We start from the raw sequence: 72,089 nt of genomic DNA on the forward strand, positions 1-72,089 counted from the left end.
GATGGGGACTTTGATATCCATTTAAATACTTCTATGACCTACATAGGCCCAAGATAAATGAAAATATAGATCTCTACATAATCTTAAGATAGCTTAATAATAGATACACATAGGATTTAGTACACTCCAAATTGAGTAAACTATTTACTGAGATCCTATGTTACATTTACAAATGTTATTTTGTCATAAAAGATCTCAATTAATGCTGAAATGTTGAATATGTATACACACACACACACACACACACACACACACACACACACTACATTTTCAAGTAATACTGAAAACAAAATCAAAAGTTAAACATAAAATATCCACAACAACAACATAAGTGTCAACATATAGAGACTGGAAAATAGTCCCTAACTTACTCTTGTGCCAGTGAGGTATATAAAATTGCAATTAAAGAACATTTACATGCTGGGATTACAGTGCTACATACCAAACCTATGGGTTGCCCTGAAGCCATGGGCAGAGAAGAAATCATAACTGTAAATGTGTTGGCTATTAAAGAAGCCTTTGAACAGGCCACTATAATCCTATTTTTTGAACTGCTCTTTCTCTCTCTCCCTCCTCGACTAGGTAATTTTTCATCATTGTAAGTAATTCCTTAGCATCAGTCAGATTTTTGCTCAAAAGTCGTTTTATCAAGGAAGCCTGTCCTACTGAAATGGGATATTTCTCTTGACCCCTGAAAAGGGGTTGGCTCATTTACTCAGTTCAAAGCTCTCAACCCCTTGTGGGAGGGAGAGCATGCAGGTGAGCAGGTGCAGAGGTGAGAACGAGCACTTCTGGGCAACTGGCAGGAGCAGAACTCTATACAGGCCCATGGCAGCATCTTGGAATTGCCCATAATCCCTGGAACCCCAAGATATGTGTTAACAATGTGCTCTTTTAGCTTTGCCATCCATGAATGGCGCAAGTGTTAAACAACTCAGTGAAGGGTCAGTGTGACAGCCTCCTGAACCCACATTCAGGTCTTTGTCTGGCATCCAGGATGAAGCAGCTTGCACAAGCAAACTGAAGAATGGTAAATACGGTGGATTTTACTGAGTGGTAAAAGTGGCTCATCTCAGTGGGATGGGGAGCTGGAAAGGGGATAGAGTGGGAAGGTGGTCTTCCCTGGAGTTTAGTCGTCCCTGGCCAAACCTCTTCTCCAAGGTCCCACCATCAAGCTGTCCCTCTGAATTCAAGCCACTTCTCTCCAATGTCTGGCTGCTTCTCCTCTCTCCTTCTCAGCCATTCTGCCACTCTGCTGGTGGGGATTGGGGTTTTCATGGTTACAGGATTAGGGGTGGGGTCGGCAGGGGTTGTTTTGGAAAAGGCAACATCTGAACAGGAAAACAGGAATGTATGTTCTCACTTTGGGCCATGGGTCCAGGCTTGAGGATGTGGCCCTCTCTAGGGACCTCCCTCTTTTACCCAGTATTTCCCTACCTCCTGTTGATATTACTACCTCCCAAACCATATCAATTTCTAATTTTATATATTTTCATATTATTATTTGTAATATATTTTATTAATTTTGATTCCTGACATATTAAGTAAAAGTAGGTTGCTACTTAAAAAAAGACAGGGGAAAAGGAATTGATGTAAATTAAAACAACACTTTCCAAACCTTAAAAATAAAAACAAGAGCTATAAGGTATCATTTGAGAGACTCCAACAAATGACAAAAAGACAAGACAGAAACACAAGCATGAGACAATTCAACTCAGAAGACCCAAAACCTAATAATTAAGTGCCCCTGAAAGAGGGAAAAGAAAAAAAAATTGGGAAGAAATGGCTTGACAAAGAAAAAAATATAATGAAAATTTCAAAACTGAAGAGGTTAACCAATCTTAAACTAAAACTTTTAGATGTTTACCACTGAGGAAATAAACTTGAGTGAAGGGAAAATATTAGTTTTTACTTGTATCCTTCTATACAGTTTGATATTTTTAGTCCACAAGCAGGATTAAATTTTAAAGTTGATTTTATATAAATTTGAAAACAACATAAATGGGAACATTAAAGATGAGATGAAGAGTTACATCGACATCTTTTCTATTTTATTTTATTTTACTTATTTATTTATTTGAGATTGAGTTCCACTCTTGTTGCCCAGGCTGTAGTGCAATGATGCAATCTCGGCTCACTGCAATTTCTGCCTTCCTGGTTCTAGTGATTCTCCTGCCTCAGCTTCCCTTGCACCTGGAATTACAGGTGCCTGCCACCATGCCCAGCTAATTTTTTGTATTTTTAGTAGAGATGGGGTATCACTATGTTGGCCAGTCTGGTCTTGAACTCCTGAGCTCAGATGATCCACCCACCTCTACCTCCCAAAGTGCTGGGATTATGGGCATGAGCCACTGTGCCCGGTTTTTTTTTTACTTTTTATATTTCCAAAGATAGTGTTTGAAAATGTCTGCTCCCTTCTCTCACCTCCAATCCAAACTCTAGTTATTTCCCTGAGTTTGGAGAGTCCCCAGAGTGGCCATAGTAGGAAAGATCTGAAGGAAAGGGCTGAGATGAGAGTGAGGCAAGCGGGGCCCTCCTTTTGGATACAAAACTTAAGTGGCGCCACAAAACTCAGTAAGCAGGATAAACTATATTTTAATGTGATATTTAAGAAAACCAAATTATTTTAAAAATCTATAATGAACAAAATAATAAAAATTTGAAATAAAAGCATGATCCCTATTACCAAATATTATGTTTTGCCTTAGTTTCCAGGATGGTTCAGCACACTCTGGCTAATGCACATGGGCAAATTTCAGAATCTATTGTATTCTTTCGCCCTCTTGGGAGCAGCCAAAGAAGACCAACTGAGTGGTGCCAGAATCCGATAATGTACAATTTACCTTGCCTAGGATTGGCTCGCTGTACAGCAGAACTTCTCCATCTAGAATACCATAATCAGACCTGGTCGGAGGCTCAAATGGTTAATTACAGGCCCCACAACCCTAGGGCATCTTCCTATAATCAAAGGTGAGGTGGCTATTTTGGTCTCAAAAGTTGTAAAATAGTGTAGTCTTCTCTTGCCAAGGCCACAGAATACTCGAACCTCAATTATTGCTTTCATAGTGGGGGCCAGAATAATGGGAAGACTTGGTACTGGCATTGGAGTACCTCTACTCAATTTTACTATAAGCTTAATCAGGAGTTAAATAATGACATAGAAAAGGTTGCTAATTCTCTCGTAACTCCGCAGAAGCAGCTTAACTCTTTAGCTGCCATGGCTCTTCAAAATAGAAGGGCCTTGGATCGGCTAACCACAAAGAAAGGAGGAACCTGTCTCTTTCTAGGAGAAGAATGCTGCTACTTTGTAAACCAATCAGGTATTGTCTTAAACAAAGTTAAAGAACTCAGAGATCAATCGAACAGAGGGCTAAAGACCTTCTTCAAAAAACAGGATCACAGAGCTTGTTTAACAACTGGCCGTCCTGGCTCTACCATCTCCTAGGCCCGTTTGTAACATTCTACCATTGCTGGCCTTCGGGCGGCTCATCTTTGACCTTCTTGTTGAATTCTTTTTTTTTTTTTTTTTTTTTCAAGAATTGAGGCCATGAGGCTACAAATGGTCCTACAAATGGATCTCCAAAGGGCCTTGGCTCATGAGTCCTATCATAGACCTCTGGATCAACCTGCACCCCTGAAAAACTCCCCTCTGGAGGAAACCTAAACTGCAGGACCCCTTTTATGCCCCAATTCAGTAGGTAGTTAAAGAGCAATCAAGCCCATGTCCCAGTAGCAGTTGGAGTTTTCTGTTCAGAAAGGAGACCGGGGGACTTCTCTTCCTGGGTCCATCAGCGGCCTGGTTTCAAAGGCAGGAGTTTCCTGGCTCCACGCCTCCATCTGGAACCAGAGAGGTCACAAATGTAAAGTTCTTTATCTGATTTTCGTGCACGCAGACTAGGTAGGGAAAGCCACGTGGGGCTCCCTTTTTTCCAAAAATCCCTCCAAAAGCTCTGGGAGGAAGGGGTCTGTAACTCAGGGCTGCGGACCGAGTATTCAATCTGGTATCAGAGTCAAAGATCCATCACTCCAGAGGAAGTTTGAAAGAACTCCTCTCATTGAATGAGAACATGAATGGGGAGGGAATAAGGCAAGGGTTAAAATTCAGCTGCTCCTTACATATAGGGATATCCTGCTCTGGGATTCCCCTCCCACAACAGCGTGGGAGCTGTCTCTCTCTCTCTCTCTGTCTCTCTCTAATAAATCTTTCTCCCACAAAACTTTTTGGGTCCACGATATTTATTCAAACGGTAAGCTCACTGCACCTCTGGGGTCCCTTTTCCCATTCTTCAGGGTAAGAGAGGCCAAGAACCCCTTCGGAACTGGGAACTGGGGACACTGTCCCAGTTACAAGAGGGTATAAGGAAAGTGGGACTTTAAATATTCAGAGGACTTTATTTTCTCATATTTGCTTCAAAAATAGACGAAATTTTTTGGAGCTATCTTTGTGTTGTCCTTTCTTCTTGTTCTGCTCTTGTGACTGTTTTTTCCCCTTTGTATGCTTTGATTTTTTTCAAGGTGTTGGAGGATACTTATTTGTAACCATTTTTGAAGCCTAAGGTAAAAGCAGATTCCTCCAAAAGGCATTCACATTTGTTTCTGCCAGGTACCTGGAAATACTACCAATCATTTAAATAATTTTAAAAATGCTTAAAATTAAATCACAGTTTACACTGCATGATTAACACAGATAATGTTAATTGTTGTTATAAATCCATGAGACAGTTGGCAGTGGTTACGACATCTCAGGAAGTTATTTTTTCCTCTCACTTGGCTGAGGGTTGAGGCCAATTATTTTGCACTCTTCTGGGGCGAGAGGGATGAGGACAGTTTAATTCCTGTTCACCTTTATCCTGAGGATATAGCTTTTTGCTACTTCAGCTTTCTGGGAAGATCTGCTACTTGACTCCTCACCCTAGCCAGACCCTGAGTCTTGACTTCAGCTCTTTATGTTCTGGTGGAAACCTTCAAACTGAAGGTTTAAGTTTACAGAGTTCAACAAAGGCTTTCAAGATAAAAGTGGTTTCACTAATTGCCTTATTGCTCCAGGTTCTTGCTTTTTGTTAGACGTTGTCCAGTGAAGCCTTTCAATGTTCCCAGTTATTTGGTGCTTTTAAGGATTTTTTGAAAAATTTTACCCAGTATTTTTTTTTTCTGAGACAGAGTTTCACTCTCATTGCCCAGGCTGGAGTGCAATGGCGTGATCTTGGCTCACTGCAACCTCCGCCTCCTGGATTCTAGTGATTCTCCTGCCTCAGCTTCCTGAGTAGCTGGGATTACAGGCATGTGCCACCACACACAACTACTATCTGTATTTTTAGTAGAGATGGGGTTTCACCATGTTGGCCAGGCTGGTCTGGTACTCCTGACCTCAGGTGATCCACCTGCCTTGGCCTCCCAAAATGCTGGGATTATAGGCATGAGCCACAGTACCTGGCTTACCCAGTATTTTTTGTTTGTTTCCAGTGGGAATATTGATTCAGATATCCTAATCAGCTATATTACCAGAAATTAAACTGATCAGCAAATGTAAAATAATTATTTGCAACTATTACCTTTTCAAAAGTATTGAGGAAGTTAGAGTTGGATGTATCCGGCACATTGATGTTTACACCATTTCACCTGCCCCCGCCCCTCACTATTTTATTTATATCATCTGATTTACATGGAGACTCATGAGTCAAGTTGAACATGTCCACAAGGTTCAAATAGTATTTTTGAAATTAAAATTCCTGGGGAAGCACTCAATGGCACTTGATTTCTAGATATTTTATTGGATACTTGACTACCTCTGCTCTGCATCAAGATATATATTTCTTTATTTGATATCAAAACAAACCTTCAAAATTTGTCTCAAACACGTGTTGATTGATAACTAAAATCCTTCAAAGACAGGAATTTTAAAAAACGTACGAGGTAATTATAACAGGAAGAACAATAAAAATGTGTACACATTTCAAACTATAAGTACAAAGGAATGTGGATCCTTGTCTCAAAAATATGTAGTACAAAGTTAAAATATTACTCAGTGATTAGGAATGCAAAACAATCCTGTTGTTTCTGTGAGTACAATGTGAAAGCTATAGTCTTTGCATAGGCTTTTTCCTTCCTTTTTCACTAGTTCTTACTTTGAGAGAATGCACAAAAGAAATTCTTTGTTTATGATGTCTACCTCATGGACTTTTAAGAGCATTGGCATCACAGAGGCAAAATGTACCATAAAACATTCCTTTGTATTTTACATAGTTCCATGGGAAGGAACTTATGCAAATTATAGTCACAGACAAAACATATCCTGTGACATCATGATTTCACTGAATACTTGCCAACACTAAAAAAAAAATTGTTTTTTTCCATCATTACCCTCCCCACCAGTGGCAACAGGCACATCCAGCTGTTGTTTGTACAGAAAGAAGGCTGTTGAAGCCCCGCCCTTTTTTTTGCTGGTCTCATCCTTCAGCATATTTTCAGAATGCTAAAATTATTTCCTCAGTTGTGACCAAGGCTGCAGTTCTTTGTTCTATAACTTTTTTCTGATTAAGATTTTTCAAGAAGTTATTAAGAATAATAAACAAATAATTCAGAGTAAATGTTATTAAGGAATACACATATCCTTGCTTGCCATCCTGACAAAATACAAATTAGTTGCAAGCTGTTATAAAAATGAATGCATAATTAAAATCATAAGCCAAATAAATTAAAGCCAATAAGAATTTCATCATAATAACCTATATCAAATTCAAAACAAGATTTTGAACGGATTTTGGTAGGAAAACCAAAAATGTCACACTTCCTCGCTTCATCATTGTGGTTTTAAGCAGAAATTATTTTGGCCAGGCAGGTTAATAGTAGTGAATACAATTATTCTTTTCTTCTTAGAGAAAAATATTGGCACCAATGCTGTCATCATTATAGTGCCTAGTAACAAAATCTTCACCACTTCTGCTGAAAATACTGAAGAAAGTTAGTGGAAATACAGAAAAATGTTTTCTGAGTATATATACTGCTGATATTTGGCACTATACTCTCCAGGCACAGAAAAAGTTTCTGAGATCCCCAAAGCAGGAGCCACAAGTGCCTAATACGGTGTTGGGTAATACTGTTTTATAATATATCTTGTCACACGGATAAATCATTCACCCTTAATTTGAATATGTATGATTCTTGGAGAAATAGGTAAAATGTAGGTGCATGTTATCTCATAGTAATTTTTTGCATAAATAAAATTTTAATCTGAAAAAATATGAGTCTGTTGCCAAAATATATTTTTCACTGGATGTGTATTATATAGAAATAAATTGGGCTAAAATTCAGAAGGTGAATCTCTATTCCAAGCTTCTCAATTTGCTAATTTCTTTAAATAACTATCACAATTATAACTTGGTAATAACTTGTTGAATATGAGTTAGATGATGACTGGTGGAAATACTACAAAAACTAAATAAAAGTAAGGCTTAGTTCCTGGTGTTCCTTTGGGCCTTGGGTCAATTTTCTTAACTTTTATTTGGTTTCTTTTTCTGTAAATTAGAGAATTAGACTTAATTTGGTGGCTTCCCAATTCTTTTTGGAACAACCACCATTCAAAGTGCTCTGACAAAAATGCTCCAACAGCAGAGCTGCTCTGGTTGAAGGGGAGTGGCTATCAAAGCCCCGCTGTGGGCCCTGCTTCCCTGCGGCAGCTGCTGAGGATGCCCCTGAGCACAGATTGTTAAACAACGTGCTAGGCAATGAAAAGACTCTGGACCCATGTGTAATTTTATAAGCAGAAAAGAAGTAAGGAAGGGAGGGGAAAAGTAGAGAAAGAAAAAAAAAGATATCTAACTAATGCTTATCTTAAAGTTTAAAATGCTTTCTTAAATTTACTCATTCCAATATTTTGAAACAATGGTTGAAATTTTTTCAGTGCCATTTTTTCCAAGTTATTTTCTCATAAAATAGAACTGGAAAGCTTTTATTTTCTCTGTGCTGTAAGTATTTTCATTATATCTATCCCAGGAAGGCAGTTGTAGTAACACTACTTGGTGTGAGCCAATATCTTTTTCTCCCTCTTTCTTACTTAGCAAAAAAGATTTTTTAGTAATGGTTTTGTGCCCAGTTCAAGCTAATCAGTTCCCCGGGCACTTCAGCATGTTGAGATAGTCACAAGGCAGACTTCTGGCCAATCAGATGAAAGCAGGAGACTACTAGATGGGGTTTCTGGAAAGCTATTTTTTGCTTAATTTTTTAAAAAGATTCATTTTTTGTTGTTGTTAATTTGTTGAGTGAATTGTTGGCATACGTTCTTTGCCTTTCATCCTTCCTACTTATTTCTGCATGGACTATTGGCATGATTCCAGAAGCAGAAGAAAATGTTTATTTGCATATACAACATGCATACACAGGGGTGGTCAATGATAAGTAATTTAGAAGGATGGTAGAATTGGCGGTTATGTACCTAACCTAGTAGGATAAAGTGAGGTGGGGAGAAATCTTCTATGGTTTCTTTAGTTAAGACAAATGGGTTTTTATAATTTTACTTATTTAGATTTGCTTCCTGTCATCACTATTCTTTTTATATACACCATCATTATAACACATATGATATTGCTTTTGAACCAAATAAGAAATTTGAAAGTTATCTCTAGCAACTTTGAAAAACTGGATAATAAGATGGAAGAGTTAGGGAAAGAGACAAGGTGTTCTCTGTCTTATCCAACTGACATTGGCTGCCTTGGAAAGAAAGTAAAGAAAACAGAAAGTCAATAACTGACTGAAAAACAACCATTGGCTTTCTGGACAATGCTTTTACAAACTAGGGCAGTGAGTTCCTAGCTAGAAATCATAATAATTTCTTCAGATCTATGAAGATCATGTTGGACTGAGGAATCTCCAACCTACTTGAACTCAAAGCTTTAAATTAAATTTTAAAAGAAAAAAGTTAGCTTATAGGTGTGAAATAAAGTGACTAGAGTGAAGGACATACAATAATTTTCAAAAGAATATAATATAAAATCATACAAAATAACTTTGTGTGTTTTTTGTTGATATACAAATGTGAAGTGTATTGATAAGAAGCAAAAAACCCTTGATACTTTAATGCAAAGCATTAAATATGATGAATTTGATGATAAGAAACAGATTATATTTCTCTAAAATGTGTAGAGACTAGAATATTTTTCTGAAAGAGTATACATTTTTGAAAATAAGCAAATTGGATAGAACGAGTAGGAAGAAATACTCTATGTCTAGAAAATATATAATTGAGTGGATATCCACAACATAGAAAACATTTGAGTGATAATTTTTTAAAGTGAAATTTTTATTAAAGTATATCCTGTCCAACCAGACTGATAAATATGGATAATGCAGAATTTTCAGAGATAAGATAATTTAGGAACTTAAATACTGAAACCTCTGCCAAAAATCCTATTCTGCTATCAGGAAAGCCTGACATATACTCAATGCTGTTGATGTTTCCAGTATAAAGATACTCAGAAAGTTATCTGATACCAAGTCAACCATAAAAAAAAATCTAGTGAATTATTTCCAGTTTTTAAATATTAATGATATTGACAGGGAAACACTGGGTAGAAGAGGGTGGTTCCCCAGCAAGGACCCCACTCTCAAGCCTGGAAACTGTTCATAAATAAGATTATGGCTATGAACAGTTATCCCTATTTTCCTGCCCAAACAGTTATTCCTGTTTTCCTGCTTTTTTCATGATCACCCTGGCCCACCAAGCCCTCACATCTTGTACCCATAAAAACTCCAAAGTCCACTGGCAGAGGAGCAGAGCTGTGTGGTAGAGAAGAAGAGAAGGGAAGAAACTTCTGCATGTTGAAGAGGCAGCTGGACTGTCGTCAGCTGGGGACAGCTGAACTCCAGGGTAAGATAATCTTCCCACTCTATCCCCTTTCCAGCTCCCCATCCTGCTGGGAGCCACCCCCACACTGAATGAAACCTCCAGATTCACCATCCTTTGAGTCTACATCACCTGATTCTTCCCAGACGCCTGACAGGGAACCAGGTACTAAGAGGGAAGGGTGAGACCCTGACTCTCCACTGAGCTGATTAACATTTAGCCATTTGCAGACAGCAACTGCTAAAAGAGCATCAATTGTAACTCATGTCCTCTGGGACTCCAGAGGTGATGAGCAACCAATAGACACTGCCACAAGCCAGTACAGGTTTCATTCCTGCCAGCACCTAAAGGCACTTGCCCCAGCTCTTGCACCTGCTCACCTGTGTGCTCCCCCGCTGCAAGGGGTTTGAGCTCAGTGGCTGAGCAAAATAAGTAACCCCTTCCCATCACAAATCCCATCAAGGGTCAGGGAACTCTCCTGTCTCATTACCATATTTAACAAAATTGTTATATAATTGTATTCATGGGATATACATTGCAATACCTATTTTGTATATATACTATATATCACAATATATGTTCATACTCTGCTCTTTCATGTAATTTGCTACATAATTGTAATGACATATTTTACATAGTAAATAGAAAGTAAATAGATGCATATATAGCAATATGAGTAAATATTTAAACAATGTATAATGAAAATGAAACATATTTAATATGCTATCTATAGAATGTAGATAAAACATAACAACTCATTTACATAAATTAAAATGCTCAAAAAGCAGCACACATTTTATAAAAATACATAGAATCTAAAATGTACATTACATAAAGTTGAATATTTACATGTAGTGGGGATACTATGAAAATGGGAGTAGAATATAGGAATAAAAAGGAATAAATCTTAAGTGAGGAAATCAATGATGATAGCATGCAATAACAGGGTGATTAACTTAACGCTTTGTATCTAAGATCCAAGAACACCCTGTTAATGAGTTTTACTAAACGTAGGTTAACAAATCATGATTTTAATAGTCACGATTTTTATAATACTGTTTTTAAGGTGGTATATTAAATTAAATGGATGTGACATAAATCATTTAATCTTTTTCTACTGATGAATATATACTTGGTTTACTGTTTTTATTCATTATAAGTTGTGCTACTCTGAACACTTTTTTATGAACATATATTTTACCCCTATTTAGGATGGTTACTTTTTGATATAATATCCACAATAAAACTAACTTGTTGAAAGCATATGTCATCATTATATATTTATTCAAAAAGATTGCTTGAATTTACAATGCCAAAAGCAACAAACAGAAATGCCAATTTCTACATACCCTAAGGACCATTAGGTCACATTGCATCTATCTATCTGGCTATCTTTATATTCTTTACCTATCCATATTTCTGCCCATTTGAAAGGCAAAAATTTGTCTCTGTTGTTCTGCTTCTTTGCTAATCTAATCAGTGTTTATGGACTATCTACTAGTTTCCAAAATTATTCTTGGTATTAAGTTGCAATTATTTGAGTATAAAGTTATACATGGTCTGCGTTTTTGTTTTTTTTTTTACTAACTTTATTTCCTCCTTCAAATCAGGCAACATTTTTACTTCTTTCGTTGACAGTTACTATGAAAGTGGGTTTATTCTGACTAATAAAATAGAGTAATGGTCATCTTGAAGGAAAACTCTTTATGTGATCTTAGCATCAATAAGTAAGAAAGGAAATGGAAATTCAGCATGGTTCCATGCATCTTATTGCTATCTACAAACATAAGGATTCCAGGAGTTCTGAATATAAAATACATCCTCAACAAATATGTTATTTGCTTTTGTTGTAACCCTCTGTGATCCTCTTTTTTCCTGTTCTGAGCCTCATTTTCTTTAGTTACATAAAGTGGATAAAAATAATGCCTGTCTCAAGAGGAAGCATCAAGGACAAAATGGGAATATTCATTTTATCACCTTAACTGCATTTTAGGAATGTGAGGGATGAATAGCAGGAAGTGGTGTTCATATTTTTATTCCCAATGCCTGAATACATGATGGTGTCTAAAAGCCTTGCCAGTTTTCTCACTGGATTTTTTTTTAATTGAATAAAACAGTCTACATGGTAGAAGATTAGGCATTTCCCAGAGTGAATTAAAAAAAAAAAAACAAAGAATCTGGTAAACATTTTTATTTTCCCAGAATTTGGCCTCATACAAAAAACAGATGTCCTATATTGGATCAAAAGGGATGAAAAGAACAACAGGTAACACCATGAATTACTGGAAATGACAGATGTCTGTACTAGGCACCTGACAATGGGAATTTGAAACAGTAAGAGACTAAGCATTAATTTAAAATGTTTCCATGAATTTGAAACAGTAAAAGACTAAGCATTAATTTGAACTGTTTTCGTAAAGTAAGTCTTCCATAAGCCTACATAATTAATATTGATCCTGGTTGATCATTTTGTATTATGCTTTTATTGTGGGATTTGACATGCCACAATTTCGTTAAGAATTTTATGAAATAAATCAGTCTACAGTTTTCCTTTCTTATAATGTTTCTGTCATGTATCACAGTTGCTGTGCCTTCACAAGATGAGCTGGAAAGTGTGACTCCTGTTTCTATTTTTTTTTTTGAAAAAAAGTAGTGTATGATTGGTATCTTCTTAGACACGAGATAATTTACTATGAAAACAATGTAGACCTAGACTTTTCTTGGTGTGAAGGTTTCTGAAAGATATTCAACATTTCTGATACAGAAGGCATTTGAATTTTCTATTTCACCTGGTATCAGATTTGGTAAGTTGTGTGTTTCAATGAATTTTATCATTTCATCTGTGATGACAAAGTCATATACGTAAAGCTGTTTAAAATATCTCTTCAAAATCCTTTTGATGTTTCTAAGATGTAGGGTAATATACCATCTTTCAGCCCTGATATTAGATTTTTGTAATTTCTTCTTACCTTCTTCTGTCTTGCTAGAGTTTACAAATTTTATTAACCTTTTCAAAAGCTTCCTCCTGGTTTTGTAAACATTTTAAATCATGTCTATTTTCTATTTCTTTTATTTCTGCTATTGTTATTACTTCTATCTATTGGGTTTGATTTTCTCACCTTTTGCTAATTTCTTAAAAATTCTTATGATTATCTTAATGTAATTACAAAATGTCTTATTACAGTAGAAACTTAGATCATTAATCTTAAGGCTTCCTTTGCTTCAGATGAAATCATTTAAAGCTATAAATGCCCTGCTATGTACCATGTTAGCTACATACCACAAATCCTGATATGCTGCCTTTTTGTCAGCCTTCAGTTCAAAATCCTTTCTAATTTCATAGTGATTTCTTCATTTATTCATTGATTATTCAAAAGTTGATTTGTTAATTTTCAAATATTAGAACTTTTCTACAAACCTTATTGATGTAAAACTTAATTTATATCATCACAGAGGGTAATTACTAGTACTATCTAGTCCTTTGAAATTCACCGAGACTTGTTTTATGGTCCAGTATGATCTATCCTGGTTGATAGTTCATGTGCACTTCAAAAGAATATATATTCTGCACTTGTATGGGGGACTCTATAAGTGTCTATAAGGTAAAAAATGGTTGACAGTACAATTTTTCACTTTTCTTGCTTTATTTTTAATTTTGCTATCCATTACTTGAAGATGTGTGTTAATATCTCAAAATATGGTTATGGATTTTTCTATGTCTTCTTTTTTATCTATCAGTTGTTGTTTTATCCATCAGTTGTTTCATGCATCTTAACACTGTTTTAGGCACACTCACATTTTAATGAAGTCTTTTTAATGCAATCACTATTTTGACTGTTAGCATACAGCCATTTAGTTTTATTATAAATAGTATTTGCAAGTATATCATTTTTCATTTTAGTTAAAATATATCTTTAGGAGACAGCATAGGTAGCTTGGTCTTGCTGTTTTATACAGATTAACATTGTTTGCCTTTTAATTAAAAAATTTTGTTCATTTACATTTAATAAACTGATTGCTATGGTTGAATTTAGGCCTGCCATTTTTTCTTTATTTTTTAAAATCTGTTGTTGTTGTTGCTTATTCATTTCTCCTTTCCTGTCTTCTTTTGGGTTAATCAATTACTTTTTCAATTCTATTTTGATTTCTTCATTGACTTTTCAATGTATCTGTGCATTTTTTGCAGATGCTCTAAAAATTACAATACCTATTTTTAAGTACTTACAAAATATGTAGAGTACCACTTTATATAAAATATACAGGAATCTTTAACAATGTAATTCAGTTTACTATCCCATATTCTCTATGCTTCTTGATATATACATGCATATGTAATAATATATTATATGTATATATTATTTTACATATATGTGTGCATATATGTTTGTGTGCATGTATGTATAACCCCCAGTCTACTGGATTTTAATTTTTTAAATATAATCACACATTTTTTCAAAAAGTTGTTCCCTACCATAAATGGTATATATTTTAATGTTTCTACATATTCATGTGCTTACTTGATGTGCAACGGATAACATCCATTATCAGTAGCTTTATTTAGGGTTACAATTATGTAAGGCATTGCCACTTTTTACTTTATATGCTTACATTGTTTGAATATTTAATAAAAACCATCACGGGTCCTAAAAAAGTAAGTAAATAAATAAATACATAAATAAACAGTTGTTTTCAATCAGAGCCAATTTTGCCCTCTGGGAAAAATTTGGCAATCTCTAGAGACATTTTTGATTGGAAGGAGTAGGGTGCTGCTGAAAACTAATGGGTAGAGGCCAAGAGGGCTGTTAAAAATCTTACAGTGTATAAAACAGTCCTACAAAGAATTATCTTCTGCAAAATGTCTGTATTGCCAAGACAATGAAATTTAAACATATAAGTCGTAGTCCAGTTTACTTGCTTTCAGCTAATTAAGGTTGTTAAACATGTTCAAAGTTCCAAAGTTCCTCCAAATATAACATTTATATTCAAACCTAAAGAGCTAAACTCTCTAAGCTCATTTGAAGTACTTATTAGCTGATGATGAGTCATTGAGTTTGTTAAGTGAATTAATCATGTTGTGTGATTCCACATGAGGGATTTAAAGACCACTGGAAAGAAGTCAGAGCTCCGAACAAAGGAGTCTCCCCTACCAGCTGTTTTCTTTTCCTGTTTGTACGGGCATGCAAATACCATTAAAGTAATCATTGTTGGGTTATCTTTGTTTAGAAGTATAAGAAAAAGAGGTTAAAAATAATTCAATCACAATTAGATTTGTCTATTAAATAAATTCTAGTAATTCAAGTCCCTTCACACAAAATTATGACACATTTCTTAAAGTACAATGTATGGCTTCCATTTTCAAATGATCTTTTTAAGCTTTATAAAACATGCTGTTAGCATGATAATAAAGCCGACTCTGGCAAAGAACACAGGATTTCAAGGTACACTTGAGTGTGAATCTTACTACTTATCACTTTCCAAACTTGTGGTTACTGTCCTCATAGCCCTCCCTCGTCTCATTATTATAATTTTTTAATCTGTAAAATGTAGATAATACTGATCTCAGGTGGTTGAGAAACACCTTGCACCTAATTGAACACAAAGTGTTTAGCTAATTCAAAGCTTTACTCTATCTTGAGAAACTGTTGTGTCAACTCTGTGACAGCCTCTGGGATGAGAAATATGTCCCCAGTAAACTGGCATCTGTGCTGAGCTATCTACTACAGGTGACTACATTTATACCCCTGGAGACACAGATCAGCACTACTGAGATTAGGTCCAGATGCAGTCTGTCACAGATCACTCGTTTTAATTACGCCTACAGTGAGTAAGGGAAATAAAAGGTGGCTGCAGTATTCTTTTACTGTCTTCCCAGGGAAATGCAGTGAATTCATTTTGGAAAAGACTGGTTTAGTAATAACCTTCAGTGAGTGAACTCTTTATCAGAAGTCGAGGCCTGCAGCTCACAAACGTGATTTGCTCAAGGAAGTCCTTGCTTACTGGGCATTCTGAAACCCATGCTAGGAAAAAGACAGGTCCAGGCAATACACCCACTATTTTATAGGAGAGCCTCAAAATTGGCAGCAATACTAAAGTCACTTTCCTACTGGCCTCAAAGGTTTGCTAGAGAGGCCTCCTCTAGTCCTGCAAGAACAACAAATCAAAACATGCTCGCAATGCACGTGCGCACACACACACACACACACACACACACAGAGGCACTCTAACAAATGGCATATCTTCCACCTCATGCGTTGACTACCACAGCTGCTGTCCCGACAGGGTATTCAATCATGCAAATGTCTTCTGTTTGAAGGCTGTTTCCACCTCCAGTCAGGCAAGTTGTTTTCAGCACATCTGACAAAACAGGCCAGATCTGCACAGCAACTTTTGAGAGGAAGTGCAACAAAAGACATCCAGCTGTGCTGAATTAAAAGGTCTTCATTCATCACCTTCCATCAGTCAAAAAGCAAAAGGAGGCTGACGTTATTTGTAAGAAATTTAAGAGTGTTATTATTCACCTGTAATTAAAAAGAATGGTTTGATTTGGCTTGTAGCCTGGAGAAGTATGAATGCTTTTATTTTGCCAGGTTATGAATTTTTCCAAGTACTGAGTAGGTCTGAGAAAGAGGCAATAAGATGGAGGGACTTCGTAAAGTAGAATTTTTCTCAACCTGTATTCACTTGCATTGTGTTTGTTTGTTTGTTTGTTTGTTTTTTAATTAACTGTTTCTTTATCTTTGCTCTTCTGCTTTAGAGAAGAACTCCCAGGAAATAAAAGTGAAATGGAATTTTGAGTCTATCAACATGAAAAAGTTAAAAGTTTTAGATGTCCCAAAAAGACAAAATCTGAGAAAATGTATTACAGATGAAGCTGCTTTTTCCAGATATGCTACATAGTAAGAAACAGTAGAGAGATAATGGTTTTTGTGGTATAAAGTAAAAAAATATGCATGGCAAGCATACTAGAGATAGATAATTTTTAATTATTTTTATGCATCTGAAGTTCTGTAAGATGAATATAAGGATCTACAAGAGATTTTTAAAATGAATTCTCCTTCAGCCCTTCTTTTTATTCCAGGAAGAGTTTAGGGCAACTGAAGACACATTAAAATACAATGTGAATATTAATTTGATGACAAAAACAGAACAAAAGGAAAAGTAAAATAGGAAAAAACATAAGATGAAGCTAAGATTGAAGTATACAAACCTAACATATATTAATGTATTTACTAGACCTAAGCTACACTTGTAGCCCTGAGTTTTCCAGCAGCCAATTCAAAGAGAGAGCTGAGATTAGTTACATGATGTGTAATGCCCACAAAGTTAAAATAGAAGAGGCACATGTATCATTTGGGTATGTAAATGAGCATAAATTCCATAGGTCTGGAATTTGACAGTAAACATGTTTTCTAAAAATATGTGCTGGGACAGTTAACAATTTTCAGTAACAATTATAAATTTTTATATTTTCAGAGCATTCATATGTTTTTCTGACACCAATAAGGATAAAGACAAAAAAGTTCCTTCAGCACTGCCAAAATTGTTACTGCAGTGAGTATGTGCACTCCATGTAGGTCTTGGTCAATGTCTTCATCTGTTTTGGCTGCTATAACAAAATACCATAGACTAGGTGGCTCGTAAACAACAAAAATTTATTTCTCACAGTTCTGGAGGCTGTCAAGTCCAAGATCAAGCCACCAGTAGTTTCAGTGTCTGGTGAGAGATCACTTCCTTGTTCATAGATGGATGGTCACTGTATCCACACATGGTGGAGGGAACCAGGGAGTGGTCCAGGGCACTAATTTTATATAAAGGCACTAGCTCTATTCATAGGAGCTTTGCCCTCAAGATCTAATCACGTCCAAATGCCTCATTTTTATACCATCACATTGGGAATTAGGATTTCACATATGAATAGGGGTAGGGGGCAGGGACACAAACATTCAGCCTATAGTAGCCAGTATGAGCAGCACAAAAAAGCAGTATCAGGTAAGGGGCTAGGAGCCCAGAGCGCTTGGTTTTATTATATCTCATTGTATTGAGTAGCACACTGAAGTGCAGGAAAGGAAAGGATGGAGACCACTAAAATTTAAGCTGCTTGGATGCGCTATGTAATATTTGGTATTCTGAAAACACTTTACACTTGCCAGTAAGTGAATCCAGATGCTGTTCAAATAAGTTTAGCCAGTATGATTATCTTGACTTGCTGATGTGGAAAACCAGGTCCTGATTGATTTGCCCAAGGCCTTTCAATTCCTAAGGAGCCACCATACAGCTTTTACCACTTCCTGTACATCCAGTAGGCCAAAGAGAGTCCTGGAAGAAAACACAGACTTTCATATTTTTCGTTCTTGGCTTGGCTCTGCAGATCACAGAAGCTTCTAAACAAAGGAGAAAATGTCTATCATCATAACTTGGCTGGTCCCTGTTTCAACGATTTCCTACAAGCAACCCAGAGCCAATTTTTCAGACCTACTGCCTAATTCATTTTGGTCCATTTTTATTCGTACTCAAGTTATTTTCCTGAATAGTTACAAAGAAAAACTTTTCCCACTTATTCATCAGAAAGAGGGCTATGTAAGAATAGCTGGAACCCAGAGAAGAAAAAAATACAATTTCAAGTTTGCATAGATGTATTCTCATTTCAAGACAAAACAAAAATTATTGTTAAATTTTACTATCTTCAGGAGGAACAGTGTACATTTATTCTCTGGAGCAAGTTTTCCAAACTTTCCTGCTGAGGAAAATTACCTACTTTTTCCTATTTGTTTCAAAAAGCAGATTGCCCAGCCCCACTGAGACTTGCTGAATCAGAATCTTTCAAGAAGGTAAAGGCCTGTTCAGGGAAATTATTTCAGTTAAGACTCCGGTCCCTCATGGAGACTCAATTCAAATCTCACTTCTGCCACCTATGAGCTGTGGGAGTTTGGCCAAGTGGCTTACCCTCCCTGTATGTCTATTTCTTCATATGTGAAATGAAAATCCAGCCTCTTAATGATCCCAAATTTAAAGACAGATTAGTAAATAAAAATTCAGCAAAGGATACCAAAGAGAAGTCAAAGACAATCTTTGAATTAGTCTATTTCTAAAGAACTGAATGATGTTGAGAAAAACCATGTGACTTCTACCTTCTGTTAGACTGATTCAAACTCTACAATTGGTGAGAATGAGAATAGTTTTCAGAACAAAGATGCATTCTTATACTTTTAAATATTAGATGAAAGTGAACATCAATCCTAATCACCTTAAAGTTTGAGTACAATTTAGAAAGAAGAAATTAAAAATATGTCATTTTATTATTATCACTACTCATGCTTCCAAATATTTCTGATTTTAAATCCAAACATATACCTAACAATAAGACTTTATAAAATGTTTTAAGTAACACATCTTTAAAGAGCTTACCAAACTGCAGAAAAGGCATCTACTCATTTCTTATGAAAAGAGTTTTCTACTCAAATTAACTGCAAAATTATCTCAAGAAAAACCTTCTCAGAAATGACGTGCTCAAGAACACACACGCAGGATCTTGATCTTGACTAATCAGTGGAAACATTGGGAAATATATATTAGAATGAATAACAGATAGAGCCAAAATACATAAATCATGACTGCATTTCTTAATTACTCCATTGAAACTGGTTGCTAACAAGCCAGATGGCACAGGTCATTAGTGCCTTTTGGCTCTGGCGTCCCAGCCAAAGAAACCCAAGACTGGAATAGCACCACTATTGTTAGAGCCCCTCAAAGCAGAATATATTAAAAAGCCCTCCTCTTTGCTGCAGAACAATGCCTTAAAATTCTTTTGTTATTCTGCAATGCTTCAAAATTTGTTAAGTCTTGTCCTCTTTTACCCTACGGGACTTTAGAGACTTAATTAAGTTATTGTTTGCAGACATGGGATAAATTCAGTCACATCACAAAAGAAACAATGCAGTTCTAAATGTTAATACACACTTCCTTCTAAACTGTAAATCAGGATTCAAGCCATAACTGGAAAGAGCAATGTAAGTGTGGGTCTCTTTCTGAATAAAGGGGACACAACAATAATATTAAAAGAACAAGGATTTATAACTTGTTAATTATATTATGCAATGTGTTCACCAAACTCTTATGTTTTGCTTAAAGTATAAAACAGTTGATGCTCTCACATAATTATTAATAAACTATAAGAAAGTTAAATACTAAGGGTAAATCTTGAGAGTAGAGCATTCTGTCTTTATGAAGCCTCTCTCTAATATCCAGTCCCATTCCTTCAGATGTCTTCCAGAACCTCTGATGGCTGGTGAAGATGTTGCTGCTAAGAAGCTCTAAAGCTGTTTGAATCACTTCAGTAACTAAATCATGGTCAAGGTTTTATTAACCTTGTTTTATTAACAATTCAATAAAAGAAACAGGAGCCTTTACCATACTGGTCAAAAAATATATTAATAAAGTTTTAATAACTTATTAATAAAGTTTTCCACTTTTATTTGAAGGAAGTCATAATTTGTGTCATGAAAAATCTCATGTCATGGTTAGAATTTATGTAGGTGAACAAATCTGGACCAACATGGGACCTTACAGTAGGAAGTGATACATGGATCAGCAAAGTCCTAAAGAATTCCAGGATATGCTTTTCCCATTTTCTCTCTCGGCTCCAAAGGCAGAGAAAGCAATGATAAACAGTGTTTCCTTCCTAAAGTTGACACTAAGAGTGTCTGGAGATGTGCCCAAAAACATGGCAAACACGGTCAGCAGCGGCTCTGTCCCTCAATGTCTGTGCATAATAATTGTCTTTACAAAGCCCATGACTGCTCATGGACAGCCACACAGGCAGCATTTGAAAGCATGTTTACATCTTGGCTAAGTTCTGTAAGCTCCTTACACACTTTCTAAGGCTGTCCTAGGCCTCTCAGTTTTAGGTACTGAAGCTTTTAAGACCCACTTTTAATAAAGCTTGCTTCTTTGCTTAAGGCTCACTGCCTCTATAGAAATTGATACTTGCCTGTAATCATTACCATAAACTGCAATGATCTGTCTAGGTGAAAATCCCCCAGGGCTTATGCCTAAATCCTAAAGCCACATGCAAACCCAGCCACATTCCACCACATAGGTCATAACACATTGTCCAAGTTACAGCTATGCATCCACCTTCTAAAATCCATGATTGAAAGCCCTGACCTCATCCCCGAGTATCTTCATGCATATTCTGTCTAAAATTATATGCCCTGTCTTCTAAAACTTAACAAGGTTCCCAGGAAATGAACCAAATATCTCAAGATGAGAGTGAAGGTACCTAATAAATAGTGTCCTTCTCATCTACATAGGTTCTGCACCAATTGCAAAATAACACAAGAATCAGCAAATGGAGACTCAAACTAACATTTCATAAATACTACATTGTAAAAGACAGCTTTTTGAGGTAGAACTAGCTCCCAACTGTTTGCTTTGGTCTTGAAAAACTTACCCAGAGAAGATTTTGAATTTGCAAACACTTACCCAGGTCATTGCCTGTCTCTGAACCTGATGGAGAAATAAGGAGAAACAAGAGACCCAACCCCCATTCATGAGATTCTGATAGATTAGTCCTATCCAACTGAGAAGCCCAGTATTCCAATGGCAGAGGCACGTAGTGGCAGATTACTAACAGGCAATTCCTTTTACTTCCATTGCAGTAGTAAGGGATTAGGGGTAACAGCTAAGGTATTAAGAGTGCTTCACCAATGGGTATCCCTCCAAACAGATAGAAACATCAGGCATCAGAGTTAAGCATTTCGATCTAAACACTTAAGACCTACAAAAAAGTATTTCTTTGCTTCTTATATGGAACTAGGAGTGTAAATATTATATTTTTGTTTTTTCCAGATCTTTGGAAAATCTTAAAGCTAAGTGTATTTACTCAACTATAATAGTTTTCTCTGCTATAGCTATTTGTACTTAAATACAAAGAAAGTATCAAATAAAATAAATTCATAGTAATTCCTTTGTTTTATAAAACTTAAGCTTTCCACATTTCAGTGAATTTTAAGACTTGCTTTAAGTAAGCAATTTAATGTGATTTACCATGATGACACATTTCAGAACAACACTTTAGCGGCATATGTATCTCAGCAATACAAAAACAGCCCACTGATTTTACAAAAATACTGTTGGCGAATCCTAAAAATGGATAGATGCATATGTTGTTTCAAGTTTAGACGTTGCGTTGTCATAAGGGGCTATAGTAAAGGGAAAGTTGAAAGAAATGATCAATAATTTTAAGTTGAAAGCTAAATCAGTTTCACAATTGTTTTTCTCAGTATTTTTTGGAAATTATAGGAAAATCGCAGGTGAATTAAAAATATAAAGCTCCTTCATCTTTCATTGCAGAACTAGTTTTTTTTTTTTACATCATTAAGTTCATTCCTTTCTGAAAATGGCTCAAAATTATTTTATGAAAATCAGTGATTTTTCCAAATAGAAGGGATGAACTGGAAATTATCTTTAAATAAGTGTATTCTATTTAAGTGCTCCTTGTTGGTTAAATGTCAGTGTGGGGAACAATATTTAGTCTTTCCAAAATTCTTCATAGTTTGATCCACTGACACGATAGTTTTCTTAATTTCCTGACCAACGGCATTGTATGCAATTTTTGTACATGGCCAACAGCTGGAGCCTTTAACCCAACAGATGTTTTTGTGTCTGAGTTGTAATCACTGTACAGGCAGAGTCCAGAATTTTGTTTTCCTTCACACTCTTCTCCCATATGCAGAAACTTCATTTAGAAGACAAAAGGAATGTGCATAAAAACACACCACAGGGTGTGGAGGGGTTTAATAGACGTAGTCCCCAGTGTATAAAGAGCCTAAGTCTTTCCCAGTACAGTGGGATTACACAACATCCACTGAAGTCATTTAAAATGATTACTAAAAGTCCGAAGCTCACAGCCAATGGAATCACAAAATCATAGAACACTGAACTTAGATGGGACCAGTACAGTGTGTATCAAAGCTGAGTAATGAGTGTTTTTAAAGAAAAAAAAAATGACTTATGCTTAGCCTCCTGCCATGTTGATTTAAACTGTGTTTGTCATAGTGTTGCATACGTACGTATGACCATAAAACAAGATGCGATCTTCTCATGCTTCTAGTTTCCATTCTTCCTGGTAGACGCAGAGGGTCTGGTGTCATGATGCCTTGGTGTGGTCCTACCTCCACTGCTCACTCAACTTGTCACTTCAGACAGGTTACTATGTTTTCAAATGCTTCATCAATAATAGCAGACTCCACCTCACATGTTGTGTGAGTAAATAAAATATACATATAATAATATATACCACATAGCACTCAGTAAATGATGGCTATTGTTGTCCTTATTATTTGTTTACAAAACCATGTAACCACCAAAATTTGAATTTTATTTAATTTAATGTGATGCATGTAATTTTTAATAAAAATATATGTATAGAGCAATTTTGACTAGAATAACCAGCCCTCATATGTAATTGAAACTCTGCCTGTCAGCAGTTTTAACCCCAATTTTAATAAAAGTGGCATCCTTAAGTTATCTTAATCACTTCAAGGTAAGGTAAATATTGTATTATTGAAATCCATAAGTGCACAGCTAGTTTAACCGCTTCTACATTGATGAGGAAAATTATACACTGTCTATTTAGTATTACTATCACAACCAAAGAAAATTGAAATTGGTATCAACAACAAAAAGGAATTCATTCAAGATTCACTCATGCTAATGGCACAACTGCTATGAAACAGATGCTTCTGAGACAGTGGGCCTGAATTACCTGCTATAGACTTAAGTTTTCCAACTTTTTACTCTATTTGAGCTACATTAAACTATTAATTTCCAATGAAGAATATGTCTTTCTACCTTTACGTGGAAGCTAATTGCTTTCTTTTTAGTATTTGGATGAACAAGAATACATTTATATTCATTTTTAAGTGAATGCCCTTAAATGAAAAAGCAAACTGCAGAAATTTCTTCAGACTCCTAATAGTATATCCATAAACCAGTGTGAAAATCTCTATACACTTACCTTTATATATCCGTGTAGTTATAGTTTCTGCCTTATTTATGCATATTATGCTCAGTATCTATTTGCATTTACAACCAAAATAAAATGTCAGCACTGTGAACTTTAATATTTGCATACAGTATTTTTAAAATATTGTATTCTTCACCACACAATGTATTTTTATGATCTGCATTTATGTGTTCTCTGCCAGTTTAGTTGGCTGATGATGACAGTGGTTATTGTTTTTTAATTTCCTGCTCCATAAGTTTTACACAAAATTGGGCATCTCGTTCTTAATGGTGGTGGTTGGAAAAAAGGTGTTGGTGAAAGGTGATGCCCAGAAAGAAAACAAAAAGAGATGTGAATAATGGAAAGGGGTGGGAGAAATTATTAGTGAGCCACCATTCACAGGGGTTAGAACTTCTGGTTAGAACAAATCATTTTTGTGAATGGAATATTCACTTCATTTTGTGTGAAGAAACACTAATAAGAAAGTTAAATAAAATATTTTTAAAAGGAACATGATGCAACAGAATTTTCCCTAAAAAATAACATCAAACATTCTGAGGTTTTTGAAAGAATAGTATAAAGAAAGAAAACTATTTTACAAAGAGAATTCATAGAGAATAGAAATTTTAAAGCTAATCTCCCTTTTTCACTTAAAAGGGAAAGCTCAGTGCTTTGAAGTTGGGCAAGTTCAACCTGATGACACAACTTTCCTCTCTCAATAATACTAATATTAAGAACTAATTAAATCTTAAAAATATATCTTTTGTTTTCATTTTGAATAATTTACAGCAATCATAATTGTGCAATTATGGATATTATTCTCCATAATTCTTATTGATATTTTATTTAAAAGATTGCCTTTAATAGATTTATCAATAAGATTTTAATATCATGAGACTATCTATCAATGTGTTCAATATCTGTGATCTTGTAAAATCACAAAGAAATTTCAGAGCATCTGATACTCGGTTCCCTTTCTAAATGTAAAGTGCTTGTGCTGTGTGAAAGGCTGAAAACTCTGCCCAATGCAAAAAGAAGTAGCAGTGTGATAACTTTGAGATGTGCCCTAAAGTAACCAGATTGGCTTTCTATGGTTGATTAAAAAAAAAGTTTTTACCTACCACAAAATTGATAACTATATTTTTAAATTAATATCCATATATCTTTGCCTAATATTTTCTTCCACTAAATTTTATTGGATATTAAAGTGTTCACTTATCCTAATCACAGCAATTGAGTAATATGATCCTGTATCTATAAGAAATAGATTTCAGAAAACGAAATTTTCTCTTTAATTTCTATGTGATCTAAAATTAACTTGAAAGCTAATATAAACACAAAGCCCTTCTTTGAATTCAGATACGTAAACCACTTCTTACATTTTGAGAAATTTCTGTCATGTGAAGTAGTTATATTATAGTGTTCACATTTACAAGTAAATGTTTTAAGTAACAACAGTGGATCATATGCATCAAGCATCCTCACCTCGAATCTTTTCACAATGAAATATTTCCCTGGCTACTTAAACACATATATTATTCACATTTCAAATGCATTTTCTATATTTCCAAGCACCAATATTTACATCTAGTTTATTTAATACTCTCTAAGAATACAAAAACACCCTGTATTTTGGACAATAAATTGCAACAAATAAAAAGTGAATTTGAAAATAAATCTTTGAAAGAAAAGCTTCTTAGGCTAAAGAAATTGATGTTTACAGAATGGACTGTTAACTAGATATAGTAAGATGTGAATTATTTAAATGGAGATGAGAGGAGACACAACTGATACTTTGTGGCTCTTCATGTAATGTGTGCATTTATGTGTGTGTGTGTGTGCGCATGCGTGTGTGTGTGTGTGCATATACACACAAGTATCAATCATATTTATTTCATAGACTTCTCTCTCTTTTACTCATGGTATCAGTTAGCATTTGCTAAGTAACAAACCACCCTGCAATATAATGTAGTCAGGAAAGAACCATTGATTTAGCTCAGAATTCAGGAGGTCAGCAATTTGGGCTGTTTCCAGCCTGCCAGGCCTTCTGATACGGTCTGGGATGGCTGTTCTCAGCAAAGCTCTGTCAGGGGTCTTGGCTAGCATAGATGTAGCAATGAAAACTTTTCTCCACATGGTTTCTCATTCTCCAGCAGGCCAGCCTGGTTGTTCCCAGAGAGCTGTTTTAAGTTCAGTGAGAGGGATCCCCAAAGTGCAAATGCTTTTCAGACCTCAATCTTCTGCTGTCCCATTGACCAAAGCTGATCCCAAGGCCAGTCCCTAATCAATAGGGCAAAGAAAGTTTCCACCTTTAACAGAGAGGACCTGCAAATATTGTCACCATTTTGCCATCTACCACATCCACAATATTTTCCCATCTAAGTTATTCCCATTTTCTGCCTAAATATCTATCAAATTCGTCCACTTCTCCTTCCAGGGTGACTTCCTAGAAGAAGCTTTCATGGTCTCCCATTGCACTGCTGCAACAGTCTTCTAACAGGATTTCCTCCAACCATGTTTACTGCCTTAAAAGAAGGCACCCGGGCAATCTTTTAAAAACGTAGATATTATTAAAATCTTTCAATGGCTTTCAGTTACTTAAAGATAGAAACTCAAGACCTTACTATGACCTATAAGGCTCTCCATAATCTAGAGTATATACTTCAAACTTAGCTTGTGGCATCCCATAACGATGAGTGAGAACATGTACAATAATACAAGAGGGCATGATCAGAGACCTGGCCTGGTCTGAAAGGTATTCTAAGAAAGGAGATTTGGCCTGAAATTTAAAAGGTCTGTAAGAGGTACCTGCAATGAGTTGTAAAAAGGAAATAAGTATTTACCAAATTAACATTTGTAATTTCATATTTATTTTTATGATTATGTCAGTTTTCCTCACTGCTAAATCCTTTGTGCCTATGAAAGTGACTGAAAAGTGGCTTACCTCCAATAAGAAATTTTAAGACAACAAGAAACTTTTGGATACCTAAGCAAAGACTAAAATTTTAGACTTATATGCACACTCCCACATTTCAGAATCAAACTTCATTAATGTTTGAAACCATTATGTTTAATACATATGATATGTTTCTGAGCTTCACGTAAATAATAAGATCTGGATTTGATGAATAATTCAGGCATTACCTATCTGTTAAACATTCTTGGTCAGAGAGAGATTCAAGATGGCTGATCACTAGAAGCTCAGGATCGTAGCTCTCAGTGAAAGCGCAGAGAATGAGAGGATGCCACACTTTCAGACGGATTTTTCTTGCTCATACACCAGGAGATTCCCAGCGAAGGAGCCCCACGGGTCGCCAGTGCATCTCTTGTGGCCAGCGAGGAAGTTTTGCCTCGGTGTGGTGGTTCTTGGTGCAGGGTCAGAAAAGCACTATCAGTCTTAATGCTGCTGTTTTAGTGAGTGCAGTGGGTTGCTCAGATTCTGGCACTGGGAATCAACAAGTTGGACATCCACTCAGAAACCCAGTTATAAAGACAGTAATTATAAAGACCACAGATGGATAAATCTACAATGAAGGGAAGAAAACAGCCTAAAAAGGCTGAGAATATCCAAAATCAGAAAGCCTCTCCCTCTACAGGGGATCACAGTTCCTCATCAGCAATGGAACAAGACCTGATGGAGAATGAGTGCATTCCATTAACAGAAGCAGGCTTCATAAGGTGGATAATAAGAAACTTATGTGAGTTAAAAGAACTTGTTCTAACCCAATGCAAAGAAACTAAGAACTCTGAAAAAAAGATTTGATGAAATGTTAACAAGAATACACAATTTAGAGAGGAATGTAAGTGAATTAATGAAGCTGAAAAACACAACATGAGAACTTTGCGAAGTATGCACAAGTTTTTTTTTTGTTTTTTTGTTTTTGTTTTTTTTTTGAGACGAAATTTCACTCTTGTTACCCAGGCTGGAGTGCAATGGCGCAATTTCAGCTCACCGCAACCTCCGCCTCTTGGGTTCAGGCAATTGTCCTGCCTCAGCCTCCTGAGTAGCTGGGATTACAGGCACGCGCCACCACACCCAGCTAATTTTTTGTATTTTTAGTAGAGACGGGGTTTCACCATGTTGACCAGAATGGTCTCAATCTCTTGACCTTGTGATCCACCTGCCTCGGCCTCCCAAAGTGCTGGGATTACAGGCATGAGCCACCACACCCTACTTATGCACAAGTTTTAACAGCCAAATTGATCAAGCAGAAGAAAGGATATCAGAGGTCGAAGATCAACTTAATGAAATAAAACAATAAGATAAAATTAGAGAAAAAAAGATAAAAAGGAACGAGCAAAGTCTCCAAGAAATATGGGACTATGTGAAAAGATCTAATCTACGTTTGATAGGTGTACCTGAATGTGACAAAGAGAATGAATCCAAACTGGAAAATGCACTTCAGGATATTATCCAGGAAAACTTTCCCCACCTAGCAAGGCAGGACAATTTTCAACCTATCAGACTTATAGCAGATCTCTCCACAGAAACCCTACAAGCCAGAAGAGAGTGGGGGCCAATATCCAACATCCTTAAAAAAAAGAACTTTCAACCCAGAATTTCACATCCAGCCAAACTAAGCTTCATAAGCAAAGGAAAAATAAATTTTTTTGTAAACAAGCAAGCACTCAGATATTTCATCACCACCAGGCCTGCTTTACAAAAGCTTCTGAAAGAACAACTACACATAGAAAGGAACAACTAGTGTCAGCCTTTCTAAAAAATGCCAAAAATATCAAAAAGTAAAGAGCATCAATGTAATGAAGAATTTACATAAACTAAAAGGCAAAACAGCCAGCTAACATTAAATGGCAGTATTAAACTCACATATATTATTATTAAGTTTCCCAATAATAGTAGAAGACTTCAACATCAATATTAGACAGATTAATGAGACAGAAAATTAACAACAACGTCCAGGACTTGAACTCAGATCTGGAGCAAGTAAACTTAACATTTATAGAACTCTCCACTTTAAATACACAAAACACACACTCTTATCAGTACCACATCACACCTACTTACAGGTTTTAATGAAATATTGGTTGGCTACTTTTTGTTATTTTCTTCCCTCATTTTTTTTTTGTGTCTTCATTATTAAGCACAGTTGTAGGAATACTCATTTTTATACTGCATTCTAGACCAGGCAATAAAGCAACACTCCCGTTCTCTCTCCCTCTTCCTCTTCCTCTTTCTTCCTCTCCTTCATTCTTTTTATTATTATTAGTCTTTTTCTTTCTTTCATTCTTTTTTCTTAAAAAAAGAAGTCAGGAACAAGTGAAACTATTAGAAGAAAAGCAAAAGGAGAAGAGATCATAAATGGATGATCTGAGGGGGACCCCAATGACAGTAGGAACCTTACAAGAGATCATAGATGACAATCATGCCATCGTGTCTATATCTGTGGTCTCAGAACACTACGTCAGCATTCTTTCATTTGTAGAAAAGGATCCGCTGGAAGCTGGCGGCTTGGTCCTGCTCAGCTACAAGGTGCATGCAATGATAGGGGTGCTGTTGGATAACACAGATCCCCTGGTCACAATGATGAAGGTGGAAAAGGCCCCCCAGGAGACCTGTGCCAATATTGGGGAGTTCGACAACCAAATTCAGGAAATTAAGGAATCTTTGGAGTTTCCTCTTGCCCATCCTAAATATTATGAAGAGATGGGTATACAGCCTCCTAAGGAGGTCATTGTCTATGGCCCACCAGACACAGGTAAAACCTTGTTAGCCAAAGCAGTAGCAAACAACCTCAGCCACTTTCTTCAGAGTGATTGGCTCTGAACTTACTCAGAAATACCTAGGTGTGGACCCAAACTTGTATGGGTATTGTTTTGAGTTGCTGAAGAGCATGCACCATCCATTATGTTTATTGATGAAATTGACGCCATTGGGACAAAATGATATGACTCAAATTCTGGTGGAGAAATTCAGAGAACAATGTTGGAACTGTTGAACCAGTTGGATGAATTTGATTCTAGAAGAGATGTGAAAGTTATCATGGCCGCAAACCAAACAGAAACTTTGGATCCAGCACTTACCAGACCAGGCCGCATTGACAGGAAGATCGAGATCCCCCTGCCTGATGGAAAGACTAAGACGTGTATCTTTCAGATTCACACAAGCAGAATGACACTGGCCAATGAGGTAACGTGGGACAACGTGATTATAGCTAAAGACGATCTCTCTGGTGCTGACATCAAGGCAATCTGTGCAGAAGCTGGTCTGATGGCCTTAAGAGAATGTAGAATGAAAGTAACAAATGAAGACTTCAAAAATCTAAAGAAAATATTCTTTATAAGAAACAGGAAGGCACCCCTGAGGGGCTCTATCTCTAGTGAACCACAGCTGCCATCAGGGGAATGCTTGGGAGATTTCTTGTTCCCTAAAAGGGATGAGGTTGGGGAAGTTGCCCAGAGGAATTTCTGTTCCCATTGATTTTTATTAGCAAAACATCCTGTGTCTTTTGGAGTACCATGTGTCTTGGACGTCATGTTATTAACAAAACATCCTGTGTCTTTTGGAGTGCCCTTTGGGTGGCCTTTGTCTCTTGGTCACTGTGCAGTCTGCTTCCCAATAAAGCCTGCTCTTTCACAAACAAACAAACAACAACAACAACAAAAAAGAGTCTCACTGTTGCCCAGGAGTGCAGTGGCATAGTCTTGGCTCACCACAATCTCTGCCTCCCATTTCAAGCGATTCTCATGCCTCAGCCTCCCGAGTAGCTGGGATTACAAGTATACACCACCACACCCAGCTAATTTTTGTATTTTTAACAGAGATGGGGTTTTGCCATGTTGGCCAGGCTGGTCTTGAACTCCTGACCTCAAGTGATCCACTCACCTCAGACTCCCAAAGTGCTGGGATTACAGGTGTGACCCACCACACCAGCCAGATTTCTTAAAAATAATATTTTCTTTGTAAAGCAAGAGTAAGAAGGTGATCAGGCGACTTTTCAGATTGAGCTGATCTCTATGAAGTCCCAGGAAGGGAAAAGAGACTTCTCACTTCCCACTCAGCTCTCAGGCATATGAAAAACACCCATTCCCCTCACCACCACCCCCCAAAAAACAAACATTCTTGGTCTCTGTTTTCTCATTGGAAAACTGAGAAAGTCAGTGGACCTGGTATTTAAAGCTCTTCTAATTTTTTCATATTATGTAATTTTACTCTTCTGAGACTTGAAATAAGCAGGAAGTTTTAGCACAGGGATAGCCACCCATCATAAGTGACACACTATCCATTTATTTTTCTTAATTTGATTTACATATATAATGTGTCTTCAGTTTAAATAGCCAAAGGATATAATTATATATAAAAATTAAATTGCTCAAAATATTAAAATGTAGTAACTTCTACTAACCAGATAAATTAAAAAATAAAGCATAGAATAAGGAATAGATTAAACATATAATATGTAAACAATGGAATATAATAGAATTAAACTCCTTATTCCAGCTAAAAGACTAATTACCTTAAATTTGTGAACCACTTAGATGCCTCATATTGAGAAACATGCTGAATTTTCACAAGTTTTAACACATGAGACCTACTTATGAAGCATCTGGAAAATCCCAAAATCAAAGCATGCATTTCAACAGGACAATTTCAAAAGAGTATAACCTGGAGGCTATGTCCTCCAAGCTGAGTATAGCAGGAAATATTTGGGCCCCCACATGTCAGGACAAAATTGTTGCAGCATTTCTCAAAAGGACATTTAAAAGAAGAAAAGCAAATAGACAACACAGCAGAAGGTATTTAAAAATATATATTTCCGTTTTTGCTTCAACAAAAACAGCATATGAGTTTCTGAACTAATTCTATAGGGAATCAAATACGGGATTTTGAACTTCTTACTACACAAAGTAATGAATTTTATTCTTCTAATTTTCTGTTTCTGAGGTATTAGAAAAGTAGTGCTCAACTTCAGTTATACAGTGTGACTTTAATTTCTCGGTCTGCAATGGAAATGAAATAGGTGTTAAAAGAACACATTCTGGAGGTTTACCATCTAGGCTTTAATTCCAACTCCCATTCAGAAAAATGTATTAAATAATTTTGGGTTTCATAAAGTAAGTGTCACAAATTTTGTAGAGTAAATACTAAAGAATGAAAAGTTATGAATTTCAACTAGAGGATAGAAGAATATGCAATGACAAGAAATAACACAAACACAAAAATGAGCAGACAAAAATAAGAAAAAAGCAATATAGAACAGGTCATAAAAATAGAGTAAAAATGTTAGCAGAATTTAAGCCAAAGTATATCAAAAACAACATTAAACATAAATGGGCCATATGGTATAATTAAAAGGCAGAGACAGATGGAAATGTAAACAACCAACACACTTTTTATTAATAATGAATATAAAATAAGAATACAAAGCGATTATAAATATTAAAATTGGAAATAGATTTACCTCATAAATACTAGTACTTCCTCCTTAAAATATAGAGTTTTAATTATAGCAATATCAAAGAAAGAGAGGTGATACAGCAAAAAGTAATATTGTATTTTCACAGGGTCATTTCATAATGAGAAAAGATGCAATAGACAATTGATCATCAAGTACTTTTATTTTTTAATTTTTATTGTATTTAGTAAAATGGCAAATATCAATAACACTAGAAGGATAAAAATACAAATAAAAAAATAAGAGTCAAGAGACTTTTTTCTATAAAAATATAAAGAAGGAAGAAACAGTAAGTATATAAAAAACTTGAATAGCACAATTTAAAAATTCACCTGGTAGAATTTTATAAACTACTCCATTCAACAACTACAGAATTCATGTTCTTCAAAAATGTGAACATCTATAAAACTTACTATGTCCTGGCTAAAAAGTAAGTTTAACCAATTTTAAAGACGTTAAATCACATAGACCATTTTCTATGATTAGAAATTAGAAATCAATTTTAGAAACTGAAAATATTCTGTAAGTTTGGAAATTAAAAAAAACTCTAATGATCAGTAACGTTAAGCATTTTTTCATGTTGCTTGGCCACATAATTGTCTTTTTTAAAGAAGTGTCTGTTCATATGTCTTTTTCCTACTTTGTAATGGTGGTGTTTTTCTTGAAAATGTGTTTAAATTTCTTGTAGATTCCGGATATTAGATCTTTGTCAGATGGATAGATTGCAAAAATTTTCTCTCATTCTTAAGTTGTCTGTTCACTCTGATGATAATTTCTTTTGCTGTGCAGAAACCTTTCCGTTTAATTAGATCCCATTCATCAATTTTTGCTTTTGTTGCATTTGCTTTTGACATTTTTGTCACGAAATCTATTCCTGTGCCTATGTCCTGAATGGTATTGCCTAGATTTTCTTATGGGGTTTTTATAGTTTTGGGATTTGCATTTAAGTTTTTAATTCTATCTGGAGTTAACTTTTGTATAAGGTTTAAGGAAGAGGTCCAGTTTCAATTTTCTGTATATGGCTAGACAGTTTTGCCAGCACCATTTATTAAATAAGGAATCCTTTCCCCATTGCTTGTTTTTGTCAGGTTTGTCAAAGATCAGATGGTTGTAGATGTATGTGTTGTCTTATTTCTGAGATCTTTTTTCTGTTCCATTGGTCAATGTGTCTGTTTTTGTACCAGTACCATGGTGATTTGGTTACCGAAGCCTTGTACTACAGTTTGAAGTCAGGTAGCATGATGCCTCCAGCTTTGTTCTTTTTGCTTAGGATTACCTTGGCTATATGGCCTCTATTTTGGTTCCATATGAATTTTTGTTTTTGATTTTGTTTTTGTTGAGATGAAGTCTCACTCTGTTGCCCAGGATGGAATGCAATGGTGCAATCTTGGCTTACAGCAACCTCCACCTCCCAGGTTCAAGGAATTCTCCTGCTTCAGCCTCCTGACTAGCTGGGATTACAGGAACCCACCATCATCCAAGCTCATTTCTGTATTTTTTGTAGAGACAGGGTTTCATCATGTTGGCCAGGCTGGTCTTGAACTCCTGATCTCAGCTGATCTGCCTGCCTCGGCCTCCAAAAGTGTTAAAAGAACAAATTCTGGAGGTTTACCAGGATTTGTGTACAAATTCTGGGGATTACAGGTGTGAGCCACTGTTCCTGGCCACATGTTAATTTTAAAGTAGTTTTTCCTAATTTGTGAAGAATGTCAATAGTAGTTTAATGGGACTCACATTGAATCTATAAAGTACTTTGGGCAGTATGGCCATTTTCATGATATTGATTCTTCCTATCCATGAGCATGGAATGTTTTTCCATTTGTTTGCATCCTCCCTGACTTCTTTCAGCAGTGGTTTCTAGTTCTCCTCAAAGAGGTACTTCACTTCCCTTGTTAGCTGTAGATATTTTGTTTTCTTTGCAGCAATTGTGAATAGGAGTTCATTTATGACTTGGCTCTCTGCTTCTCTACTGTTGGTGTATACAAATGCTTGTAATTTTTGCAAATTGATTTAATACCCTGAGACTTTGCTGCAGTTGCTTATCAGCTTAAGAAGCTTTTCATCTGAGACAATGGGGTTTTCTAGATATAGGATCATGTCAGCTGCAAACAGAGACAGTTTGAGTTTCTGTCTTCCTATTTGAATACTATTTATTTCTTTCTCTTGCCTGATTGCCCTGGTCAGAACTTCCAATACTATGTTGAATAGGAGTGGCGAGAAAGGGTATCATTGCCTTGTACCAGATTCCAGGGGGAATGCTTCCAGCTTCTGTCCATTCAGCATGACATTGGCTGTGGGTTTGTCATAAATAGCTCTTATTGTTTTGAGGTGTGTTACACCAATATCCAATGTATTCAGAGTTTTTAACATGAACAGATGTTGAATTTTATTGAAGGCCTTTTCTCCATCTATTGAGATAATCATGTGGTTTTTTTTCTTTAGTTCTGTTTATGTGATGAATTATGTTCATTGATTTGCATATGTTGAACCAGCCTTGCATCCCAGGATTGAAGCCAATTTGATTGTGGTGGATAAGATTTTTGATGTGCTGCTGGATTTTGTTTCCCAGTTTTTTACTGAGGATTTTTGCATTTCATTCATCAGGTATTGGCCTGACGTGTTCTTTTTTTGTTGTATCTATCCCAGGTTTGGGTAACAGGATGATACTGGCTGGATAAAATGAGTTAGGGAGAAGTCACTTCTTTTCGATTGCTTGGAAAAGTTGCAGAAGAAACGGTACCAGCTCCTCTTTGTACCTTTAATAGAAGTCAGCTGTAAATCTGTCTGGTCCTGGGCTTGCTTTTTGTTGGTAGACTATTTATTACTGCCTCAATTTCAGAACTTGTTATTGATCTGTTCAGGGATTCAACTTCTTTCTGGTTCGGTCTTGGGAGGGTGTTTGTGTCCAGGAATTTATCCATTTCTTGTAGATTTTTTAGTTTAATTGTATAGAGGTTTCTTTGTTTTGTTTTGTTTTCTTTTCTTTTTTGAGACAGAGTTTTGGTCTTGTTGCTCAGGCTGGAGTACAATGGTACGATTCCAGCTCACTGCAGCCGCCACCTCCCAAGTTCAAGCAATTCTCCTTCCTCAGCCTCCAGAGTAGTTGGGATTACAGGCGCCCACCACCACGCCTGCCTAATTTTTTGTACTTTTAGTAGAGACAGGGTTTCGCCATGTTCATCAGGCTGGTCCGGAACTCCTGACCTCAGGTGATCTACCTGCCTCGACCCCCCAAAATGCTGGGATTACAGGTGCAAGCCATCATGCCCGGCCTTGCATAAAGTTTTTTTTTTTATAACCCTCTGATGGTTGTTTGTGCTTCTGTGGGATCAATGGTGATATTCCCTTTAATATTTGTATTGTTTCTACTGGATTCTTCTCTTTTTTTTCTTTATTAGTCTAGTTATCAGTCTATGTATTTTATTTATTTATTTATTTTTCAAGAAAGCCTGGATTCATTGATAATTTTTAAAGAGGTTTTTATGTCTCTATCTTATTCAGTTCCATTCTGATCTTGGTTATTCTCGTCTTCTGCTAGTTTTGTTGTTTGCTTGCTCTTGGTTCTCTAGTTCTTTTAGATGTGATGTCAGGGTGTTGATTTAAGATATTTCTAGCTTTTCGATTTAAGCATTTAGTACTCTTAGTTTCCCTTATAACCTTGCTTTAGCTGCATCTCAGAGATTCTGGTATTTTGTCTCTTTGTTCTCATTGGTTTGAAATAAATTTTTGATTTCAATTAGTCAAATTCACTACATTACTATATTTAAGAGAAAATATTATATTATCATTTTATGAATGCAGAAAATATATTTGATAATATTTAACATCCACTTTTAGAAAATTAATATAATACAGAGTATTTATGAGAAATATAAAGATTCTTTAATAAGGAACAATTGAAGTATTGCTTTTGTGATCAGAAAGATGACTGAAACAAAAATGTGTACTTCATCCAAGATTTTCCATGTGTATTACATAATAAATGATGAAAGAATATACCAGCCACAGACTAGATGAAAATACTTGCGGCTGGGCATGGTGGTTCACTTCTGTAATCCCAGCACTTAGGGAGGCCAACTCAGGCAGATCACGAGTTAAGGGGATCAAGACCATCCTGGCTAACATGGTGAAACTCAATCTCTACTAAAAATACAAAAAATTAGCTAGGTGTTGGTGGGACGTACATGCAGTCCCAGTTACTCAGGGGGCTGAGACAGGAGAATTGCTTGAACCCGGGAGGCAGAGCTTGCAGTAAGCTGAGATCATATCACTGCACTCCAGCCTGGACAACAGAGTGCGACTCCATCTCAAAAAATAAATAAATAAATAAAAGAGAAAAATAAAAAAGAAAGCATTTACAATGACTTAAACAAATGAATATTAACTAGAATATAGAAAGAGCTCTTGTACATGAATAAGAAAATGACAATCAATAGAAAAATAGGCTGAGAACATAAACAGACAAGTCACAAAATAGGTAAACTAAATGTTAAAAACATGTAAAGATATTTTACCTCAACAATAATAAAAGAAATTCCAATGAACATAATGACAGCATAGCATTCCCATTTCCATTAAATGGAAAAAAATATGTCTTATTTTCTAAAGGCAAAAAAATACCCCAAAAACAACAACAACAACAACAACAAAAAACCAGTGACCTATAGCAAGCATGGTAAAAAGTTAACACCTTTTGAATCTTGGAGGTATATATTGAATATTACATATTTTGTATATATGTTGGATGCTTACATATTTTGTCTTATTTCCTGGGTTTGAAATGATTCCTAGTCTAAAATTTAAAATTATTTCCATGTAACATTACAAAATGTTTTGTATTTGAGGTGAGAGAGATTTAATTGTGACTCTATACTTACTATATGTGTAAACTTTTACAAATTGTATACCTTTTCTAAGCATCCATTTACTCATTTATTGAGTTGGAAACATAGCTGTCTTATATGATTATTTGTAAGTATTAAAAGGAAATTAAAATGCTAACAATGGCAGGCCCCATGTGACATTCTACGAATGTTTTCCTTTCTTTTTCATAAGAAATTATTAAAAGCAGATTATTTTGCATGCTCCCTCAACTTTCAGCATCTCTTCATTTCTTCATCCACAAAGTGGAGTGATAGCATTTCATTCACCCACACTAGGTAGCTGTGTGAAACTGCTGTGAGAACTGCCTTTGGCTGCTCATTCCGGGTAGAGTAGAAGTGATGCAGGATTTTTCTCAGCCCCTTTTTTGGACTCCCAGCAAGGGTGCCCTGTCTACTTGCCCCACCATGCTCAGCCTCCTGCAGGAGGAAGCATGGGAGTGAGTGAGTGCAGGGTCCGGCGGGTGACTCAGCTGTCATAGGAGCAAGCTCCAAGTTGAGCCTGCAGCCAAACCAGGCATGTCATCTTGTGGGGAACACAGTGGCACCCAAGCAAGGGTGCCCGTGACCCGAAAGCCCCAGAGGGGATATCAGTGTGCTAATTAGTTCTTTCAGTTCCACTGTCCACAATGCAATGAACAGCAGCATGTTAGCAGCTCAGTCAGCCCCTGGCACAGTCAGGTGAGGTGGCTGCCCTCCACAGCAAGGCAAAGGGCCAGGGTGACAGCCTTTCTGAGTACCCATACTTGGTGGGTCCCAAGCTCTTGTCCAGCATCCAAAAAGCATGAGGTCACACTTGATTAGTGAAGAATGGTGAGGGCAGATAATTTTGTTGAGCAATAAAAAGAGCTCTTAGCAGACAGGGGAGCTGGAGAGGAGATGGAAGGACAGGTCATTTCCCCCTGAAGTCAGGAGGTCTCTTCCCTGAAGTCAGGTCATCTCCTCCCCACCAGACCATCTCCACTCTACTGAGTCTGGGTCTTTACAGGCACAGGGTGGGGGCAGGGTGGCTCATAGGCAGTATTAGAAAAGGCAACATTCAATTGGTCAAAAGGCGTTACTCATGAAGAACTAATCAGGAGAGACAGGGTAAACAGGAATAGAAGTTCTCACTCTGGTCTGCAGGTTTCAGGCTGTTTTGGGCTTGAAAGTGGGGTCTCACCAGGGACCTGCCCCTGTCTGCCTAGAATTTCTCTGCCTTCTGCCTCTATTAGAAGCAGGTCCTCTGAATGGCTGACAAGTCCCTCCCTGAGGTGCCCTCTCCTCCACACTGCTAATCTCCTCCCCTCTGCATTTGGTCTCAGCCACACTGGCCTTCTTGCTGCCATTTGTACGTGGCAGGCAAGTTGTTACTTAAAACTATTTTACTACTATTATCTCTGCCTACAACATTCCCCCAAATATCCACATGGCCAACCCCCTCACTTCTTTCAAGTCTTTGCTCAAATGCCAACTTTTCAAGTACACTTATCCAAATCAACCTATACAAATTGCAACACTGCCCATCCAGCTATTCACTGTCTTGATTCCACTTACACGCTCTGCGGAGTGTTTTTTTCCACAGCACCTGTCACCCTCTAACAGACTATATGACTTGCTTATTTATTATGTTTATTGTTTATGCTCACCCTTTCCATGTTACTACATAACCTCAATAAAAGCTGAGGTTTCTGTTTTCCCAATAATGTATTTCATGTACCCTGAACATTTCCTGACACATGAGAGGCACTTGATAAATATTTGTTGAATGAATGAATGTATGTGAAAAGCATATTCTTTGGGAAAAAACGACCTTAGAGTTTTAAGCAATTTGAACTTTTATTGCACAAATAAATGCCTCTTGTCTTTATGCTATATGAAATTGCAGATAATATTGTAAGTATAAATACTAAAAATATTCACAGAAAGTTCCTACAAATATACAACATCAACATATACAATTCTTTAAGTTGACTCTAACTACAAAAATAACACTTGTGGAAGAAGATGAAGTGTTCTTAAGGAACTGTGATATTTGCCAGTAGTAGTCCTGTCAAAATCCTATGCTATCAAGAACAGAGACCCTCCCCTCCCCTCCCCTCCCCTCTCCTCTCCTCCTCTTCCCTCCTCTCCCCTCCCTCCCTCCCTCTGTCTCTTTCTTCCTTCCTTCCTTCCCTGCTTCCTTCCTTCCTTCCTTCCTTCTTTCCTCTCTTTCACTCTTTCTCTCCCTGTTTCCTTTTTCTTGCTGATTTTATGCAAAGGGCTGGCATTCTTGTTGCTCTGTTTTCAGATTTAATCCTTATTTTAATAAAGTTTTCAAGCAAAAAGTAAAAAAAGAAAAAAAGAACAGAGAAAGGTGATTTGGTGGTTTGAGTGTGTATAAGAAAAGATGTAAATAATTTGTCAAGTGATGAATCCTCAAAATATTGTCCCAAGCTTCCCCAAATAGTTGTTACCTGATAAGTCCTAGATTTGTAGTTGATGAGTAATTGACTCCGCTGTCAGAGGTGTCTGAGCCACAGCAACTCCATGTTGAATGGGTGCTGAATAAAATAAGACTGAGACTCACTGGACTGCATTTCCAGGAGGATAGATATTCTAAGTCACAAGATGAGATAAGAATTCAGCACAAAATACAGATTATAAAAACCTTGCTGATAAAACAGACTGCAGTAAAGATTGCAGACCCAAACCCACCAAAAGCAAGATCGCGACAAAAGCGACCTCTAGTCATCCTCACTGCTCATTGTACACTAACTATGATGCATCAGCATGCTAAAAGACACTCCGAGCAGTGCCATGACAGTTTACAAATGCCATGGCAATGTCAGGAAGTTACCCCATATGGTCTAAAAAGGGGAGAAAGTCTCAGTTGTGGGAATTGTCCACCCTTTCCCAGAACACTCATGAATAATCCACCTATTCTTTAGCATATAATTAAGAAATAACTGTAAGTATCCTTAGTCCAGCAGCCCAAGCTGGTGCTCTGCCTATGGAGTAGCCATTTTTTTATTACTTCACTTTCTTAATAAACTTGCTTTCACTTTACTCTATGGATTCACTTCAATTCTTTCTTGTAAGAGATCCAAGAACCCTCTCTTGGGGTCTGGAATGGAACCCCTTTCTGGTAATATCTTAAAATGGTATTTCCAAAAGATTTTCTAGATTGCTACAACAAGTAATTGGAATTATGTCCTATAACCGTCCAGTGGGAAAAATGCTCTCACAGATGTTTGTCATACCCTTTTTTGTTTGTTTGACTGACTTAAAATATATATAGCTACTTTGCATGTCAAATTACATTATAAAATGTCAGTATAAAAATAAATTTAAATAGGACAGTCTGCTATAATTCTAAACAAGTGTTAGAATCCTATGCCAAGTTTGAAGTTAAGACAAAGCTGTAAATGATTACTTGGTCACATCACTTGCAGTGTGGCAGGGAGTGCCCAAGCCATCCCCAGCACACATGTGGTCACTCAGGCACCACTGTGCTGTGTCTTGACTTTTCTGTGATCCAGAAAATGTCCAACCATCTTGATCTTATTCATTTATTCTGCTTCTACCTGCTGTGACAATTAGAGATGCCCTCATGGTTGAATCAGAAGATTTCCCAGGCAACAAAGTAAACATTGTTGCTGCAATTTGTCCAGAAAACTTTTTTGTCTGGGACGTGTGTTTTCTAGGTTCAGGCATCCAAGATAATGTGGAATCAAAGCAAACTATAACACAGTGAGCATTTCAGAAGGAATTGACAGACAACTAACAGGATTTTAAGGCTCTAATTTGGCTATGGTTTTCCACTCCACATAGTTCTCTGCAAATAGACTTAACGAAAATTAAGTATCCCACTAACTGATACAGAGAGATTAAAAGGAAGCCAAAGATGTGTCTGTCTACCTTCAGTTCATTTACATTCTAGTTTGAGAAAAATTACATGAGCACTTATGTTTTTAAGAAGACAAAATCTGATTAATACTTCCTTAATAAATCATAGAGGTAGTCAACAGAAAGATACACCAAAATGGACTACAGTGCTTTGTGAAGGAGCTAGATTAGAAAGGAGGTAGCAGAAAACAGGTTATTCCACTGCTGGTGTTGGAGAGAAGACGAGCATGCATTCTTAGCCGTACCTCAACATGAAGGAATGTAGCACCCTGCCAGCAGTTGTTGGGTTTATGTTGTGCATGCACACATATGCAAATTTCAGCTGGCTCTTCTCCATAGTAAACTACCTCATCTCGCCTATGTCTCATCAAAAGTCTTTGATGCCTGCCACTCAACTTTCTCATGATGAGCACCTCCCAGTCCTGCATCCCTACCCCACCTTTTAAGCCATATCAAGGCCCCAGAATTAGAAATATTAGTGTTCATTACTAATCATGAGAACCAGTTTAGTACACTGTTTTTTCTCATAAAATAGAAAACGTAAGGTTACTATAACAATGAGTTTGATCTTTGCAGTTTATCAAGGGGCCAAGGAATGAACAGCTGGTGTGGCGGTTACCTCCCTGGTTGCTTACGCCAGCAAATCATACTCCCCTAGTTCAAAATTCTGGCTGTACCATTTCCTGGAGCTCTGACACTGAGTATATTTCCAAGCCTCAATGTACTTATTTAGGAAATGGAGGTAATAATGGTACCTCACAAGGTAATTGTGAAGATTTAATTGGTTAATACCACTAAAATGCTTTGAGCAGGGCCTTATCTAAGCAACTGCACTATTTCTATTAATAATTTTATTATTGAGTGAACTGAGAAAAAAGTCATATGGCTTACTCAAATCAACCACCTCCTTCCATGGGAACATTTTCAGTTTTTAAAATTTATAATGTCAGTTTAATTTTTTTTAACTCAGTACTTTAACATAAATCTTCAGCCCATGACAGCCAAAGGCAAATTCTAGGTTATCTTAAGGCCACTGAAAAACCAATCGGCACCCTGAAACTATAGGTATGCTGTACTTGTAGGCTGGAACTGTGGTTACTGCCTCCTGGCCGGGCCAATGCTGAAGGCAGAATGTGCTCAAAGGTTACAGGGATCTTTAAACCCATTAGACTATTGGAAATTCGAAGATTTTCTTTTCACTGTCCCTAAACTATTGGGAGTTAACAAAATGTTTTTGGACCTCTCCTCGTTGATTAAAATGGAAAGTCCACTGAATATTGGAGACTTATTTCCATGGCAGTTTATCATTCAGACACACACGTCATAAGCACCTGTGGTTCCAGTGAAGTGTTAAGCAGAGGCTGTGAGAGAGACTGCTAGCTGCCCACCATATCTTTCCAAGCGTGCGCTGGTTGCTGAGGAGCAGCCCCCTCCCATCCCCCAGCAAGGAACATTTTCCCAGACCTCTTACATCTGGGTAGAGACATGAGACTAAATCCTGGAGAATGGAAAGTGGGCATAAGTGATATTTTGAAAGTATTTTCCTATGAGATTTCCACTCTTTCTCTACTCCCATCCGCAGGCTAGATTTTGAGGCGGAGTAGTCTTGAACGCTGAGTGTTTCATAAACTGGGTCCCTATGAGCTTCAGGGAGTAGAGCCCCGGGGGCTGACACTTCAACTTGATGTGAGTGAGATATAAATTTTTATTATGTTAACCCACAAAGAATTTGGGGTTTATTTGTTTCAGCATCTAGCATTACGTTGTTGTTAATGAAGGGGTATAACTTAGAGACAGAGTTTGCCCAATAGCAAAGATGGCCAAACCACAGGCATAACTCAACATTTACCACAGCCTTTAAAAAAAATAGTCATGTAGATATCTCATTAAATAGTACAATGAGAAAATCTCAGACTACTATAAAATGTTTCCACGAAGTCTGGTTTCATTGTCTTCCAAAGGGATCCAAAGCTACAAATTCTGCAAATGTTCATGAATTTAAGCATTTTCCAGACCGATGAGTTTCAGATATGTTTTGAATAAACATCCAATTGTCTGGGTGCTTATTTCAAAACAAAATAAATCTCCATCCTTTTAAAGGCCTTTATATTAATTATAACTATTATCATAGTCGTTATTGGATGAAATCATCTATAACTAGAGGAATATGAAGCAGTAGCTATACAATTTCTTAGGAGAGTGTGAAATGTTTGGGTCTTCCTAGGGCCAATTTCTCATTGTAATTATTTCTAAATCATTACCTTATGGCAACTTTCACCACAACAGAAACCCAATTCTGTATGACTTTTAAAAGAGATATAGAAGAGTACCTGTCAAAAATAATTATTATGGCCTAGAAAGAGTGAATGTCTGACTTTAGTCAAAGAAAATGTTTATGTGAAGGAAAATGTAAGAATTTAATAGATTTAGTGCCATTATAAAGAATGATTATACAAGATTGATGTCTGTAAATTCTAGTAAAAACCGTGCAGTCCACCTTCCTTAGTAGACCTTGTCTCCAAATAAATGCTTAGTAAAAAGTCAAATCCCTTGAAAGGAAGGATTTTACTGTCCTCCTGCTAAATCAGCTTTATGAGCCATTTGCTTAACTTGTCCAGTGTCTTGTCAGGTGTGTCTTGTGTTTACCATACCTGTCAGCATTTGTTCTCACCTTTCACTCAGTTGTACCTTTTAATGCATTGACAGATTCCTTCATCAAATTTAATGGGCTCTTTCAGAGAAAGGAATAATTAACTAATCAGATCTTATTTGCAATAATCCTAAGAAACCAATTTCCCTGGGGTTTCCCCTGACTGTTAAAAGCAATCTCCAGGCCTATAAATGAGAGTGGTGCCTACATTACTGGGTATTTGTCCCTCCCATGAAGCCAAGACTTTCACACAGGGGTGACCTTTCATTGAAAATTTTAACTTCAAGTTCTTCCTCTCCTTACCTTTTCCTCATTATTTTTAACTAAGCAAATCACTTTGTGTTTTTTATTTCAAGTTAATAACTGGCATTTTTCTCTGAAAAATACCCAAACATTTAATTTAAAAGTAAAGTTAGAAAAAAGGTAGCATTCTTACAAATACTTTGTCAATGTATGCATTGAGAAACATTTCAAACATAAAGCTCTGTTATATTTTATTTCTAGAGCATGAGAAGAGCTCCAATTTTCTGACAGTAAAATACAGAATCAGATCTCCACCACTGCATTGAATGACCATTTGTTTTAAACTCTTTCATTTTGTTAACAACCTACCAAATGCATTTTAGAGGAATTACACCCTTTCTCTGACTCTCCGTTTGTATAATTCACATATAATTGACACCAGTTAATTTCAAGGATGACCAACCAAAGTACTGTATCTCTCTAGAGATAAAAATAGGTTAAGACAGCACTTTCCAATCTTATCTTCAGCATGGTTCACATAAAAATTGATATTAATTAGAATGTCACATGAAGCTGCTGATGGCCAGAGGTGGCTAGTCAGGTGTCTCAGGCTATCTCAGGCTCTGCTTGCTAAAGATATTCAATACTCAGCACAGATACAACTTATTCAAGGCATTTCAGTATTATTGCAATACTGTAGTGTGTTTGGTCACAGCTTGAAAGTAGTAGTTTAAGGCAGGTGTTAACAAGACAAGACTGATTCAAGATGATGAGATTCAAGCCCAGTTTGGATTAGAGAGAAAGCTAGAAACTATTTTCCTAAACACTTCCTGTGCTAACGATGTGGCCTAAAGATAGTGAGTTTATGTGAATGCATTAGTGCCTCAGAGAAAAGGAGGCATACCCCTGAATGTTTCACTTATATGAGCCAATAAATGCCATCTTGTACTTAAACTACTTTCTGCAATACACAGTTGTAGCTGTAACTGATAGATGTCTTCATGGATCACATTATTTTGAAATACCTGGTCAGCTGTCTTCACCCCACCTGCACTATAAATTTGCTAAAGATAAGAGCTACATAATTAGCCATCAGAGATTACTGCAAACAACTCTATGCACATAAACCAGTAAACATGGACAAAATAGATAAATTCCTGGACACTTGCACCCTCCCAATCATAAACAAAGAAGAAGTTAAAAACCTGAATAGATCAATAACAAGGGCTGAAGTTGAGACAGCAATTAATAGCCTACCCACCAAAAAGCCCAGGTCCAGATGGGTTCACAACCAAATTCTACCAGACATAAAGAAAGGAGCTGGTATCAGAGCAATCAGGCAATAAACAGAAATAAAAGGTATTCAATTAGGAAAAGAAGAAGTCAAATCGTCTCTATTTGCAAATGACATGATTGTATATTTAGAAACCCCATCGTCTTAGCCCAAAATCTCCTTAAACTTATAAGCAACTTCAGCAAAGTCTCAGAATACAAAATCAATGTAAGCAAATCACAAACATTCCTATACATCAATAACAGACGAAAAGAGAACCAAATCAAGAGTGAACTTCCATTTACAATTCTTACAAAGAGAATAAAATACCTAGGAATACAGCTAACAAAGGATGTAAAGGATCTCTTCAAGGAGAACTAAGAATCACTGCTCAAGGAAATAAGAGAGGACACAAACAGATGGAAAAACATTCCATGCTCATGGTTGGGAAGAATCAATATTATGAAAATGGCCATACTGCCCAAAGTAATTTACAGATTCAATGCTATCCCCATCAAGCTACCTATGACCTTCTTCACAGAACTGGAAAAATACACCTTAAACTTCATATGGAACCAAAAGAGAGCCCGCATGGCCAAGACAATTCTAAGCAAAGAGCAAAGCTGAAGGCATCATGCTATCTGACTTCAAACTATACTAAACAAGCCTACAGTAATCAAAACAGCATGGTACTGGTACCAAAACAGAGATATAGACCAATGGAACAGAACAGAGGCCTCAGAGGCAATGCTACACATCTACAAACATCTGATCTTTGACACACCTGAACAAAACAAGCAACGGGGAAAGGATTCCCTGTTTAATAAATGGTGTTGGGGAAACTGGCTAGCCATGTGCCAAAAGCAGAAACTGGATCCCTTCCTGACACCTTACACTAAAATTAACTCTAGAGAAATTAAAGATTTAAACATAAGACCTAACAACATAAAAACCCTAGAAGAAACCTAGGCAAAACCATTCAGGACATAGGCATAGGCAAGGACTTCAAGACTAAAACACCAAAAGCATTGGCAACAAAAGCCAAAATAGACAAATGGGGTCTAATTAAACTCCAGAGCTTCCGTACAGCAAAAGAAACAATCATTAGAGTGAACTGGCAACCAACAGAATGGGAAAAAATTTTTGCAAACTAGCCATCTGAGAAACAGCTAATATCCAGAATCTACAAAGAACTAAAACAGATTTACAGGGAAAAAATAAACCCATTCAAAAGTGTGCAAAGGACATGAACAGACCCTTTTCAAATGAAGACATATATGAGGCCAATAAACATATTTAAAAAAATGCTCATAATCACTGGTCATTAGAGAAATGCAAATCAAAACCACATTGAGATACCATCTCGCACCAGTTAGAATGGTGATCATTAAAAAATCTGGAGACAACAGATGCTGGAGAGGATGTAGATAAATAGGAACACTTTTACACTGTTGGTGGGAGTGTAAATTAGTTCAACCATTGTAGAAGACAGTAACGGGATTCCTTAAGGACCTAGAAATAGAAATTCCATTTGCTCCAGCAATCCCAATTACTGGGTATATATCCAAAGGATTATAAAGTGTTCTATTATAAAGACATATGCTCACGTATGTTCACTATGGCATTGTTTACAATAGCAAAGACCTGGAACCAACCCAAATGCCCATCAATGATAGACTGGACAAGGAAAATGTGGCACTTATATACCATGGAATATTGCACAGCCATAAAAAGCAATGAATTCGTGCCCTTTGTAGGGACATGGATGAATCTGGAAACCATCATTCTCAGCAGATTGACACAAGAACAGAAAATCAAACACCACATATTCTCACTCATAGGCAGGTGTTGAACAATGAGAACACATGGACACAGGGAAGGGAGCATCACACACTGGGGTCTGTTGGTGGGGGAGTAAGGGAGGGACAGTGGGGGTGGGGAGGTTGAGGAGGGATAACATGGGGTGAAATACCAGGTATAGATGACAGGGGGATGGAGACAGCAAACCACGTTGCCTTGTATGTACCTATGCAACAATCCTGCACGATCTGCACAGGTACCCCAGAATCTAAAGTACAATGAAAAATACATACTTAAAAATGTAAAAAAAGAAAAAAACAACATATTTAAAAATAAGATATTTAAACAAAACCAAGACAAATACAATAAAATAAAACATGTTTTAATATGTAAAAGAAAATGTAAAACCATATAAAATATAAAGTTATAGAAATTATCCCAGAATATAGAACAAAAGAATGCAGAGATTAAGAGAGAAAGGTGAGAAACTTGGAAGTCCATTCTAGGAGCTTTACCATCAGAATAATAGGAATTTCAAACAGGAAAAAAAATGTATATATAGAAAATGAGGTGATAGGAGGGAGGAAATTATTAAAATAATTCAAGACAGTATTGCAAGATTGAAGGACATGAATTTCTAAAATGAATGGGTACACTTAGTTCCCAACACACATCAGAAGTAGATCCACAGCAAAGCACATTAATGTAAAATTTCATAAACATGCAAAGAAGAGATCCTAATAGCTTCTAGAGAAAAATAGAAAAACTAACAAAGAGAAAATCTGGTTACATACAAATTATTGGGAGTCGGAATCGCTTTTATTTTCCAACATCATCACAAGAAATTAACAAAATGATATAAAAATGCCTTCAAAACAGAGAAGGAAACTTATTTCCAACCTAAATTTCTATACTCACACAAAATAACAGTCAAATAGAAGATTAGAGTGAACATATTTTAGATATAAATTATCTTTGAAAAGTTCTCTCTCACCTCTCTCTCCTGAGAAGCACGTGTGGGGTGCTCTAACAAAACAAGGAGTTTGACAAGAAAAAGAATACATGAGAGACAGAAAATATAGATTGAGCACAAGAAGAGAGAGGAAGGAAGGGCATCCCCTTGACTTTGAAGAGAGCAATAAGTCCCGATTGCACAGCAAGGCCTCTTTCATTTTCATACTTGCCAACATTCAGGCACAGTGAGTGTAGATGGAGACATCACTGTTACTGATGAAATTAATATTGGTGATAGCGTATGACTGAGACTAAAAACTAAAGAATAAAATAGAATGTTCCTAACATGAGTGATTGCAGTGATGTTTGATGTCTTTCCAGCAACTTGACAAAATCTTTTAATCTCCGTAAACTACAAGAGAATGCAGAAATCTTCCCATAGAGGGAAATTCCCTTGTACAGCATATGTCATCAAAGAGCTATTCATTTTAATTTGCAATTTTTATTTGCAAGGATAAACTTTATTCCCAAGGATAAACTTGGAAACCTAAGTAATTACCCGTACATATAGCTGAGTCACCAAATGGATACATTCTTTAAAAAGGGCAAATGAAAACCAAACCCATCATGCAGAGAGATAGCAGGAAAACTGGCTGCTCTCAAACTTGACATTAACACTACTTAGAGAGAAAAAGAATCTCCCTCAAGAGTTTAAAGCACAAACCATTACTCACAGAGGTTTGTGGAGAGAATTCACATTATCAGTGAGGCTCAAAGAACAACGGATTTTTTTTTTTTTTTTTTTTTTTTTTTGAGACAGAGTTTCGCTCTTGTTACCCAGGCTGGAGTGCAATGGCGCGATCTCGGCTCACCTCACCCTCCGCCTCCTGAGTTCAGGCAATTCTCCTGCCTCAGCCTCCTGAGTAGCTGGGATTACAGGCAGGCACCACCATGCCCAGCTAATTTTTTGTATTTTTAGTAGAGACGGGGTTTCACCATGTTGACCAGGATGGTCTCGATCTCTTGACCTCGTGATCCACCCGCCTCGGCCTCCCAAAGTGCTGGGATTACAGGCTTGAGCCACCGCGCCCGGCAACGGATTTTTAACCTAAATAAATTCAGAGGATGCTCAAGCAGGTAATTTAAATAAGAATAATCTCAGGTTGGTAGCATTTCTGGTGACTGGCAAAAGCAAATGCAAATCCTCTCAAGGAGAACTCAAGTCTAGGAACCCTTGATTGTAAGGTGCATCCCAATTTCACAGTTGTTAAAAGAGAAAAATAATAAGCTCCTTAGAATCCGTGACACATGATAGGCAAGTACTTGTAAAGGCATAGAATATATCTGAAAGCAGACATAGAAAAGTGGGTATAGAAAAATGTCTCTGGTGAGAAACATCAATTTACTTTGGGAAGGGGTGTATGGAGATTTACGCTTCCATTCTCCCCTCCTTTATTCATTCCGCATGCTGCTATAATAAATTACTGCAAACTTTGGGGTTCAAAGAAACACAGGCTTATTGCCTTAAAATTCTGAAAGTCAGAAGTCTGAGTCTCCTTGAGTTAATATCAAGGTGTCAGGAGGACTGCATATCTTCCTGAAGGCTTTAAGGGAAAATTGTCTCCTTGCCTTTTCAGCATCTAAAGACCACCCATATATCTCAGCTAGTGGCCCCTTTCCTTCATCTTTAAAAGCAGAAGATCACATCTCTCTGACTTCCCATCTATGCTCACATCTCTCTGTAACTGCAGCCAGGAAGTGTCCTCCAATTTAAGGTTTTATGCGATTCGATCAGTTTAGCAAATAATCCAGGATAATCTCCTCATTCTGGGAGCCTTAACCTTAATCGCATCTGCCAAGTTCGTGCAAGGTCCTTTTTCCATATAATGTGACACACTCACAAGTTCTAGGAATTAGAATACTGACAGCTTTGGCTGAGAAGGGGGAAAGCGGCATTAGTCTGCTTACACCATTGTCTTCTTTGATTTTATCATATGCAATGCATTAGCTATTTAAGAATTGAAAAAATTAAAATACATTCTCCAGTTCTAGGATTTTCTACATATATTAAAAAATGTGAAAAATGAATGGAGTATGCATAAGATTATTCACTGAAAAATTTTAATATCAAAAGATTAAAAAAGATCCTAAGAATACATCAAGAGAATAATGAAGTAAATTGAATCCACGTACAAAATGGAATCCTATGCAGCCATTTGAAAAGAAGAAAGAAACATATTATGTGCTCATGTGGAACAATCTACACAGTTCATTGTTAAGTAATGCAGGCAAGACATCTATAAAATATTGAGTACATTTTATAGTGCAGACAAAATCCTAATAAGTTTTCATATATTATCTCACTTAATTTTCAAGAAAATGTTTGAGTTCGTTTGATAATTGAGAAAATGTATGTTAGGATACATTGAAATACTTTGCCTGAGTTTACAAAGGAAAACAGAACTAGAGATTCTAACCCAGTCCTGTTTAAGTCCAAATACCACATTTTCTCTCTTACATAAATCTCATATTTATTGTCATTTTTAATGTGTATTGCTTTTTCCATCTGTCTTCTCTTTCTCCTTTTTTATCTAGAGGAGCTTCTAATTTTCTTATTTGTTTTTTTAATTCGATAGAACTTAATTTGGGTGCCTAGTCTCAAGATCAGGCTTTTATCTCTTAGCTGTCACTAAGGTTTATCTCAAATCAGAAAAGCAAAGACAGATGTTCAAAGGCTTCTGTGTGTTACAGAAAGGTACTCAATAATTATTTCCAATTATTGAGTACCTTTGTAGTGCATTTCACATTTGTTTATAAATGTAAGATTGCAATTATTCTTGTTTTTAAATGGCTTTCTTCCAACAAAAGATGTGTTTTATTCTGTTTTTCCTTTCTTGAGTTTGAATGACCACATCCTTCAAGAGACCAATGTAGAATTATGCTACAACATTCTTTTCCAAGTTTAAGGCCAACCTCTCTACCTTTTCTTCAACACTACAGAAAAGGTAATGTGTTCTCCACAAATCCTCATACCATGTCCACAGAGACAGTATCCAGAATAAAGGATGAATGATAGATGAACAGGATGGATGGATTGATGGATGGATGGATAGATGGATAAATGGATGGATGGAAAAACAGTATGCATTCACAAACTACTTTGGACCATTATAAAAAAATGAAGTTATTCATAATCATTTGGCAACTTCACATGTTAAGTATCAATACATAAAATATTGTCAGTTTTCTCCACCTTTAAGTCTGGAAAATATATGGACTTATTAATACAATAACACTGAAAAAAGTTATCTACTGTAGGTTCAATTTTCAGTGTAGTTTGCACATAAAAAATTTTTACTATATCAAGTAACCTTAGTAATAATGTAAAATTAATTATTTAGATGAGACTACAAGTAATTTTGGCTTTATAACAATATCTCTCCCATTTAGAAGAAATGTTTCCTCCTTTAAGATAGATACAGAATCTCATTTTCGAGGATTGCTTTGAAACTATTTCCTCAACAGCTTGGTACAAGTATTAACAGGAAAACAGAACGTTGGTGGGAACCATTCTCTACTGAACAAGGGAGGATGTAACAGGACTCTTGCTAAAATATGGGCTTGATTCAGAGGCAGGAAAGGACTGACGAATCATCAAAACCATGGAAGAGGAAACTGGATATTGCTCATTAAGTTGCTGAAAGTGACATCATCATATAGCCCAGTCTGTAATGTTAAAGTATTCACGGCTATCTCATTGTAAAATACACAGTTTTTTAGGAGTCTTTTCGGTACTTTATTTCCAGCTAAAGTCAGCAAGCGATGGTATGAATTCCCATTCATTTGGGGGAAACAACTGAAAGTAATTGAAGTTTTAGGAAAACCATATGCAATTGTGAAATGGTACATCAGGGAATTAGACATCTAAAACAATGTTAATTATATTTAGAGTGATGTTCTCAGGAAGCTGGGATGAGGAAGATTCGATTTGTTTCAAAATAGATGTTTAAACTTTTCTAGTATATTGAAGTAAAAACAATGAAAATCAATTTAACAGTCTAACGAATGTAGGTGTGACCTTATACTTAATGAACCTCCTGAAATTGGCAGTATTTGACGATTTTTACCTACAAAAATGATCATTTCTATCATCTTAATATATTCTGCAGTAGATTTTACAAATTTAAAAAATGACATGCATGCCCACTTCTAAAATTATACATCGAGTTATTTCAATTTTTGGTGGAAATTGTGTATCATCGCTCCCATACCCAACATCCAGGGAGGCACTAGATAGGGATAAATCGGTCATTATAAGATATGATAAAATCTTCAGTTATTTTACTAACTTAGAAATAAAAATGTTATAAAGGGGAGAAGAAAGCAAGAAAATCAGAAAAAAATATGCTCTGAAAAGAAACATCTTAAATATATATATATATATATATATATATATATATATATATATATATGCAAGGAAGCACTCATGAATAATATTGATTTTAAAGGAACCCCAAAAGGAAGCCAAAAACTTTGAAACATTTGAGAACACATGATGAAACCTGAATGTTGTGTGCAGTAATTCCTTTCAAACTGTTTTCTGCTGGTTCTTAAAGGAGACTGAGGCTTGTTATTTAAAGCTACTATTTCTTTGTAAGCCCCATGAAATTCAAATACAGTTTGAGAAACAGCCTGAAAGACAGACGTAGGTATTTATTTCCCAGTTTGGTTCGGGTAGAAGAGCATCTGGATACTGTGAGCCCATTTTATAGAACACCATGAAATGTGGAATTCTTAAACCAAATAATTATTATCTCAAATAAACTAAATGTATGCTTGTGCCAAATCAAATATTGCTTTATAATTGGGTGTAGGAAAATGTTTTTAAGTTATTTTAAAAAAGAAAAATTGAAAAAAAGTAAGCCACTTTATATATTTTTTCTTCTAAAATTGCCATCATTTGACTTTCATGGTGAAATAACTTGACCTGGTTTATGAAACATTTGAGTTTTATGGCAACTGAATTTCAAAATAGCTATTCCAAACCACTTCCTTCAAAAGATTGCATGAAAATACAAAATTGTAATTTGCTTAAAGGAAAAAAAAAGTTGATCTCCGAGCTTTAGTTTCCTAGCAAAATTGTATTTGGGGGTTTGCAATTTTTGTTTTAATTGGAAAAACAGATTCCCTTCCAAAAATATTGCCCTTTCAACAAGAATTGAGTTCTAAACAAATATCAGTCATCATAGAGGTAGTTTGACAGCTAACACCAAGACAAAAAAAGGGGTCCTTCTGATGTATCTCTTCCCTTTATAAACTTTAAATTGGATCGGAAGGTTTATTTTTACTTAGAGATTCCATATCTTTTCTCCTTTCTTCTTTTCCTAATTTATAACCATACCCTGTAAAGCTGGTTGCTTAACTGGCTATTTTTAACGTGAAAGAAACTAAACGAAAGCCCTTACAGTGCTGCTCAAATATCTAATATATTAAACAAAAGTCTATTGACACAGAAAAATAACCAAACAACTGCTAATGATTTTCCTATAATTTCTGTATTTTTATCCTACTTTTCCTAAAGGTCTCGCCAAATTCCAGGGGATGTTTTGGTTTTCTCACTCTGGACATTAGAGCCATTCCTAGTGTGCAGCTGCAGCTCATTTGCAGCAGAGGTATCCGGAACGCCTAACAGGCCCTGTGCATGGGCACTCCTCCTCTCTGACTTTTCTTGAACTGGTTTAATCTGCATATGAAAAAGAAGCCCTCTTAAAGCGGTTTTTATTGAACAGAATGGTAGTAGCTCCAAATGTTAATAAAATAGTGGCTTCCAGTGGGCAATTATATGAGACACATATAGATAACAACTAATTAAAATTATCTCCTTACTTCTAACAGAGGCTTGCTATTAGCTAACAAAGAGAACAGCCTGCCCCATGAGTCTCATCTAATATACAGCAAAGACAAATAATATTCTCATATTTAAGGTGAAAAGACAATCATACTGCAAAGTCTTGAAATGAACACCAAGATATCTTGACTTGGAAGATATCAATAATCACTCAATTTCTAATTAAGAATTTTCAGGATTATCAAGGCTCTTGCCTTGAAGCTAACCATGATCTTTCCTTACTTCAAATCTCTTACATGCCGTGCCTAAATGTTTGCTATTCTGCTCTTCTAATTGAGAACATTAAATGCTTCTCTGTATAGATAAGAGTCTGGATTTAAATATGCGATATAGAAAAATCAGTATTCTTATTGTTACCTGAGTATGGACTAGACACTCTCTGTGCATTGTTTTGATTATATTGCTGTTAGGCTACATCAGTATTTTCAATACATTGGACTCAATGGAAAAGAGATAGTGCAGACAAATCAAGACTGTAGGCATAATACTGCTTCCCAGCTCAGCTTGCCCTCCCTCCATCCCCCAGACTCCACTCCAGTCCTTGTAATTCAGCAGCTAACACAGAATCACATTAACAGTGTGTTGGGCTACTGCAGTACAAGTCTTTGCTAAGGCTTTTATGACCTGTGTTTGCAAGTCTGTGGATTGTAGTCATGTTAATGGTAAACACTTGGTGCCCTCAGAGAAAGTTTGCATTAACAAAACCTACAAAGCATAGTGCTGTTTCTTTGAAGTTGCTACTAAACATGTAATACTAGCTTGTGAAGCATTAGATGAGGAAATGAGCTCTATAAGGGCTCCTGCAGTAATAGCTCTAAATTGATTATTTCCTTCCCAAAATAAACTTGCCAGGCAGCCCTGTGGGCTTACTTCCGAAGACTTGCTCTGCCCAGGAATCTTATCACAAAGAAATGAACAGCAAAAACCCGGACAAATATGATAAGGCACATTCACAAGATTTTAATACAGTTATAACCTTTTCTTAATGAAACTAAGATCTCTTGAGAACAGCCATGAGTTAAATATTCTTTAATTGCATCCTAAATGTGAGAGAACAGTGTCTTTTAATATTATTATATTACATAGTCAAGCACTGAAAATTCCCAGTTAAGTAGAAAAGAAAGCAAACGCAAACCTGGGTGAGTTGTGATGTGAAAATGTTCACATTTATGAGTCCAATATAAAACCATATGTAAAGAACAATTTTTCAAAAAACATCCAAAGAGCACAACCTTGATTTTAATAATGCTTTATTTGGGTGTCATTCACCTGCATCTTCTGTGTGAAACTAGAGTCAAAATGTTGCATTTTCTGTTGATAATCAGTTTTTAAAACTCTTTATTTTAAAATAAAAAAGAAGCTGATTCAGGAAAAGTATTTCAGCATTCCTTGGACTTCTTCAATTGGTATTAGCCACACAAAAAAAGAAAGAATTTGGAACTGGGAATTCTTGTGATTTGAGTTTCAATGAAGAAGAGGCCCCTTTTCACCCACAACAACTATGTGACAAGGATAGCTCTGTTTAAACACACTGTTGCTGCAGTTGTTTTCAGATAATGTATAAATATTGACTTTTATAATTTGGAATAGTTAATTGTCCATCTAAATTTTTAGTTCCTCCTACATTTATTCTGGTTCACAATTGAATCCAATTTTCTCTTAGGACATTTAAAGGAAATTGGCAATCTAATAAAAGAACAGATTTAAGACCACGGGAATCATTATCGCTCTCTTTTCTTTTCAGAAAATACAATTATAACAGCCTGGAAACATAATTTTTATTGTAAAAAGCAAGTTTAAATAAAGTAAACTGAGCTCTCAAATGCCAGAATTCCCGTTTATAAGACCAATTGCCATGGCTTTCCCTTTACATTTTACCTTTGAAGAAGAAATAAGAAGTCAAAGCCATGGTTTTCTTATGCTGTATAATTTTTAAATTCCTTCTGTAGACCTTAAAATGTATAGGTGGCCAAGGTGGTAGTTATGTAATACTTTTATTCAATTAGTATGTACTTCAGTGAATGCATATGCAAGGAATCTTTTTGCCTTCTTACTTTCTAGTGCCATGGTTATAAATGAGAAATTAAAAAGAAAAAAACACAGCCCCTTAAAGAACTTTTTATTTCTGAAGCAAGTTAGATACTTTAGATAGGTGGATACATGCATACATACACATTCATAGTACATACATACATACATAGGTGATAAATATACAGATAGATACATAGATGGGTTACCTTAGCAATAGATAAAGAACAACACTAAAGAGATAAGTTTAAGCATAGAAGGGGTTAGATAGAAAATTTAAACAAGATCACTTAGAAATGCTACGGACTGAATTTTTTGCACCCAACCCCATCCAAAGTCATATGTTGAAGCCAAATCCCCAATGTGATGACATTCAGAGGCAAGGCCTTTGGTCATGAGGATGGAGCCATCACGAATGGGATTAGTGTCCTTCTAAGAAGAGATGTGAGACAACTTGCTTCTTCCCTCTCTGCTCTCCATCAGGTGAGATACAATGAGAAGAGGGCATCTCCAAACTGAGAATCCAACCAGGCTGGCCCCCTGATCTCAGACTTCCCAGCCTCTAGAACTGTGAGAAATAAATTTCTGCTGGTTAAAGCTCTCAGTCTATAGTATTTTTATTAGAGAAGCCCAGACTGAGTAAGACAAGGATGATCTCACTGAGAAAATGACATTTTTAAAACAAGATGAAAGAGCTGAGGGAAGTAGGATGAAGATGTCCAAGGGAAGAGAATTTCATAAGGGAAAGCAGAAGTGCAAAGACTCTACAGAGAGCATGTGCCTGTGTGTGTTAACAGTGAAGAGACTGGAAATGCTGGCGCAGCCCATGGGGGAATTGAAGCACCCTATCTCTTAAGAGCTGCTTCTCTGGCTGAGATGTATTGCCACTGGATGCCTTTGAGTAAAGAAGTGGCATGGTCAGAATTATATTGTTAGAGGCCATCCCCTAATGGTATTTGGTACCATATGCAGACAATCATAAACCAGGCCAAAAGTCACCATTATCACTGTTTCAGGACAGAAAAAAGATCGTCATTAACGTATGTTGCTCCTGCAACCTTTGTGTCTCTTCTTTACTTTCCAAATTATCCTCAGTAGGAAGATAAGGGGCAGAGAAAAAAGGAAAACACTCAGTGGCTGTTCGAAAAAGTTGGGGGTAAGAGTGACATTCATGCACAGCTGCAATGCATTTTCCAAGTGCGAAAATTGCATATAAGCAAAAATGACTACGTCAAATGTAATTGCTTTGCATTCTCTTTCCTAGGTTTAAACAGTTTATAAATTCATATTCAGAACTTAAGCTTATATTTGGAAAGTGACTATGTTTGGCTGTACAGAAATTTGGTAGCCTTTTAAACTGAAATAGAATGCAATTAACAAGGCTATTTCAGATCAAAATCTTTTACCTGATAGCCTATGTGTCATGGCCAAATTCAGCTATTCTGTTCACTACGATATTAATTATTAAGTGATGAGCCACCCAAATCTCAAGAAATGACATTTGAATGTCTGTTGCTAAAGCTTACAATGATCTTATCACCCTTGCTGATGTTTATTCAAGTTAAATATGAGAATTTGTGACTGAAAATTCCCAGTACTTTTTCTTATTGTGAAATCTTTCCCAACCATTGCTTTGGTCCTGCAATTTATTAAATTATTTCTTCAAGTATTGAACAACCCCATTCTCCACATAAGAATTCCCGATGTTTGCCCCTACAGATATCCAGCATCTTCAAAAGGTGAGGCAGATAATACCACTGGGTAGGAACATGGATCTCTCAAGGGAGTAAAAAGGGGCCACTCCCGCAGGTGCCCTGGAACTTTGGGCATATGACAATGAGCACAAAAAACTGCAGTAATGAGCAATTGCTTCTTTCAGAAAGACATCCTTACTTACTCTGTCTGCCCAATGGGCAAACCATTGACAGCCTTGTTGTGCAATCACGTGTTGTACCTAATGTGGCCTGAGTGTCAACTTGTTAGCAACACTCTTTCCAAAATAGTTGACCTTTCCAAAAATAGAAGAGGGGATAGAAAGGTAGAAAGAAAGAGAAAGAAACGCAGAGAGAGAATGAAAAAGCGAGAGGAACAGACTAAAAGGGGTTTTAAAAAAATTGGGGGGAAAATAGCCTTTTAATAATCCCAGTCAATTAGTATTGGAATACGAGTTATTGGTTTAGTTTCAGAATAAGTTGCCTATCTTAAGAAAGTCAACAAATAAAACATTTTATGCTGCAGAATCATACTTTTTTTTTTTTTTTTTTGAGATGGAGCCTTGCTCTGTCACCCAGGCTGGAGTACAGTGGTGCAGTCTCGGTTCACTGCAACCTCCACCTCCCAGGTTCAAACGATTCTCTTGCCTCAGCCTCATGAGTAGCTGGGATTAGAGACACCCACCACCACACCCATCTAATTTTGTATTTTTAGTAGAGACGGGGTTTCACTATCTTGGCCAGGCTGGTCTCAAACGCCTTACCTGTGATCCACCCACCTTGGCCTCCCAAAGTGCTGGGATTATAGGCATGAGCCACTGTGCCTGGCCAGAATTAGTCTTTTTATAATTAGCATCACCCTAAGCCAAATAGTAAAGTCCATTACTGTGTGTCTTTACAAGTGTTCTGTATCTGCTGGCAACTCCCACACTGCGTGTCCACTTCCCATGTTCCTTGATCTTGTCTGAGTGAGAAGCCCATAGCTGACAGATAACTATAAGTTCTCTTGCTTTCCTCACCTAGTTGTGTATAGCTTCTCCTCTAGCCAATTTCACAATTTAGCTATTTCATTTAATTCATTCAAGTTCAGGCCTCTCATGCTTTCAAAGTAATCTGATAAATGAGTCTGTGCTAATGGCTTGGGACTGTGGCTAAAAGATTCTCAGTTTCTTTATGTAAAAAAGAAGGGCATATTTTTTTAATTTGAATTTTTATTTTTCCATAATTTTTTGGTGTACAGGTGGTATTTGGAAGTTCATTAGTGGTGATTTGTGAGATTTTGGTGCACCCATCACCTCAACAGTATATACTGCACCACATTTGTAGTCTCTTATCTCTTACCCACCTCACACTCTTCCCCCGGAGTCCAAAGTCCATTGTATTATTTTTATGCCTTTGCATTCTCATAGCTTAGCTCCCACATGTCAGTGAGAACATACAATGTTTGGTTTTCCATCCCTGAATTACTTCACTTAGAATAATAATCTCCAATTTTATTCAAGTCACTGCAGTGCTGTTAATTCATTCCTGTTTATGGTGGAGTAGTAGTCCATCATGTGTGTGTGTGTGTTTGTGTGTGTGTGTGTGTGTGTGTATACATATATATATATATATATGTGTGTGTGTGCACCAGTTTTTTATCCACTCGTTGATGATGGGCATTTGGGTTGGTTCAATGACTTTGCAATTATGAATTGTGCTGCTGTAAACATGCATGTGCAAGTATCTTTTCTGTATAATGACTTCTTTTCCTCTGGGTAGATACCCCATAGCGGGATTACTGGATCAAATGGTAGTTCTACTATTAGTTCTTTAAAGAATCTCCCCACTGTTTTTTATAGTAGCTGTACTAGTTTGCATTCCTAACAGCAGTGTAGAAGTGTTCCCTGATCACCACATCCACACCAACATCTACTGTTTTTTTGATTTTTTGATTATGACCATTCTTGCAGGAGTAAGGTAGTATCACATTGCAGTTTCGATTTACATTTCCCTGATCATTAATGATGTTGAGCATTTTTTCATATGTTGGTTGGCCATTTGTATATTTTCTTTCGGGAATTGTCTATTCGTGTTCTTAGCCCATACTCTCTACCTATCACAATAGTTTCAACCCAACTAGACCAACAAATATTTTAAAATTCTACATTTACTGTTTGGAAATTAAATCTGTAGGTAACATAAACTACCTATGCATGTGATTTCAAAAAAGCAATGGAACATATTGACTATGACGTAAAGAAAATAAAAGAGAATCATTTATATAAAACTAAATGTTTCTCTATGTGAAAGCTCTTTACTCTAGAAGATATAGTGAAGTTAGTCAGATGTTTTTACTTCTATGTGGAATCATGGTGACTAGAGCATATGTAAGTATAGAGTGCTATGAGAAGTGCTGCTGGTAAACTCATTCTTCAAAACTGTGAACAACTCTACGTAGATGTCATGCAAAGCAGAATTCAATCTTTCCTTGACTTATGCAATGGTTGCTATTGCAGACACACCCATGTGTGACCCCCAATTAGTCATCCCTCTTTACCTCTCTTCCTCCCCTTGAGTGTAGATGGAACCTGCAACTTGCTTCTAACCAATAGACTATGACGAAGTTGATGAAATATCAATCCAGTGATTATTGCACACCACATGACAAAAATGAAGGAATTTAATACATGGCACTAGAGTTTCTCAAAGCTGATTTTGAGTTGATTAAGAAAGATATGATCTTGACTCGGCCTGGTCTCATCAGGCCAGCCCTTTAAATGAGAGTCTAGAGATCAGAGAGACTGGAAGCAGCAGAGTTCTCTCTATTGCTGGCTTTGAAGAAGCAAGTTGCTATGAGTTCTACAACTGCAAAGATATGAATTCCACCACTCTCCGTGTGAACTCAGAAGAGAACCTAATCCTTATATGAGGCCATATCTCTGGTCAATATCTTCATAGCATTTATGTGAGAACTTGAGCAAAAGACTCAGCCAAGTGTGTCCAGACTACTGGCCTATGACGCATAGAAACTGTGAAATAATAAATAATGTTTTTTTAAGCTGCATGATGATTTGTTACACAGCAATAGAAAATAAACAGCTACATTTTTCAAATAATGAAATAATAAAGCATACAAAACTCCCTTCATGTATATATATATATGTAAAAGATAGGTTGAGGTTCACATCATTCCAATGTTTCCACCTGCAGTAATAGCCAATGTTAGCCAAAACATGTGAGAATTCTTTCCTGTATAGACTATCCCTCTCACTGCAAGATGTCTGGCATTTCTGGACCCTAACCACTAACTGCTTGCAGCAATCCACCAATTACTATGTCAAAAGAAAAATAAGATTGTAAAATATTTCAGATTCCCACTTTGGAGGCCCTATCTCATTACGTGAGATGCAATGACACACAAAGATATTAAGTCTTTATTATTAAAGCCAAAGTTCTGATTCTGATTTATGCAATTTTGGGATGAAGGGAAATTAATAAAAACTTTCAGAAATTGACAAAGAGCTTGAGATCCATTTCTCTAGAGAGTAAAATGGACAGAAAAAATAACAGCAAAGTTTTATACAAAATTGTAGGGTGTACTGTATTTCGTGAAGGACATTATGGTTCCTTATGAATGCGTACTTCTTACCATAGGGGTAACAACTTCAGAGATGACTGAAGAAGATAAGGCAATGGTAAGTAAATTGTGAAAGCTTTTTTTTTTTTTGAAAGTGAACAACTTCAGAGTTTGTGTTTATTAAATGTTCTCTTCTAGGTGTTAAATCAGCTAGCCAGACACCAGCTAATAAAATGTCTTCCTTCTTGTTCGTTTGTTGCCCAGGAATGATCTGAGAAACTGAGGTAGCTTGAGTAGATTCTTGAAGATAACAAAAGAGTAATTACAATCATCTCAGTTTTACCATGCTTAATTAAAATCAGTTATAGAAAGACGAGTTTCTTATCCTTCAGTTGTTTTATATTCAGCAAAGAAAATGAGAAAGTAAAACTCAGAAAATTAAGAAAGCAAGGACATTTTTTTAAAAAGCACTCAAAGGCACAAAGAAAAATCCTGGGTGCATACACTGGAAAACAATAAAAATGAACATTATTCACATTTTTAGGAACTTTCTGTTTTCACGGTCCATGACTACTTTGTTGAATGTATATCCCTAATGTTTTGCTCACTTAAATGATCTGATTTTGACTGCCATGATATTGTTTGACCTTTTTATAAATTAATAACATTTTCTGCCATAAGTATTGAAATGTTTCCCCAAAAAATGTCAGCTGTGTTTACTTTGTTGATGATTCTTTTCACCAGACAGAAGTTTATTTTGTTGGGAAGGATAGTTTACTTTGGTTCTCATAGACACTTTATGAATTCTGAGTTTAGGTCATTTAAGAAGTCCTCTCTTGGTCTAAAATAATAAATAAAATTATTGTTATTTTTTCCTAGAATTTATGTGGGTTTTTTTTTTCTTTTACTGTTTAAATATTTGGTGTAAGGAGTGAGATAAAGACCCAAGTTTACTTAATTTTTTTCTAAATATTTTCTCATTTTCTTATAAATTAAATTTTCAAGTGTTTGGGATTGTTCCTAGATTGTGTTCTGTTGCTGTCTATTTATTCATAAGGACTAAAGAATTTTAAATTTTGTTGCTTTATTACATATATTTTCAGAAACACTAAAACTAGTTCCTCATTATTCATTTTTTTTCAGTATTCCCCAGAATATTTTACTATGTTAATTCCTCCAGATGAGTTTTATATTAAGTTATCAGTAGAAATTAAACAGATTCATTATCTTAATGAATCTGTTATTTTAATAATTGATATTATATTGTATTTCCAGATAAATGTAGGTATGTTGATATCTTTATAATACTGATTTTTCCTTCCCAAGAATGTAGAATATCTTTGTATTTTCTTCAGTCATCCTTTATGGTCCTCAGAAATGTTTTTTATTCTTTCTTTATGTAGGTATTACACACCTTTTATGAAGCGTATTTCCAGATATTTTGTGTTTGGAATCTGAATTTTAAATGAAACATTTTTTTCATTTATATTTTCGGATAAGCTATTGTTTATATATGGAAAAAAAATTTTCCTGATTAAAATTTTTAAAAAAGAGCTGTGACTTTGAATTTTCCCAGCATCTAATATTTTTCTGACTTTTTTTTTTAAGTTTCAAGGGTACATGCGTACGTTGGCTCTACAAATAAATTGCATGTTGTGGTGTACATATTATTTTGCAAATGAGGTAATACACATAATACCCAATAGGTAGTTTTTGATCCTCAGCCTCCTCTTACCCTCCACCTTCAAGTCTCTTTGTAGATCTCTAAGAAATTGTTTTGTAAATCTAGGCTCTCCTGTGTTAGGTGCATATATATTTAGGAGAGTTAAATCTTGTTGAATTGAAACGTTTACCATGATGAAACACCCTTCTTTGACTTTTTTGATCATTGTTAGTTTAAAGTCTGTTTTGTCTGAAATTAAAATATATCACTCCTGCATTTTGTTTTGTTTTCTGTTTGCTTGTGAGATTTTTCTTCATCCCTTTACTTTGAATCTATGGGTGTTACTGCGAATGAGATGGGTCTCTTGAAGACAGCATACTATTGGGTTATGCTTCTTTATCCAACTTGATACTCTGTGCCATTTATTTGCAGCATTTAGCCCATTTACATTCAAGGTTAATATTGATATGTGCAGATTTGATTCTGTCATCATGATGCCACCTGGTTATTATGCAGACTTGATTGTGCAGTTGCTTTCAAATGTCAATGGTCTAGGTACCTAATTGCGTTTTTGTGGAGGCCAATGATGGTCTTTTATTTCCATGTTTAGCACCTCTTGTAAGATAGGTATAATGAATTCCTCAGCATTTGATTGTCTGAAAATGATTTTACTTCTCTTTTGCTTATGAAGCTTAGTTTGGCTGGATAGTAAATTATTAGTTGGAGTTTCTTTCATTTAAGAATGCTAAATATAGGCTCCAATCTCTTTTGACTTGTATGGTTTCTGTTAAAAGGTCCACTGTTAGTCTGATGAGCTTCCCTTTTAGGTGACCTGTGCCTTCTCTCTAGCTGCCTTTAACATTTTTTCTTTCATTTGGACCTTGGAGAATCTGAGGACTATGTGTCTTGGGGATGGTCATCTTGTATAGTATCTCACAGGGGTTCTCTGCACTTCCCATACTTGAATGTTGGCCTTTCTAGTGAGGTTGGGGAAGTTTTCATTGGTATCCTCAAATACGTTTTTCAAATTGCTTGCTTTCTCTCCATTTATCAGGGACACCAAGTGAGTCTTATATTTGGTCTTCTACATAGTCTCATATTTTTCAGAGATGTTGTTCATTCTTTTTTGTTTTTTCTTTATTTTTGTATGACTAATTTAGTTCAAAGAACCAGACTTTGAGCTCTGAGAATCTTTCCCCAGTTTGGTGTGTTCTGTTGCTAATATATGCAAATTGTATTATGAAATTCTTGTAGTGTGTTTTCAGCTGTATCACACCAGTTTGATTCTTTCTTAAAATGGCTATTTTGTCTTTCAGTTCCTGTATCATTTTATTGTAGTCCTTTTCTCCTGGAAAAGGAGATATCTAGATTAAATTCATGGATGGTCATGTTGAAAGACCTAACATACAGTCTAGTCTAATAGTAAGGGTGAGTAATAGTTTTTGCAATAGTCTAGATCTCTCTGAGTTTGATCTTCACAACATGTATAGTTACTTTGTTTAACTGAAGAATCTTACAAAACCTCTGCTTTTTCAATAATTTTTAAAGTTTATTGCTTACAACAGTGGGTTGGATGCAATTCTTGGTTATTGGACTTTCTCCATTTTCTTTACCCTCTGTTGGAAAATTGGGAATTGTTCATAGAAAGTTTTTATGAGCCAGACCTGGAAATAACAATAGCACTTCTATTCACATTATATTACTAAGAAATCAATCACATGGCCACAAGCAGAGGAAATAAACATATACATTAGTTGGATATCTAAGAGGGAGATGAAGTGAGATTTGTGAGCCACTGGCCAGTCTCTTTCAAGAATATCTAGCAAATAAAATGCCTTGAACCATGCTGACAATTTTCCCTAAAGCAGCAAGTTTTCTTTAGAACCAGTAATAAGGCCAGTTAGAATTGAGACATCTGCTTTTGAAGGGTTCAAGACACAAAACAAAAACCCAAAGAATCTCTTCTTCGAAAGGACAAACAGCTAACACAAAAAGATATTGTCACACTGGATCTGCTTACCTGCAGAGCGAATTTGCCAGACAAGAAAAATAAACCATGCAAAGATGAAGTTCTGATTTGGATCTGGCTTACTCCACACTCCCATCAGGTTGCTGGGCTTCTGAGAAAGCATCTAATCCTTTCACCTGTGGTCTTCAAAGAGGAAGCCTCATCACTACTTACAGACAGATGCATTAGGAAACAAAATCTATTAATCTTTTTTTCAATAAGGAATTCTAGGCAAAAAAGAATAAAGTTATAAAAGTAAGATCTACAAAAAATTTTATTAAGCAAGAAGCACAGAAAGAATTACATTTGAAAATGATTCACCAGAGAAAATATTTTAAAACATTATATAGGTTACTTATTGCTATGCAACAAATCACTCCAGTAAGTGTAGTATTTTCTTACTGTTCCTGTGTCTGTGAATCTACTAGGATCTGATTGACATAGGCTGGGTTCTACTTGGAAACTCTTTTTGTCACCACATGTCTATTAATTACCTAGGGTGGCTCTGCTAATCAGCAGACTACCCACCAATATATAATTTCCATGATCTGGCAGAAAGAAAAGAAAGCAAGCAAGTACATGTGACGTCTTCAAGGTTTGCACTTGTAATACAAACTGTGACTTTTGCTCATATGTCATGAGCCAAAGCAAGTCACATAGCCAAGTTCAGAGACGAGATGAAATGAGTTTATGTCATCTACGATGATGAGGCCATAGCAAGGGAACAGATGCAAGAAGAGGTGAAGAAATGAGGACAATAATGCAATTGAACACAATTTATTTTAACAAAATTTAAGTAACAACTCCAAGACAAAAGACGGACATAATAAGGAAATTGTATTCTTTCCTTTTTCATCGGAACATATACAGATGTTGGTGTTTTACAATTTATATGTAACCTCTTTGAATCTTTGAACTCAGTTCAAAACTTCTTTTCTATCAATGTGTCTCTTCAGTGTTAGATCAGTATGTTCAAAGACATGAGAAAAAAGAATGGGGAAACAGGAAAAAAATTAAATGCAGCTGAACATGAAAAACCCCTATAATTATAAATTTTACAAAATTAATTTAAAATTCATTATAACAATGCAGAGAAAACCTATTAATGTAGAAGATTTAGTTAGACCTCTGGCGACCCATCTTGAAGCACTCTGCCATGTTGCAGAAGAAAGCAAATGAAACAGCAGCAGAGAAGGTATTACGTTGGAGTACCGAACGCAGAGATCCAAATTTGATCAATAATTCTGAAAACTAGAACAGAAAATATACTGAAATAAAGTATTAACAGAAAAAAAAATTGAATTGAATCTGAAGATTTAAAGAGATTACATCTGAGGAGTAAAACACCAACCCGGATATACTGCGTTGAGAAGGGAAAGACAGCCAGCCTAGGGATGGGAAAAAGTGTAATCCGACACAGAACAATTAAACTGAGGTAGGACCTCTTCTGCACCACACCAATGCTAGAGAATGGGGAAAATGTTTACAAATGCATCAGGGGAACAAATTTTAAGCCAGATGCCCTAGGTTCACTGAAGTTTTGTTTCATGTGTAAAAGTAACTGAAAGAATATCATCTATTCACTTGTCATGGAAAAAGAAAATCAAGAAAGTGTTCTAGTAAGTTTATCTGTAAGTGTCAATGGGGAAGTTATGGTATAAGAAGAGTAGAAGTGAGTCTCAGAAAATATTTAAATATAGCATTGAGTATAAGCAATTGTTTAACAGCATTATATCAGAAAGTACGTTTTAACACTATTTGAAAGAAAAGTAAATGAATCCTCACACAGTAATAAAATAATACTTTAAAATAAGAAGCTGAGTAAAAAATTGTAGATTTTATCTTTTTAAAATTATATGATGGGAAGGAACAAAATAAGTTTATGGTGCAATTATAACTCATGAATTTTCAAGCCGAGTAATAATAAAATATGGAATCACATAATCAAAACCTAGTTTTTTCAAAAGAAGGAAAACAATGGTAGTAGGGTACTCTTGTAGCTCCCTGTTCCTGGTAAATCAGGCAAAAAAAAAAAAAAAAAAAAAAAAGATCTAGGTAGTGTATCAGTTAGAATGCCTTGGCCAATAACAGAAAACAGAATTCAAACTTTTAAAAATTGGGGAAAATATTTATTTCCTTATTTCTTTTTTTCTTTTAATTTTTTTGGTCTTTAATTAAAGGAAGTTAGATGAAAAGCAATGACTTCAGGATATCAGAAAAGACCAACTTACCTTAATCATTTGCTCTGTAGTTTTCCCTATGACTAACTCCCTTCCTCGTTGCAAGATTAAAATTACACTTTTCATCCACACATGCAGACACGGCAAAGTCCTGGGGAAGGAAATGGATAATTAATTTCTAATTTCTCTGTGTGTGTGTGTCTGTTTCTGTCTCTCTCTCTCTGAATGAATAAGTACTGTATACTCAGTATCTCTCCAGCAAAGTTCTCTTGGATTTATGTTGGTCACTCTATCAGCAGAGACAATTGGCTATTAAACAATAATCAATTAGGTAAGCTTTCTGCTAATGAAGATTGATAAATAAGCCTAAGGAAAACTAAAAGCAATAAATATGAAGGAAGAAAATATTAATTTTTAAACAATAGAATTAATAATTTTTGTAGATATTTTGCCAGAAATTAAACCAACAACAATCTCTTAGTGTAATAAATAATGTATAAATATGTAAAATTCAAAATAGAGATATTACAATGGTTTTACAGCATTTTTAAAAAAATATATAAGATACTTAACAAAATATGTAAAATGAACATACAGGGAAAAAATAGACAGCATTCTATTTTATTGACAATTGTCAGTTCAAAAACCACAAGGGCAAAATGTTCCAGAGCAACAAGAACCACAAAGAAAAGTGGAAAAGGATGCAGTTACTTTGGAAATCTGGGAATCTATACCAAAACTGAGCATATGCTTCCCCTCCTAAGTACATACCTGATAGAAATTTACATACCAACAGATACGGAAAAGTATGTTTAGTAACATTATTTAAATAATCCCAAACTGAAAACAACTCAAATGCCATCTATTATGGAATACATAAATAAATTGTGTTTTATATATAAAATGGAATTCTACACAATAATGAAAAAACTATAACTAAACCCAACCAAATCAAAAATACAATGTTGAACAAAGTAATATAGACACAGAAAAATGAATTTCCAAATAAAGCATAGCTAATTTACAGTGACAAACAATAGACTACTGATTATCCTCAAGGGGATTAATGACAACCAGACGGCCTAAGAGAGGTATCTGGGGATACCAGTAATGTTCTGTGTATTCATTACATGCATATGTTTATTTTATAGAAACCCATTGAGCTATACCTTTATTATTTTGTACATTTCCCTACATATGTTATACTTTAATAAAAAGTTAACTTAGAATTTTTTTTCAAACAGCTTGATCTCAAAATCTTCTGCAATTTGCTAGGTATATTGCTCTGGGCAAGATATATAACCTCTCTGAGCCTCAATTTCCCCATCTGTGTATCAAAATACGATTATTTCTTCTTCATGTAGTTGTTGTAAAGGTTAGATAAAATTACTCATGCTTTGGGAGGCCCAGGCAGGTGGATTGCTGAGATCAGGAGTAGAGACCAGACTGGCCAACATGGTGAACACCATCTCTACTAAAAATACAAAAAAATTAGCGGGGTGTGGTGGCAGGTGCCTGTAATTCCAGCTACTCAGGAGGCTGAGGCAGGAAAATTGCTTGAACCTGGGAGGCAGAGGTTGCAGTGAGTCAAGATTGCACCAGGGCAATCCAGCCTGGGAGACAGTGAAACTCTATCTCAAAACAAAAAATTATTCATGCAAAATGCTCAGCACAATGTCTTGTCTCTACAAAGCACTGAGTAATTGATACCATAATTGAGAGTTATTAACAATTTATTTATAGGGCCTAAAGAAGGAAATGGAAACATTTTGCTTACATGACCCGAATATATTCAAAAATGATGTTTATAGATAATATAATATTATGCTTATAAATAGATTCAGGAACAGATAGGAAGGCTCAGGATTTTACGGATGTCAATACTTTCCGTTATTAGATAACACATTGAATATAATTTTAACAAAAATTCCAAGTGGCCTTTTCCTTGGACAGAAAACAAAATTATTATGAAGTTCATTGAAATGACTGGTGATGACCAACCAATGGTTGAGAGTAAATGGTTTTCAGGGCAAGAGTTATATTTGTAATTATTTCCCTTTGGTGCAGTGCCTAGCCCAATTTCTCATAAGTAATTATGGGGGAAAAAAAAAAGACGTGAAGAGAAAAAAAGGACAAAGAGAAAAAGAAAAAAGAACATGAAGATATAGTTGCAACTTTTAAGATTACATGATCATTCCTCATGTCCAAGTTCAGATAAGCCAGAAATGATATTGAGATAAGCATTTGAAAATCTGGCCTTCCAAAAATAAAGAACAGATTTTTACAAAATACAAGGCTAAAGGGCAACTTGTATGTACTCATAATATGTATACCTAAACATCATAATCAATATTTTTATAATAATTTCTAATGTACAGAAAATTTGTTTCCAAATGTAATAATAATTGATAATAATGAAAACCGAAAGCATCTTAAATGTTCAAATGTAGGGGATTGACTAAAATAAATTTTGTAGTTATTATAATTTACTATTATTAAATATTATTACAGTGTTTAAAAATCAGCATTACTCACAAGTTTTAAAAATGTAATGACATGAAAACATTGCTGACACATTGCTAAATAAAAGTAGAAAGCCCTTTGTACAAAAATATACATTGTGTAAATATATAAAGAGATAGGGCCAGGGACGGTGGTTTACACCTGTAATCCCAGCACTTTGGGAGGCTGAGGCAGGTGGATGACCTGAGGAGTCCGAGACCAGCCTGGCCAACATGGGGAAACTCTGTCTCTACTAAAAATACAAAAAAAAAAAAAAAAAAAAAGAAAAAAATAGCCACGTGAGGTGGTAGGCACCTGTAATCCTAGCTACTTGGGAGCCTGAAGCACAAGAGTATCTTGAACTTGGGAGGTGGCAGAGGTTGCAGAGACTGTGCCATTACACTCCAGCCTGGGCAACAAGAATGAAACTTTGTCTTTAAAAAAAAAAAAAAAAAGATAGAGTCCAATAAAAGCTATAGCAAAATCCCTAAAAGTAGTTATTTGTGTGTGATGAAGTCTAAGCACATTTTTATTTGTTCTTTTCTGTTTTCCGAATAGAGCCTATATCACTTTATTAATTAGAAAATTGTGAAAATGCTCTTTTTCTAAAGAAAGAACAAAAATCTAGGAAAATCACAGAACAACATTAGGTGCTAGTCAGATTTATGTTCACTGTGAAGTCTAGTCATATTCCTTTTTAGCATGCTTTATCTGGTCAAGTCCATTTAACTTATAAGTTTTTATAAATAGAAAATGGCAATATTATTAAATAAGTTCCCACCTAAGGATAGAATAAACAAGTAAAGTCATACATATTAAACTTTAAACTCCCCAAAAGGAGATCAAGTGAGTCAAGAGGTGTAAGATATTAGAAGTGCAGGGAAAAATAGTCCTAAGAACCTGCCAAGGCTGGTTCTTGCCTGAATTAGGTGTCTTGCACAAGATAATACCTAAAGCCAGTAGCAGAACAGCAATAAAGTTCTAGCAGCACTAGGAATAATGAATATTTAAATGTGTGATGTTTCAAAATAGTAATGCAATTACAACTTCTTTTTGAAAGTCATTTCCTTTCATTATTATTTACTTATTCGTATGCACTATCAACCATTCACTCAACAAGTCTTTACTAAGTGTCTAATATGTGTCCTGCTGTTGGTTGTGTGTTGGGGCTGCAATGATGATGAGTCAGCATGCAAAGAACTCCCCAGAGGTTGTTCAGTGATGGAGAACCACGTGCTTCTGAATGTTCTCCCATATCCTAGTGTAAGTCACAGTTGCTTGTGCCTTACATTAGGTGCTAGTTTTTTTGTTTTGTTTTGTTTTTGTTTGTTTGTTTTGTTTTGTTTTTATATGCTCAATGTGTGAAACTTTTACTTCTATCCCAACTCCGGAAACACTCACTTTAATCGTGATAGCCATCACCATCACTACCATAAGCTGTCCTGCTTTCTTCAGGTTTTCCTCTGCTGTTTGTGAAAGCTTTAGTCTGACCCCAAGTCGCTGGTGACGTCCGGCGCTTTCTCTTTGTGGGAACAGTACTCCCCCTTGATGTTAGTCTCATCATCTCTGTGATTGGGGGTTCCTCTGCAGTCTGTTTTTTTTCATCTGGCTCCTAGTGCGGTTTTACACGTCTGGATGGCACAGCACAAAGAAAACAAGCAGAAAGGTGGTAGGAGTCTCGGGTGGGGAGGGTAATTTCATCTATCATCGGGCTTCCATTTAGGAAAAAATTCAAATGTGACATATAACTTTAATCTTAGTCTTAAAGATCTCCAAAATCTCGTTGCCTCATTTATTTGATATCTTTTATCCAATTCCTGTTTTTTGAAATAAGTGAGGTCCACACTAAGCCCTAAGAAATGTCTTCAGTATGAAATCGATATTTTTTCTAGTATTAAAATTTTTATTCTAAAAACTAATATTAAAAGAATCTTAATATCTTTTCCTGCATTCTTTTTTCCCATTATGCCTTACTAAGTCTTCAAAATAGTATTCCTATTTGGCTTTTTAAAAAATTTAGGGTAAGTTATGATAGGACATTATGTTTTGGTTATTAATTCTTGTTTTGTAACTAGTAGGAAAATACATATTGTATTCAGCTGTAATCACTATGAATTTACCCATTTCAAAATGTCTTCACAGAATGAACTACTTAAAATTATACAATTGTATTAATTAGCATGATAATATTCTACTAAATATATTTCTATATATATAGAGAGAAAGAATTTCCATATATTAAGAGAGACACCATCTCTTATGTGTCTCTCTTAATACATGATTGCTACCACCAAAGTAATTTGAGAACAACAAAAAAATTATCACTTGGTTTTCTAAAAGGACTATAAATCTCAAATTTCATCAGTATCTCTCACTCACTGGAGAATTTTAAGAATAAATAAATAAGAAATTAGTCTGCAGAATATTATATCGTCTATGTGAATTGTTATTTTTATTATGCTTAATGGACCCCTGGTTATTTCCTAACAATGCCCTTTATTTGTTCAATAGCAACATTGCTACATCAGTTTTCTTTGGAAACCGTTTGGCATATTTTTTCTATTTTTTATTTTCCTTTTAATTCTTAAATTTTTATTTAAATTTG

At 35.9% G+C, this 72,089-nt stretch overlaps 1 long non-coding RNA gene and 1 pseudogene across 5 annotated transcripts in view; one reads left to right on the forward strand and one right to left on the reverse strand.

The window, feature by feature from the left end:
• The first annotated feature begins 17,800 nt into the window (after positions 1-17,800).
• Positions 17,801-30,182, forward strand: LOC101037417 (26S proteasome regulatory subunit 4 pseudogene; annotated as a pseudogene).
• A 22,251-nt stretch (positions 30,183-52,433) lies between these two features.
• The window catches only part of LOC141584074 (uncharacterized), a 375,324-nt gene continuing 355,668 nt past the window's right edge, over positions 52,434-72,089 (reverse strand). For 4 of the 5 annotated variants that reach the window (XR_012517015.1, XR_012517018.1, XR_012517017.1 and 1 more), the window contains exons 3-5: positions 67,034-67,133; positions 64,815-64,946; positions 52,434-64,142 (exon numbers count right to left, since the gene is read on the reverse strand). This is a non-coding gene — a long non-coding RNA (uncharacterized LOC141584074). Of the gene's footprint in view, positions 64,143-64,814; positions 64,947-67,033; positions 67,134-70,885; positions 71,595-72,089 lie in introns of those variants that run through there. The other variant, XR_012517014.1, reaches the window with a different exon arrangement.

This window comes from Saimiri boliviensis, chromosome 3, assembly GCF_048565385.1.
Source record: "Saimiri boliviensis isolate mSaiBol1 chromosome 3, mSaiBol1.pri, whole genome shotgun sequence".
Taxonomy (NCBI): Eukaryota; Metazoa; Chordata; class Mammalia; order Primates; family Cebidae; genus Saimiri; species Saimiri boliviensis.